We start from the raw sequence: 71,640 nt of genomic DNA, 5'->3' as shown, positions 1-71,640 counted from the left end.
CCTCCCTGCACCTGCTAACCTGGACAGCCCCATCCCCTGCACAGCTCTGGCGTCAGATCTTCAGTGGAGATGGCACCCCTTCCCTGCACTCCATCCCTGCCCATCCCTTCCCACAGGGTGGCAGTGAGGCTCCTAAGAGGCAAAGGTGGGAGGGCACTGTGCAACTGTCAGAGCACCGACAGGCAGGGGGGCCCCTTCCTCATCGTGACTGTCAGCCAGAGAAGGCAGTGACATACCTGGAGGGCACCTGTTGCATCTCTGCCAAAGGGGGCCAGCTGGGCTGGGTGTGAGGACCCCACAGAGCTGGGCCAGCACTGCAGGGGAAGCAGGTGGACTCGCCTGGCTGGCCGGGGTGCCAGGCCTGATTCCCATGTTTTGCATTCCAGACCCAACGACACCAGCTCCAGTCATATCTACCACCATGCCCAGGCTGGGCTCAGCAAGAAGCAAAAAGGACACAAGAGACCAGTTAGGCTTCCCGGGGCAGCAGGCATACTCCCAGGCACATCAGATTGAGGTGCAAGGCCCCTCAGGGCAGAAAAGTTTATTCAGTGCTGTCTGGGTTCTCATCCCAAATCTGCCATGAATTAGCTTGTGTGATGTGGCCTGCCTGTCTTCTCTCGGGGTCTCAGTTTCCTCATTAAGTGGCCTGTTAGATGAGCCAGCGGCGACATGGTTCAGAGCTGAGGGGAGGCCTGCCTGCCTGGCTTTGGGGGTTTCTGCAGCCCACAACACCCCTTTCTTGCTTTCCTCCAACCTCCATCTGCCAACAATAAATACCCTCTCCACCAACCAAAGGCCAAAATGCTCCTGCTAAGACTTCTCTTAGGTACCCAGCCTACCAAGGCCTGCAATGTCCTCGTGGAACCAGCCTGGTTCAAATCTCACAAATAAACATCCCAGAAAAGTTTGGGGAGGTGAGAAAGAAGGAGGAGCAGGCCCTGTCACCTCTCCTGCTCAGAAACCTTCAGGGGCTCCAGGAGAAAGGCCTCATCCCTCAGCCTGGTGTTCCAGGCCCTAGAAGGAATAACAGGAGGCTTCCATGTGCGTGGGAGGACAAGATCATGAAAGGAATGCAGTACCCCTTGGGAGGCGTGCACCATGGGGGCAGGAATTAGAAAGACCTGCCAATCTCAAGGTCAAGGACGAAGAGCAGATCAGAAGTTTAAAAAATCTTACTTCCCAGGAACTTTCTGAGTCATCTCAGCCCTAACTTAAAGGAGAAGGAAACAGGTATTTTCTGAAGACCTCCAAGGGCTCAGGTGCCTGGAGCTTCACAAGCTGTGAGACAGCTTCCCAAGAGCCCAGCTGTCCTCAGCTCACACACAGTGCTCTCACAGGTAAAAGATAGGAGGGCAGGGATGTGGCAGGTTCCTCCAGTGCAGACCGAGGGCCCTTGAGGGAGGCTGGAGGACACCAGAGGCTCCACATCTCCCACTTTGAACCCAATGTGACAATGATTAGGAAATCTCACCTCATGACTTCCTAGAGAGAGAAGATGAGACCTGGGGCTGCCCTGGCTGAATGGGGAGAGGGTGAAGGACACACAAGCCTCTTCTAGCCTTCCCTCACCCACCCGCTCACCCTCCTGGCTACTCTCATCTATTTGTCCATATTGGTGGGGTTAGTGGGTGATAATGCCTCCTCTGAAAATGCCAGAATGTGAAAAGAAGATCTCAGATATTTCTCAAAAGGAGACACACACAGCCAATAAATATACAAAAAATGCTCAACATCACTAATCATCAGAGAAATGCAAATCAAAACCACAGTGAGAATGGCTATTACAGGAAAAGCCAGTAATACCCCAGTTAGAATGGCTATTACTAAAAAGTCCTGGCTGGGTGCGGCAGCTCACACCTGTAATTTCAGCACTTTGGGAGGCCAAGGCGGGTGGATCAGTTGGTGAGGAGTCTGAGACTAGCCTGGCCAACATGGCAAAAACCTGTCTCCACTAAAAATACAAAAATTAGCCGGGTGTGGTGGCGCACATATGTAGTCCCAACTACTGAGGAGGCTGAGGCAAGAGAATCACTTGAACCCAGGTTCAAGTGGGTTGCAATGAGCCGAGATCACACCACTGCACTCCAGCCTAGGTGACAGAGTGAGAACTGTCTCAAAAAAATAAAAACAAAAATAAAATAAAAATAAAAGGTCCCAAACAGCAGATGTTGTCAAAGATGCAGAGAAAAGGGAACACTTACGCACTGCTGGTAGGAATGTAAATTAGTATAACCTTTATGGAACGCAGTATGGAGAGTTCTCCAAGAATTAAAAATAGAACTACCATTCGACCCAGCAATCCTACTACTGGGTATTACCTAAGGGTAAAGAAGTCAGTATATTAAAAAGACACCTGCACTCATATATTTATTGCAGCATAATTCACAACTGCAAAGTCATGGAACCAACCTAAGTGTCTATCAGTGGTTGACTGGATGAAGTAAATGTGGTACATATACACCATGGAATACTACGCAGTTATAAATAAGAATAAAATCATGTCCTTTGCAGCAACATGGATGCAGCTGGAGGCCATCATCCTAAGTGAACTAACTCAGAAGCAGAAAATCAAACATTGCATATTCTCGCTTATAAGTAGAAGCTAAACAGTGGGTACACATGGACATAAGGATGAAGATAATAGACACCTGGAACCCCAAAAACGGGGAAGGATGAGGAAGGGGGAGAGTTGAAAAATGACCTACTGGGTCCAATGTTCAGTATTTGGGTGATGGGTACACGAGAAGACCAATCCCCACCATTACACAATATACTTATGTAACAAAACAAGCACATGCACTCCTGAATCCAAAATTTTAAAAAATGATTAAATAGAAGAGGACCCTAGAAATCTGCCCTAGGAAAATACTCCCGTACATGGCAGGCACACATGTGAGGATGTCCCTCACAGCATTGTTTATAACAGTGAAGCATGAGAGTGACCCAAATGCCAACAATGGGACAGGGTGAGCTTCTTTTCTCCATGAAGTGTATGAAGACTAAAGAGGAAGAGGCAAGATGCTTAGGACCCTGTTAAAAGACAGGGATAAAAGCAAGGCTTTCAGTGAAAAGGAGTCAATTGGAAGGAAGAATTAGACTTTGGTCCCTGAGCAAGTGGAGATAACAAGGGGAGGAGAAAGGCCATGTCCAGAGTCCCTGAAGCGAGGCCTTGACAGAGCCAGAATGAGGGAGGCTGACATTTACTGAACCACACTACAAGGGGCATCTCTAACTCAACCAGCCCTCTGAATACCCCTATTTTAGAGACCTGTTTTCTAAGGCGGGACGCTGTGGCTCCGAGGCACAAGGCACTTGCCTAACAGCTGGTGCAAGGTAGAGGCAGGCTCACGCCCAGGCCGACTGCTCCTAGAGCTGGGCTTCACCATCATGCTGCCCTGCCCCATCTGGCACCAAACACACAAAGTCTCGGAGCCTTCCAGCTGCATGACTTTGTCAGAGGCGTGTGAACCAGAACGAGTCCACTTTGAATAGGAGCTGGGTAAAATGAGGCTGAAACCTACTGGGTTGCATTCCCAGACAGTTAAGGCATTCTAAATCACAGAATGAGACAGGAGGTTGGCACAAGCTACACGTCATTAAAGACCTTGCTGATAAAACAGGTTGCAGTAAAGAAGCCAGCTAAATCCCATCAAAACCAAGATGGCAATGAGAGTGACCTCTGGTCGTCCTCACTGCTACATCCCACCAGCAACATGACAGTTCACAAATGCCATGGCAATGTCAGGAAATCCCCCTATATGGTGTAAAAGGGGAGGCATCAATAATCCACCCATTGTTTAGCATATCATCAAGAAATAACCATAAAAATAGGCAACCAGCAGCCTTCAGGGCTGCTCCGTCTATGGAGTACCCATTCTTCTATTGCTTTACTTTCCTAATATACTTGCTTTTGCTTTATTCTATGGACTTACCCTGAATTCTTTCTTGTGCAAGATCCAAGAACCCTCTCTTGGGGTCTGGATCGGGACCCCTTTCCTATAACATCTTTGGGTAAGATTCTGGCTTCTGTGCCTGTAAGTGAGACTCTCATCCTTTCCCCACAGGGCTGGTGTGATGGTGAAACCAAAGAGGGCGTCCAGACCCCGCATACGGCCTTCCTCTTCCCAAAAGCGCCCCAGCATCCTTGGAACTGCAGTCCCAGGCAGCCCCCTAGGACATACAGGATGGGACATCCCAGCTACCTTTGGAGAGGCAGATGGGCCTCATCCCAGGAGCCACTTGAGGAGGACGGGGCCCCTAGGGGAGGACAGGGACACATCTTAGACGAGCAAGAATGCTTCAGGGCCCAGGAGCTGATGCCCGTAATTAAGAAGAACACATCTCCTCCTGTTGTCATTGGTCAAGGGCTGTTTCTGCTGTCTGCTTCCAGCTTCTGCACACCTCACACTCTGTCCCTCTCCTGGGCCCCTCTGCCTGAGATTCCTCCCTCCTCCCCTTTTGCTGGTTAATACCTAGTTATCTTTTGGGGCTCAACCCGGGGGTCCCCCCTGAAGGGATTCTGTTCCTATTCTTACCCTCTCACACATTTCCCTGCCTGCCAAGGCTGAACTTGGGCCCCAGGCTGCCCTGAATGCTTCACTGACATTGAACCTATTGCTCTGTGTGATGCCTGCCAGTTCTATGTGGCCCCTTGCTGGGAGCTCCTTGCTTGTGGGGTCTGGGCTTTGTTCATCTTTGCCTCTCCAAGGCCTGAACAGGGCCTGCATGTGGTAGACACTCTATAAATGTTTGCGTTGCCATGGCCCTTACAGAGGCCAGAACAGAGGGTTTCCAGAGTGCAGAGGAGTCATGATGCCCAAGGGCCTGTGATAAGAAAGCTAAGGCATGCAGACCACTCCCACATGAAGACCAACTACAGGTTTCCACGGGTATGATTCCCAGCTGCAAACAGATTGTTTACCTCACTGCTCCAAACAGCTCTGTTACCTGTTTCTAATGGTTGAAATTCCACAGTTAGAGATTCACTCCTTTGGCTGTGTTTGGCTCCTATTTCAAAGGAAATCCCCTGATATTAAACCTGAGCAATCACTGATACCACGTTTGGATGGAGGAACAAGTGAAGCCATGGATAGCATGCCAGGAAACCCTGGGGCTCAGTCATCAGGGTCTTCTGTTCCTCTGAGGGTTTATTGGCATTTTCTTGTGTTTGGATCCCTGGAGTTGTTTGTTGCAAGTTTTCAGAATGACTTAATCCAGGGTTGTCCCATTTCTGTTTGAGACTATTATTTAATGCTCATCTCATTTCTGGCCTATTTCTTTCCATTCCCAACACAACAGCCCCTGAACCCATGCAGGATGGAGAGATAGGCACCCCAAGGGGGAAGAACAGGAGCCCAGAGAAAGGGGTGCACATTGGGAGGTGCTCCTCTGTGGCTCCTGCCAGATCCTTGAGTGTCCGGCCAGGCAAGGATGGGGGGTGAGCAGGTGGCCTCAGCCCACTCAGGAATGGGAGCATGGGCTCTTACCAGGACAGGGCCAGGCCACGCTCATCCAGCCATGGGTGCAGGTTGGCCAGGAGGATGCCAGCCTCCATGGTCACCTGCTTCTTCTCCTCATCCACCTGCAAGAGACCAGTGTAGGCCGGGAGGAGCCAGGTGGTTGCCCAGCCCTCACTCCTGCTGCCAGGCTTCTTGGGAGCGTAAGTGGGTCTGTCCCAGCCTGGGGTCAGCTTGAGCCACGTCCTCTGCAGAAGCCTGAGAATGCTGGAGCTTTAGGAATATTCTGGATAATGCCTTCTGCTCGAAGGTGAAGATGAGGCACAGGGAGGAGGAGAGACTGGCCCAAGTTCACTGGGCTGAGCTGGGTCTAGCATTCCTCCACCCCTGTGCTCCCACCACCGCCCAGACTGGGAAGCCAGGATTGCTTTGTGTAGTTGCACAAAGTCACCAACCAAAGAGGGCGTACTCCCATAGGGTCTTGACTTTGCTAGATAGACTTCAAATTCTCCACTTATTCTCACCCTGGGAGGTGCGAGGACCTAGGCAAAGACGAAGAGCTGGAAGGGAAAGGAAGAGACATACCATCTGTTTGGTGCCTGCCATGTGGACTAGGGTACTATGTCATGAGATCCCCATGGCAGCCCTGGGCTGTGGGAATGGTCTCTTCACTTTACAGGGAGGGGACTGAGGTCTGGGACTTGAAGTCACTTGCCCAAGGTCACACAAACATCAGTGGTGGAACCGAAATGAGAAGGCACATCTGTCTGACTCCAAAGCACAAGTGCATTCCATGGACCCGGGACACAGAGCTCAGTGAAATCGATTGCTGGAGCCCAATCCTCACTAATTAGCAATCAGAGTTCATTACCACCATGACTGATGTCTCAGCCGGGACGTTTTCTACGAGTTAGAGACCATCAGCCTGAGCAAATAAGGAAACAGCAGAGAGAATCCCAGAGCCTTGCTAGCAGGCATAGAAGAAGGGGAGATTACCTGGCAAAAATTACAGCTGAGGGGAGCTGGCCCCAGCAGGTGAGAACGGGAGTAACATGCAGCACACCTGTCTGGCACCCTGACTCGCTGGCAGGCACCTGGGGGCACTCATCAGGTACTGGCTCAATTGCATGGACAGTAACTGAGCACAGAGTTGGCATCAGTCCTGAGTCTGTGCCCAGCCCTGCTGCTGATTGGCTCTGTGATTCCAGGCAAATCACTCACCCTCTCTGATCCTTAGTTCCTCATCTGTAAAGTAAGCTAAATGCCACTTTGCACCTTTCTGTATTTGTCATGGTGAGTCTATCTTTTGGGGCCCTGCTCACTGCTCTTGCTCCTGAGAAGTGGAGAGGGGGCTCTGGCAGGAGAGGCAGGTGAGCAGCCTTGACAGGTTCAACTCAGGCAGGATTAAGGCCATAAACAAACAGCTGCTCAGGCCTGCCCCCACCCCATGCTCCCTCTCTGACGGAAGGTGGGAGGGCAGGGTTTAACTATCTGAACTCTGACCCCAACCCTAAGGATTCTGGAGCCAAAGGACACCCCCAGCCTCTAACTAGGTGCTTAACACCATAGATCAGGGGAGGCTGTGATGTTGGAGCTGCTGGGGGTCTTGATGTGGGGCTGCCACAGCACCCTGGGCTGGAGGAGGGCACAGGCCTGTGCAGCTGAAGCCTGGTCCCTGTGTGTGTTCGTTCCCTTGCCAGACCTGGGGGGTGACCAAGCCAAGCCCCCCACCCCCTCTTAGGGAGACAGGACAGGATATTGGTGGCTGTAGCACAGATGGTAGGGCCCTTGTCCAATATGACTAGTCTCCTCATAAGAAGAGCTTAGGACACACACACGGAGGAAGACCAGGAGAAGACGACTCAGGGAGAAGGTGGCTGTCTACAAGCCAAGGAGAGAGGCCTCAGAAAGAACCAGCCCTGCCGACGCCTTGATCCCAGACTTCCAACCTCCAGAAAGGTGAGAACACAAATGTCTCTGTTTAAGTTACCTGATCTGTCAGACTTTGTTATGGCAGCCGTAGCAGATCATGTCTGCGAGCCGGAGAGCCTGGGGTCAGGGCCTCAGGAGAGAAAAGGGCAAGGCCAGGCCTCTTCCCTTTGCATCTGTGCACTTGGGGCTGTCCCTGAGGGAGGGGCAGGGCCTGCGGGGCCCCAGAACTGCCAGCTCCATGGCCCAGGGGCAGAGAGCCCCGCAGGATCGCAGACTCCCTGCTGGAAAAGGCAGGGCTTGGGGTGAGGGGCCTTGGGGCTGAGACTCGAGAAAGCAGCTGTTAGGTTGGCAGCTGTCTCTTTTCCACACTCACTGTCCCAAAGCTCTGCAAGTGGGCCAGGGGCTGTGGCCAACAAAGGACTGACTGGCATCAAGTCCTGGGGACAGAGAGGCGCCTGGCAAGGGGGGAGGGTGTGCAGAGGTGTACCCTGGTATCACCCCAAACCAAGAACTTGCTTCTGCAGGCCCTAAAGGAAAGAAGCTGCAGCGAAATTAATCTGAGTTGAGGGTTTATTTGGGCCAAGCTTGCAGATTACAACCTGGGAGCATAGATTCAAGTTGCCCTAAATAGACACTCCGATTAGCAGCAGTTACACGTGGACTTTTAAAGGCAAAAAAGGGGGACAGGGAGTGGACTGATACAAAATTGTTTGTCAGGATTTCTCTTTGCTTTACAGAAATAACATTGATTAGTTTGCTAATAGCTAGACATTGTTAAGCTATAGGGTATGGGTCAGAGTGTCCAGTGTGACAGTGTTAGGTTAATTTATAGGTACTTGTGGCAGAAGCAAGCAGCTTCAAGAGATGGAGACAGAGCTCAAAGCCGGGAGGAGGGCATGATTGCTGTATCATTTTAATGTGTCTTTGGGCCTGGTCATTAAAAGGATTGTGTTCCTCAGATAAAAGTTATTTTCTTTTCTAACTCCCCACTTCCTTCTCAAACCCTGCCCTCACAATTTCAAGGAAAGTACATCCTCCTCTCCACCCACAAATTCCCCTTTCAGCTATAGTCCAGTCCAAGCGCTCCTCTTTTCGTGACTACATTTTGAGCCTAGTGTTGGGGGGTGTGAGTGGGCCTGGTCTGTTCCACAGCCCTGGGACCCTTGTGGACTTTCTGCCCTCCTCCCCTGAAATTTCCAGAGCCTGGATCCATGCAGGAGGTTTCCTTTCTTCACCTGGCATTACTGCCCTTGGATGGAATGCTCCTACCCCCACCCTAAGCCAAGCACATCAATTTTATAAACTGCCTTTATTGAAAAAAATAAACTTACATGAGAATATGAAACTCAGCAAAAATCGCGTGAATCAGTTCATTCGATCTGTGTTGCCACTGTCCCATGATTGTGATCGAGGGGTTATTTATTTCCTCTTGTCTGAAGGACTCAGCCTGTTCTGGACTTGCTGAGTCTTAACTTTTACAAACATTTCTTGGCAAGGAAAATGAATGTTGCTGCCTTAGTGGTCACCGAAGGGCATGTTTTTAGATCTTTTCCCCTCCCAGACTTGTTAATCATTGAGAATGCGCTCCTTAATACACCATTTGTACCCGGGAACCTAACACATTTCTGTGAAACACCCGTGTCCTTATTGTGGACATCGTGAAGGGTGTTTAACCATTTCTGGTCTGCAGGTCTCCCTTCCTTGACTCATTCCGCCAGCACATTCTCTTTAAAATATGACGTAGGGCATAACATTCCTTCAGCACATGTGAGACAAAGTAGACGAGGCTGCCTAATGTACTTCAGACTTCTTTTTCCATCTGAATCCAAGATAATTGATAAAGAGGATAAATACATATTTATCCCTTAATACATTCAAATGAAAATGAATACCACTGTTTGGGGCTTTCTCAGGAATTCTCTTACTCTGAGTTGCATAAATAAAAAGTTGTTTCTGTCAGGCCAGGCGCGGTGGCTTACGCCTGTAATCCCAGCACTTTGGGAGGCCGGGGCGGGTGCATCACCTGAGGTCAGGAGTTCGAGACCAGCCTGGCCAACATGGTGAAATCCCATCTCTATTAAAATTCAAAAAATTAGCTGGGCATGGTGGTGGGCACCTGTAATCCCAGCTACTTGGGAGGCTGAGGCAGGAGAATTGCTTGAACCCAGGAGGTGGAGGTTGCAGTGAGCCGAGATTGTGCCACTGCACTCTAGCCTGGGCAACAGAGACTCTGTCTCAAAAAAAAAAAAAAAAAAAAAAATTGTTTCTGTCTTTGAAACTCTGACGTAAGCCCACATAGTCACATTGGAAGGGCCTTAAAGCATGGGCTATTGGACCTTCTCCTGCCCTTCTGTCTCTGGTCCTCTTTCTTCCCCAAAACGGGGTCACAGAAACTAGAATTCCTCTTCCCCCAAGGCAGTCATAGACTCTAGACCTCCTCTCCCCCAAAGCAAGCCATCAAACTTAGATCACTTTCTCCCCTCTCCCTTGAAGACCCTTGTTCTAGAGGGTCCTGCCCTATACCTGGGAGGAAGGAATGCTATACAGAAAGGCCAAGAAGAATCTGAACACACAGGCCTTGCTGGGTTCCCCCTTAGTCTGTTACAATGAGGTCATAGCCTTTTGTCCAATCACTTTTCCACAGGACTGTCCATTCTTCATAGAACGTAAGCATGAAAATAGACAGTTTTCCTGGGTCTTTGTTTCTGAAGTCTCCCTTGTCATGTAAAATTGTGATTAAATAAATGTGGTATGCTTTTCCCTTGTTTACTATCTTTTGCTATAGAAGAATCAGCCGTGACCCTTATGATGGGTGAGAAGAAGTATCATACCTTCCACCCCTACACAATCTAACCCACAGAATGGGAGAGTATATTTGCAAATCATATATCTTATAAGGGATAAATATCCAGAATATACAAGATTTAACATTCAACAACAACACAAAACAACCCAACAAAAAATGGGCAAAGGACTTGAATGGACATTTCAAAGATATATATAGATGGCCAATAAGCACATGAAAGATATTCAACATCACTAATCATTAGGGAAATTCAAATAAAACCATCATGGGATATCACACGGCCATTCTATATATTAAAAAAACAGAAAATGGAAACCAGCTATGGAAAACCATCTGGTGATTCTTCAAAATATTAAACATAGAAATTACAATATAATCTAGCCATTCCATTTTTTGATATATACCCAAAAGGACTGAACTCAGAGCCCTAAAGAGATATGTGTACACTGATGCTCAGAGCATTATTCATAATAGCCAAAATATGGAAGCCATCCAAGTGCCCATTGCTGAATGAGTAAGTAAACAAAACGTGGTCTATACATACAATGGAATATTATTTGGCCTTAAAAAGAAAGAAAATTCCAACACATGTGACAACATGAATGAACCTCGAGGACATTAGGCTATTTATTTATTTATAGAGATGGAATTTCCCTCGTCGCCCAGGCTGGAGTGCAATGGCATGATCTTGGTTCACTGCAACCTCCGCCTCTGGGTTCAAGCGATTCTTCTGCCTCAGCCTCCCAAGTAGCGGAGATTACAGGTGCCCACCACCACACCTAGCTAATTTTTGTATTTTTAGTAGAGATGGGGTTTTGCCATATTAGCTGGGCTGGTCTCGAACCCCTGACCTCAGGTGATCTGCCCGCCTCAGCCTCCCAAATTGCTGGGATTACAGATGTGGGCCACCATGCCCGACCAAATTTTAATTATTTCAACTTGAAACTAATGCATTTGTCCATTCATCCATTTATGCATTTACTCTCCAATTTATTCAGCAAACGTCTAATGAGCATTTTCCATATGCCAGGCCAGTGCTGGGTTGGGTTTCAGGATGAATTACTTAGACAGGCAGCCTCCGATCTCAGGGCCCTCACAGTCTAACAGGGAGACAGACAGTTACACATTTGGGTGCAGGAGTTGACACTCTACAATTGCTCAGGCAAGGAAGTATTTTATCATTTGTGGCCAGATGGAGTCCTTTGAACAGTGAGGCATATTTGTCACCCAATTCCTGTTGGAAAAAACCCTTTGAGCCTCTGACCTAGATATGTTAACCATTGTTTGCTTTTAATTTGTGTTGATGGTAATGTGGCTGTGAACAACATGGAAACTGGTGGACAGTCATGTCAAGGTCTAAAACCATGGGTTCCCTATACCCCAAGACAGACAGAAATGGCTTTTTGTCCTGTCTAGTCTAATAGACTCACTTTTTAGAAGACGGGTCTCCTGGAAACATTGGATGTTGCTAATTGACAGCCACTAAGTGGTCCTTCCTTGACAGAATATGTGAGTGATCTCAGCCTCCTCCCAGGAGCAGCACAACCCACTGCTGGAGGGTGTGAGAGAGAATATGAAGACTGCTGGACCTCTTTTTAAAGTGCCGATTTCTTTTAGCAGAGAGGAATATACTTGTAATCTATTCCCTTTGTAATCATGACATAAAAATAACATATTTTTACTATTCAGCCACAAAAAAAGAATGAAATCTTGTCTCTCGCAGCAACACGGATGGAAATGGAGAGCATTCTGTTAAGTGAAATAAGCCAGGAACAGAAAGTGAAACACCACATGTTCTCACTCACATGCAGAAGCTAAAAAAAAGTTCATTTCCTAGAAGTAAAAAGTAGAACAGAGGATAGGAGGCTGGGAAGGGTTGGGGGAAGAGGTGGGGGATAGGGAGGGATTTGTTAAGGAATGTCAAATTCCAGCTAGGTGGGAGGAGTAAGTTCTAGCGTTGTATAGCACTGAGCGATGACTAAAGTCAATGATACATTGTTTTAAATAGCCAGAAGGAGGTTATTAAATGTCCTCAACACAAAAATGATAAAATGTTTGAGATGACAGGTGTAATTAGCCTGATCTGATTGCTACACATTATATGTATTAAAACATCACTATGTACCTCATGAATATGTACAACTAGTATGTTAATTACAAAATTAAATTCAATCCCCAAATATAGCATTTTATAATTAAATCATTTTGGACACACTCCTTGCCATTTGTACTTAAAATGGCATCTGAAAATTCTCTGCTTGTTCCAGGGAATGCCCTGATACCACCACTGCAACAGTTGATGTGTGGCCCAAAGGTCCTCAAAGCAGACCAGGAAACATAGCCCTGGACATTCCACTATCTTCCTGAAAAACCTAAAGACTTCTTCCAGTCCACTGTCCTTTATGGCCCTTGATACGGTTTGGATTTCTGTTCCCACCCAAATCTCGCGTCAAATTGTAATCCACGATGTTGGAAGAGGGGCCTGGTGGGCGGCAACTGGATCATGGGGGCGGATTTCCCCCTTGCTGTTCTCGTGATGGTGAGTTCCCATGAGATCTGGTTGTTTATAAAAGTGTGTAGCACCTCCCCCTTCTCTTTCTCTCTCCCTCCTGTTCTAGACACGTAGGATGTGCCTGCTTCCCCTTCACCGTCTGCCATGATTGTAAGTTTTCTGGAGCCTCCCCAGCCATGGTTTCTGTAAAGCCTGCAGAACCGTGAGCCAATTAAACCTCTTTTCTTTATAAAGTAGCCAGTCTCTGGTAGTTCGTTATGGCAATGGGAGAACAGACCGATACAGCCCTCCATCTTGTATAACCGGTTATATTTTTGTGGCAATGCTATGGACTGGAGTTATTCAACTCTTATTTGCCAAAGGAGCAGAATTTCTGAGGCCTTTTTGAAGGCTGATGGAGATGACTGGATAGAAGATTAAAAGCGAGACTTTCGGGAAGACAGGTTTGCTGTTTGTGCTCCTTCTAGTAAAGGACGCTTTTAGGTTTGATTATTTCCTTTCCCCCAACTGCTCCCTTACAAATGGGCTTGAATACACCCAGTTAGGAAAATAATGTGATCTGGTGTAAGCCTTTCCCCCAGGCCTCATGATTGCCTTTAAATGAGCCCTTTAATTCTCAGATGCAAAAGGATTGAGATGGTGGTGGTGTGGCTGGAGATGGAAACCCCTTAGAGGTCTTGTCCTAAGACAAACTGGAAATCTTATAGCTGATACTTCTATAGCACTTCCTCCATGCCAAGCACTGTTCTAGAACTGTGTATAGCAACATACTTGATGCAACCACGCACGAGTTAGGTCCTATTAACGTCCCCTTTTTTCTAGATGAGGGAACTGGGGCACAGATATCCTTTTTCAAGGTCACACAGCGAGTATGCAGCAGACCGGAGGCCTAACCTAGGTGGTCTGGCTCCAGATTTAGAAAGGAGAACTTTTCTTTTTTTTTTTTTTGAGTCGGAGTCTCGCTGTGTTGCCCAGGCTGGAGTGCAGTGGCACGACGAGAACATTTTTTTTTTGGTAGAAAAAGCTCAGCCTTAGGAGCCAGAGAGCCTGCTTCTGAATCCAGGCTCTGCCCCCATCTAGCCAGGCAGTCCTGGGCAAATTATCTGAACCTCAGTTTCCCTCTCTGTTAAATGGGAAGGACTCTTTGGAAGGATGAGAGGTGTACATGGAAGACTCTAGGTGCACTAGGGCAGTGAAGAAATGCCAGCAGCCTCCATTTCAAACCTCCCCTGGCTTTCTCCCTATACACAGATACTCAGGCCCTCGTGGCCTGGCCAACTTATTCCCGTCATCATGCCAAACTCAGCTTGGAGGGACCACTTCCTCTCGCAAGTGCAGTGAGGCCACTGTGTGTGCATCTGTGAGCCCAATAACTATGCAAGGGGGGCAGGGAGAAAGGGCTCGAGACCCAGCCTATGGGCTTGGAGGAAGTGGCAGGAGGAACATTCCAGGCAAAGAATGGGTAAGTCGGGCAGAGGGTCAAGGAGGATCAGCACCTGCAAGTGTGCTGCTGGAGGGCGGTTAGGAATTGGAGGGTGATGGGGCTGGCTGGGGGTGGGCAGGGGCAGTGGGGGAGGCCCTGCAAGGTTCAGGGTCCAACGATATGAGCGGCAAGACCTGTGAGGAGGCTGCTCCAGGACTCTGGGGCCAGAAGCAGGACAGAGGAGAGACCACCGCAGGAGACCCATCAGTGAGACGGGCCCCTAACTGGATGTGACAGGAGGGAGGAGAGGGTAGAGGGAAAGATAGGGAGGAGAGGGCAGAGGGGAAGATGGGCTGGATCCGCCTGAGCCTCATGGCAGCTGCTGCTATGTAACTTTAAACTGATTACAATTCAATGAAATTTAGAATTCACTTCCTCGGCCTCACTAGCACATTTCAAATGCTCCAGGTGCGCATTTGTGCCTGAGCAAACTCTGCTAGGGAAGCCGGGAGAAAGGCAGGTGGCTATCTGTGGCCAGTGACTGCTCTAGGGGACAGAGCACAAGAGACCACTGCCATCCCCACAGGATTGTCTCCTGGCCAGCACGGCCTAGATCACGCAGCACCTTGGAGCCCAGAACAGGGCTCAGAAGCAGAAGGGAAGGGTTCATCCCCATGCCATGCATTCTCCCTGAACATTCACTCCACCTCTCCAAGAACAAAGACAGCCAGCAGCATAGTCATCTTAGCTTTATTGAGTAAGGCATCCTAATCTCTACTAAGATTCTTCTAAATGAACTGCTGATTTTTCTGCCAAACTATGGATTGGTCAGTCAAAGAGAAATCACCACCTGGCCACCCCATTCTGTACCCCCACAGGACACTAAGGGTTCTTAGAAATAAAGGGACGATGCATTCATGCCTGGAGAACTAATCACACATGATTTCTCTGGGATCTAAAATAATGTCAAATTTGATTCACTTTATGTAAAGAAAATCTTTTTTTTTTCCTGCAAACCCCTTCAGAACAATGCCGCCATCCATGAGAGATGTGTGTAAGGCCACCTCTATACTAAGAATCGTGCCCCAGCAGGTGGAAGGACGGCGCACCTGTTGAGCGTGGGTGCACGCTGCGTTCTACATCTTTGAGACCACCAGTGGGTTCCGGGCATCAGAATCCAGCCACTTAATGAGGATTTGATTCACCTCGGTGGGCCTGGGGGAAAGGGAGAAGTAAAAGAAAAAAAAAAGCCATTCACACTTATCTGTGCCTACCCAGCCAACTTGAAGGCAGAGGTGAGTGACATGAGTGGCTAAGCCAGGCCAAAGCCACCACAATGAAACGAGGAAAGCTTTTATGGAAGGTGAACAGGGGGCCCTGCTCTCCCCGACCCCAGGAGCCCCCAACCTCCTTACTTGTCCATCTGTGTCCAGTGCCCACAGTCCTCAATGTGTCCCCTTTTCAGGTGGGGAATCTGAAAGGAAACCCCAGGCAGAAAGGTAAATGGAAGAAGGCAGATGGGTGTGTCTCTGGCTAGTGCAATGGGCAATGGACGCCTTCTCTCTGCTCCCCGCGGGACACCCTGCCCAAACCCTGCATGATTTAGGAAGCGAATAATGAGTGAATGAGACCCCACATCCGTGCAGGGGAAAGGAAGGTACAGTCATGGTTGCTGCTTGCAAGTGGGGGACAGTGATGTTACTGATGAAGTGCTTCAACTGTGGTCCCATCCACATGACAAGGTGTATCTTCTGCTGCCGTCTTCCCTCTGAGCACCTGTGCCCTCTCCCGGGGTGCACTGATGACCCCTGTTCAGGGCCATTCCCTCACCCAGTCCTCCATGTGCTTGGACATCTGAGGAACGAGCACAAAGTCCTTCTCCGCCGTGACCATCAGGGCCGGAATCAGGATCTGGGGAGAGAACAGGAAACAGGAGTGGCCAGCACTCCACAAAGGAAGCCCTCCCTCCTCCCCTGAAAGACCCCTGCCCGCCACCCTGCTGTGGTCCTGACGTTGTATCTGCCAAACTTTGCACAACAGACTCGTGGTTATTACTGGAGATCTTTAAAATAAAAGCTTCAGCAGTGCAGAGGCCAATATGGGTTTTATGTGTGCAGACGTGTGTGAGTGAGAACGTGTGCTGAGCTGTGTGTAACTGGGAGAACCGATTTGACGGCACCAAGAGGGCAGAAGACACCCTTGAATGAAGATCAAGATTCCTCTTCTCTGAATTAAAAGATGCTTAAAAGGGGCGGCCAAGGTTCCAGAGAGAATGGGGGCAGCCACAATAGTTATCAATGTGACATGAATGGCAGCAAAGTAACTTCCAACCGCTGGCAGATGAGTTGAACACAGGGAGGCACGCACAGGAAGGCCAGGAAAGCCTCTGTGTTTTTTTCTTTGTTCTCACTCCACCATTACCCTAATTTCCAAGTAGCTTTGACCCATCCCTGGTTGAGGAACGTGCACTATTTTCATTTACACACAGAGTGATGGGTGTCTCTCCACACCCCTCCCTCCTTCCACAACCAGGAGCCAGGAGAAGGTCAAAAATGATTTTGTGGCTAAAATGAATCCTGAGACTTCTATGAGGTTTGTAAACTCTAGAATGTTCCAAGCTAAAATGCGAACTGGGCAGGGGGTGGCGGGGTGGGGGGCAGGCGGGATGGGAGGAGGTGGGGGAGGAGAGACGAAGATCTGGCCGGAAACTACAGAAGAGAGGCTGGGCGCAGTGGCTCACGCCTGTCATCCCAGCTCTTTGGGAGGCCAAGGTGGGTGGATTGCCTGAGCTCAGGAGTTTGAGACCACCCTGTGCAACGTGGTGAAACCCCGTCTCTACTAAAACACAAAAAATTAGCCAGGTGTGGTGGCGCACTCCTGTAATTTCAGCTGCTTGCGAGGCTGAGGCAGGAGAATCACTTGAACCCAGGGGGCACAGGTTGCAGTGAGCTGAGATTGTGCCATTGCACTCTAGCCTGGGCAACTAAGCAAGACTGTCACAAAAAAGAAACTGCAGAAGAGGAGGGTTTCTGACCTTAGCACCATTGGGATTCACCTTCCCAGTGCCTTTGTCAATATTTTCCTCCACGCTTTTGAGAGATTTCCTCTGTCCAACTGCAGTTTGGTCATTTTCATCAGTCATATGATGATAATGACAAGGAACACTAATGAAGCTACTAGGTTCCCAGTACTGCTTGTAACAGGTCATGTGCCTTCACCCATTTCATCCTTACACAGCTCTATGAGGGAGGCACTGTTCTTGCTACTTCCATATTGGAGAAGAAGCCACAGTGGATCAGAGGTGTTAAGTACCTTTCCCAGGGTCACACAGGGATTAGACTCAGCCCATGTGCTTCCTAGCCTGCTCTTAACCACGATGTTATATACTCTAGTGCCTCAAGACCTAATTTCGGGAGGTCAAGACCTGGTCTGTTTACGCACCATGTATCCCAGGGTCTGGCAGGAAGCCTGGCACGTAGCAGTGTGTTCACTTACAGAGTGAACCAACAAGGTAACCATGGCTACTGAGTGAGGTGATGAAGGCCTGGCTACCTGTGCAGTCACACTGGGGAACAGATTTCCCTTAGATTTTTAAATATTTTGAATGTAAACTGGGAACCTCCATTACTCCTTCTGCAGACCCAGAGATTGGAAACTCATCTTCTGCTTGACAAATGAGGAAACTGAGACTCAGAGACTGACTTGTGCAAGGTGACATAACCGGAGGCTAAAGTCACATCTCTGAGAGCACCTAACGCTCCTCCGGGCTGGGGGCTCCAGTATCCACATTGCTTCTGGGAGGTGCCCTGGGCCATCTGCAGCCCTGCCTTGGGGTACCACCAGGGAACCTGGGGATTCTGGATGAATGCTGCAGTTCCCTGGACACAACCCAGCTCCATCCCCAACGTCACCTTCTACCATCCCAAGGGAAGCACCAGCAAGAAAGATCCTAGGGAAACCCCTGAAGGGAGTCACTTCCCAAACCCCAAAGGGAAAGGAGGTGGCCAGCAGGTCTGTCCACGACCAGCTCTGGCCCAGGTCATATCAGCTAAGGCCAATGGGAAGCCCCGCGGGCGGGTCCTGGGGTGCGGAGGAGACTACATTGAACCTGGAACTCACCTTCCGTCCCAAGCTTTTGCAGGCCCACTTCCAGTTCCTTTCCATGTTTCGGTACCAGTTTAGAGGACCTCTGGGGAGAGATCAGAAAGTAAAAAGAGGGAGGCGGTAAGTAGACGGCTCTGCTACAGACACCAAGAGAAACCTGCTCTGCACAGCCAGTCATCCTGGGAAGAGCAAAGCCTCCTGCAGGGGCAAGAGAATAGAGCCCAGGACCCACGCCTTGCTGTCGGGCGCAGTTGCCTAGCTCTAGCAGCAAGGCCTTAGGACTCCACTGAGTGAGCTGGCAGCCTCTGGGTGGTCTTTTGGGACACACAGAAGCCGGCCCTACAGGACCCTCCAGGGAATGTCACCGTGTCTCCTTGGAGGCTGGGGAGGTTGCTGATGGTGGGGAACTTGGTTTAGCAGCCTCACCGTCCAGAGGCCACTCGCCTGCCCCAGGGAGTCCACTTGAGAGGAACATTGGTGGGTGGAGCAAAGATGCCCCCTCCTAATATGACATCGGGAAGTAGGGCAAATGCACCAAAATGTATGCACTTTTTGAGTTTATGTGGATTTTTATGTTTTTCTGAAGAAAGAGCCCAGAGTTGCCATCTGATTCTCCGAGGAGCCATGACTGAAAAGTAGTTAAAACCCTCTGCCCTATGGGGGCCCCATAAGCATAAGGAAGAACAAGCTGAGCTGTCCCAAACTAGAGCAGGCTGAGCACCATAAAGTAGTGAGCCTCCCGACACTGGAGGCATTGAAGCAGAGGCTGGCCTGGCACTAATGAGGGCTGTGGTGGAGGAGAACTGGGCCTCACCCTCCACCCTGAGGGCTGAAGATCCCTATCTGTCGATCATCTCTCATCTGTATCTGGGCCCTGTGCTCTCTTTACCTGAAACCAGACTTCTTGAACTGCTGCACATAGAACTGGATTTCCTCCTCAGTGACCATCCTGCTGAGGCTGGGCTCTTCTGGGCTACTTACAAAAAGTCCTCCTGCAAGAAAAGCCACTTGTTGACTTTCCCATTCCCGGGCCAGGTGTCTGCATTTTAAGGCTGGCACCTCATTGCTTCTCGCAGACCATCTGAACTTGCGCAAGGCCTTGTGAGCGCCTCCATCTTTTGTTCCCTTATCCTTTACCAGAGTGAGCCCATCTCCTCGAAAGCTCAAAGCTGTGATCTTACGGTCACACTGGAGCCTGATGTTCCCTCCCACCTAGCCACGACTTCACGGGCTATTATCACAGCTCCTGGACCAACCACAGTTGCCAGCTTTTTCAGGAACACAGCAGCTATATCCCAGACCCTGCCAGCCCCCAGCTCCTGCTCTCCCCTCGTCCAAACCTTTCCCAGCCAGCTTAACTGTGGCCCTTTGGAGATATCGTCAGAGATTCTTGGAATTTTCATAAGGATTTGCTCTGTTTTTCCTCTTAGGCAGGAAGAGAACCCAGGCCAGGTGGCTGCATCCTGTCACCTCCCGCGTGCTGCACAGACCCCCTGTGGTATCCCACTGTGGACTCCTATCTTGTCTTCAGGGTGCTGCACAGTCCCCCCAGAGGATGGCCTGTGATGACCCCTGGCAGCCCAGGGACCACTGCAATTTCACAGGGCACAGCCTCAATGCTGGTGCCTGAACAGGGCCCGTTGGCATTTTCAGATTCACGAAGACCCAGAGGCACAGGAACTGGTCATTCCAGGCTTTTGTGAGACACATCAAAGGGGTATGTGATGAGGATGTCACCCTGTGATGAAGCCACCCTGAGCCTCCCCGCCAGGCGGGTGCTCCAGACTCACTGTACCTCAGGGCCCCTCTGCGAGCATCCCAGCTGCTCTGCCTCCCGTGAGACGGTGGGCTCACTGAGGGTGGCCACCCTGCTTCGTGTGTCTGGATAGCTGAGCACGCAGCCCCGGCCTCATACCCAGCGTGTGCTCACAGCATTTGAGGAATGAATGAATGGGTGAATGAATGAGTGACAGACGGTGTGAAGGAATAAGGGAATGTGGGTGTGGGGGAGGGAAGGGAGATGTTCTTTGAACAGTGACAAGAGCATGGCCTGCAGGGTCAGAGGAGTTTAACCCCAGCTCAGTCACTTCAGACAAGTTACTTAACCCTCTGAGACCTGTTTTCCTCTTTGGAAATTAAAAATAGTAGCATTTTTCAGAATGCTTCGAGGACCACAAATAATTTGTCTAAAGGGGGTTAGTCCAGAGTTTTATACAGATGGTCAGCACGTGCCCAAACAAGTGACAGTGGTCATCATTATTCATAAAAATACAAGTGAATGATGTCAAGGCCACAGTGCTGCAGCAAAAATAAGGTCTTGTGGGAAGAGTGTTGGATCTAGGGGCCATGGGGATGAGCTCAAATCAAATCTCAACTCTGACCCTTCACTCATATCCAACCCAGGAGGGAGACAAGGATGAGCTCCAGGTGGGGGAATTGGAAACATGGCGCCTGGATGGAGAGGGGCCAGTGGACTGCAATGGAGGAGACCTGGGCAGGGGCCCCACCCCACTCCGCCTGCATACACCAGGTGACCCCCGTAGAGGTAAGCTCTCAATCCTGGGGTCCGTATCAGTAGAGGGTGGATTTTGCCCTGGACAAGCTCTAAGACTCCTCCAAGCTCTAAGACTCCTCCAAGCTCTTACTGTTTAAGATCTTGAAGCCACAGCTCCCTAGAGGGTAGGAACTCCAGGCTGTGTGCTCAGGCCTGGGGTTAGAGTCAGCCCTATGCATGCCGAGGGGACCCTGGTTGGGCAACTTAAAGTTCAGAGCTGGAGAGCTCAGGGCTTCTGCCCATAGCAGTCAGAGACAGAAACATCCCTTTAACATTCAGCTGGTTCCGGATATGGCTCTCCCAAGCATGTCTCTTACCCGCTTCACAGACTTTATGCATGGATAAAACACTCTGAAGGAAGAAAAGAAAAGAGTTACAAATGATGTCATGGGTGATACAAAGGAGATATGCTCATCTGAAAACCCTGTTATGACAAATGACCTCTGAGTACCATGCAGACTGTAACAAACATGTGGAACTCCCAAGAGAGCCAGGGACCCCCTCACAGGAGTCAAGTAAAGAGCAAGCTCACAACCAAAGCTCTGGGCTGAGACTGCCTCAGGGCCCTTGCAGACCTTGATAATACGAAGATCTAGGTTTATCAGCCAATGGAAGCAAGAAAAGAGACCTTGGCCTATGATTAGAAGTTGGAGATGTGATATTCCATGCCCCTCCATGGTAAATCCAGTAAATCTGGGGTCTCTGACATGCTATATCCTCAGTGAAAAAATTGATTAGAAAAAAAATCCCCTCATGATGATAAAGATGTTAAAGGAGTTCGTCTGTTTCAGCTTGGTACTAAGAGGAAACCAAAAGACACCCCCTTGGGAATTCATAGCTCTAGGCCTGCCTTCCCAAGTTCTTGGATTTGAGTTTGCGTTCTCTGCATGATGTGGAAACCCCCAAGGTGTGAAGTAAACAAGAACAATAACAACAATAACAACAAAGTGAGCCTGGGTTGGTAATGCCACCAGGATGCCTGGCAGAAGAAATCCTTAACCACTCAAGGGGTCATTTCCTCAAGCCCAATTGAAGCAGATGGGTACAGATTAAGTACTGCTGAAGATGAGCTTATAAACCAAATTACAAAACCCACAATCACACAACAAGGCCCCACAGCAAGAGGCAAAAAATGCAGCAAACAATAAAATATGACTCTCCAAAAACATCCAATAATAGAGTTTGCAAGAGGGAGAGAGAGAAAAAAGAGAGAATTAGAAATGAATATACTTAAAATAATTGAAAACATAAAAGGAACTGAAAAATAAGAATACAACAAGACTCTATCAAAAGAGATCAGAATGATTTGAAAAAGAACCAAATAAAACTTTCACAAATTAAAAAAAACTATTTATTGAAATTAAAACTTCAAAGACGGGTTAACTGCAGATCAGACACTGCAGTGTCCAGGACAATTAATTGGCTAAGACAATTAATGTACAGGAGGTTAGACCCGAGGCTGACTCACAAGCAATGACAGAAGTTTCTAAAAGAAAATAACCTAAAATTCTATACTCAGATAAATGATTCTTCAAGATTAAAATTAAGGTGTCTTCAGGCACCAAAATCTGAATTTACCACCAACAGACTCTTATTGAGAGAACTACTAAAGGGGATGCTTCAGGAAGAAAGAAACTGAACTCAATGCAAATGAGTGAGATGCAAGAACTGATCAGTAAAGAAAGTGGAAAATATGGGACAGTTTGAGCAGGCACTGACTGTATAAAACAACAATAGTGATGATGACTCCTAACACAAAAACAGGAGGGTGCAGGTTACAGAGTTAAAGGCTTCTAAACTCTGCTTCAAGAAGAGGGTTGGGGACATCAATTAATTTTGGACTTGGGTAAGCCAATTATGCATGTTAAAATGGTAATGGTAATAGCATAATTTCCAAGCCATCATTATTATAATCGTTCTCTGACCTTGTGTGTCAGCGAGGATGTAAATTTTCCCAGTAGAGTGGGGACCTCAATTACCCTGACTACAGAAATGAAAGAAAAGGAGGCCAGATTGCTACTCCTGGTCCCTGCCACACACTAGGTACCCTACTTCCTTCACAACTGCCCCCTCTTGTTCTTCTGCCCCCCGTCCCCACCCCTCACCTCATCGCTTGCTCTGAAGAGGCTTTTGAAAGTCCGACTCAGGTTCTGTTCCAGTTCAGCCTCAGCCACTCCCTAAAACAATCAAGAAAGCAAAATGAAGGACCCCCTAGAAATTGTGGAAACTGTACCCCTCCTTCATCCGACTGAAAGCAAGAAGCCCCCTGTGTGCCATCCAGCCCAAGTTTCATCAGAATAGTATCCATTTGAATTTTCATCATAAAACATGTTTTTTAAAAACGTTAGCATAAAATACAAGATGCTAACTGTAGTTCCCCACGGGAGGCAGGTTTATAGATGCCGCTTTCTTTGTGTTTTTCAATATTCCTATAATGAGAAGGTACTACTTATAATAATCTCTTGAAAGGAATTGGGAGGGGGCTGGTAGAGGAATGGGTTGGAGGCTGACTGGTGGTAAGAAGAGAGGGGCTCCAAGGATTCTGAGAAACCAAGTGGAAAAGCCAAAAACTATATGCCAAATGCTCTTCCATCTAGGCATCTAAATTTCGCTATATTGAGGCCAGGAGTTTAAGAGCAGCCTGGGCAACATAGCGAGACCCCATCTTTACAAAGAAACTTAAACAATTTTTTTTTTTTTTGCTGTAGAAACTTCAAAACCAACTCCTTTGATTTGGGTCTTAATTGTTACAGACCATTAGATTGCCAATGGATTGTATTCCACAGACAGGGCAGCGAGGTTTCCACTGTTAAAGAGCTGGGACACATAGCCTTCCTGGTGACAAATGACCAGGTCCTTCCAGTTCTTGCGAGCAGTATGGCATTTAATTACCCAGTTGACACACAGTTCTCTGGCTGTTCCCAGGTCTCTGGCTTGTGTATGGTGGGAATTCTCTGACCTGAACTTGCTTCATGAGCTCCACAGACACTGAGCTCCTTCTCTGGCAAACTGGACCAAGAGACGCCAATGTATAAAATAGGCTCCAGAACCTTCCTGGTGGACCAGAGGATGGGGGAGGGGCTTGGATGAGAACTAAAGTGAAGGGTCCAGGTCACTGAATGTCGTGTGCTGAGGGCTGGGGAGGAGATTCCTACTGGAGACTCAGGGTGTGGAGTCTTCCTCTCCCGCTTCCCTTCTCCTTCCTACCCCAACCACCTCCAGGAGTACTTCAGCAAAGCAGACACCAAGAACGGGGCATGGCTGGAAGGTGACGAGAGATCCATCCATGGATCCTACTGTCCTAGTGGGGGTAGCCTGGTTCATGGCTTTTTGGAGCACAAGAGGACAATTTTAATTCAAGCTGTCGTTTCCAGAAGTTGAAAGACCGTGGACCTGAAAGCTGTTCCAGACGTAGTTTAGGAGAAAACAGCTGTCTGGGAGGGAGAGATCCACTAGGGGCAACCACTCAGAAATAATAAAAATCTTGGCCGGGCGCAGTGGTTCACGCTGTAATCCCAGCAATTTGGGAGGCCAAGGCAGGCAGATCACCTGAGATCAGGAGTTCGAGACCGGCCTGGTCAATATGGTAAAACCCCGTCTCTACCAAAAATACAAAATTAGCTGGGCATGGTGGTGCACGCCTGTAATCCCAGCTACTCAGAGGCTGAGGCAGGAGAATCACTTGAACCCAGGAGGCAGAGGTCACAGTAAGCCAAGATCTCACCATTGCACTCCAGCCTGGGCAAAAAGAGCAAAACTCCGTCTCAAAAAAATATAAATAAATAAAAATAAAATAAAATATTTCTGTAACACAGCTGCTGCTGAGGGACTAGTGCTACCGAAGGGAATTAAGTGTGGCGATGCCAACTGACTCTCCTCTCCTTCCCTCTAACCACCCACCAGCACGCACCCAAACACCAGCTGAACTGGTCTGCAGGTGTTTTCTGAGTGGGCTTCCTACTTGCTGGCCTCCCTGGTTTAACACATTGTGACCTTCACCAAGAGCATGGACTTCAATCAGTTTGGCCTTCAACACCGGACCCAAACACTGCCTTCTCCGTGAGGTTCCACCTTTCCCACCACCAAGGGGTAACTCTGCTTTTCTTGGATCCTGCAGAGCCTTGAGTGTGCTCTCCTGGGATACCCTTAGTGGCAGGGACTCATCCTGTTCTCAGCAGCATCTGTGGCTGCCCCTTGAGACAGAGTCAGAGGACAGGAAGATTCTAAAGCCACATCCACAAAGCGTTCGTTCCAGTGACCTGCAGTCCTCAGTGCTTGCACATGTCAAGAGGTTACTTTTTTTATTTTTATTTTTTTTTAGATGAAGTCTTGCTCTGTTGGCCAGGCTGGAGTGCAGTTGCGCAATCTCGGCTCACTGCTGAGATGGGTTCAAGAGATTCTCTTGCCTCAGCCTCCCAAGTAGCTGGGATTACAGGGGCCCGCTACCATGCCCAGCTAATTTTTTTGTATTTTTAGTAGAGACAGGGTTTCATCATGTTGGTCAGGCTAGTCTCAAACTTCTGACCTCAAGTGATCCACCTGCCTCGGCCTCCCAAAGTCCTGGGATTACAGGCTTGAGCCACCACGCCCAGTGAGACGTTACTCTTTTTTGTTCTGCTCATCACTCCTCACGAGAGCTCTGGATCTGTGCAGTGGCAGCACAGAAGAAACGAAGACATTGATCATCCAGCAGCGCTGGACCTAGGGTTGGAGATTTTCTGATGAAAGCCATGTCTGCCTGTTAATGACAGTTCCCTCTGTTTTGTAAGATTCAATTATAATAGTATCAATGGCGGCCTTCTGCAACATGATGACGAATGCCACAGCGAGAAACAGCCATGGGAAGAAGCACATTTAAGTGATGGATGGAAGCCCTGGTCAGTTCTGTGTGTGTGGCTGTCGGTCATCATTCTTATTTACTGAGAGCAGGCCTCATCCCAGAAACAGCTGCTGTTCATGAGCTCGGGGTGCATTTCAGGGTTTGAAGGAACTCATGGAAGCCTGGACAGGGCTTTGCCTCAAATGACCCTTAAAAGGGCAAACGATGTCAAAAAGTCAGTAAAGAAAATCAAAGAAAGTCTGGGTGTGGTGGCACAAGCCTGTAATCCCAGCACTTTGGGAGGTCCAGGCAGGAGGACTGCTTGAGGCCAGGAGTGCGAGACCAGCCTGAGCAACAATAGAGACCCTGTCTCTACAAAAAATATTTTAAAAACCAGCTGGGCATGGTGTTGCATGCCTGTAGTCCCAGCTACTAGGGAGAGTGAGGCAGGAGGACTGATTGAGCCCAGGAAGTCAAGAATACAGTGAGCTATGATTGTGCCACTGCACTTCAACCTGGGCAACAGAGTGAGACTGTCTCTTTAAAAAAAAATCAGAGAGAAAAAAGGTAAATAAATCTGTTCACTCACATAAAAGTGCAGCAGAGCAACAGAAAGAATAGGATGAAGGTGGGAGCCAGAAAGGAGAGAAGATAACATTTGTCCTCTGCTTATGCACTTAGCTGAGACCTTCCGACTCTCTTTCATCTACAAAAGATAAGACTATATCTTTAAACCCTACAGACCAATGACAAATTTCCTGTCTGCCCTGGATAGGGGCTCCTCCTTCCGTGTTACTGTGCACAGAAGTTAAAGGATGGACTTTAGAATCCAATAAACACAGTTTCAAGCCCAAGTACTGACAGTTACTAGCTGGGGAACTTCTTTCCCTAGAGGCTCGGTTTCCTCATCTCTAAAATGAGGATTTTGTAAGGATTAAATGAGATAATGCCCATTTCTTACAATGCCTGACACGCAGGAGGTATGCCAATAAATATTAATATCATTATCTCCATTATTATTCTTATTTGTTTAGAGACAGGGTCTTGCTCTGTTGCCCAGGCTGGAGTGCAGTAGTGCAATCATGGCTTACTACAACCTCAAACTCCTGGACTCAAGTGATGCTCTCACTTCAGTCTTCTGAGGAGCTGGGATTACATGTGTGCACCACCATGTCTGGCTAACTTTTAAAACATTTTTGTAGAGATGAGGTCTGGCTACGTTGCCCAGGCTGGTCTCAAACTCCTGGCCAAGTGATCCTCCCACCTTGGCCTCCCAAAGTGCTGGAATTATAGGCGTGAGCCACTGCACCTGGCTGATTTTTTAAAATTTTAAATTAATATCTAATTAGGGCTCTTTAAATGATATCATCTTGGCTTTAGATTGGGCCCTAGATCTAATGACCTGTGTCCTTATGAGAGAAACAGGGAAATGGAGACATACAGAGACACAGAAGGGAGGATGCCACATGAAGACAGAGGCAGGGATGGGAGTGATGCGTCTACAAGCTGAGGAACACCAGGAATTGCAAGCAACGGCCAGGGGCTGGGAGACAGGCATGAAATGGACTCTCTCTTGGGAGCCCCCAGAAGGGACCAACCCTGCCGAGACCCTGATTTTGGACATCTAGCCTCAAGAACTGTTGAGAATTCACTTCTGTGGTTCCAACTCACAGCTTGTGGTACTTTGTTATGGCAGCCCCGGGAGTGGGAACACAAAAGGAGAAGCCCCTATCCAGAGCAGACACGAAATTCGTCATTGGTCTGTAGGATTTAAAGATGCGGTCTTACCTTTTGTAGATTAAAAAGAGTCAGAATGTCTCAGCTAAGCACATAAGCAGAGGACAAACGTTATCTTCTGTTATTTTCCTCCCATTTCTGGCCCCCAGCTTACACTAAAGCATGTCTCCAGGGAGTATCTCGATGTGGGGGCTGAGGAGAGAGGGTGAGGAGGGAAAGGGGCCAGGGTCTTCATTACCCTGGGCTCAAGGGGGCCAGGCACCGCCCCCAGGAGCAACAGGCAGCAGATGTGCCAACCGCAGGGTGGGGGTCTGGAGGGTCCCAGGATCCAAGGTGCCCTGGACTTCCCTCATCCTCTCAATTTACTTCCCATGTGTGTATTCAGCTCACTGTCAAGAGGAGCCCCCAGAAATGCAGGGCGCCACAAAGAAGATGGAGTTTTGTCTAGACTTTCCACTCAGCGCTGGTAGGGGCGGCGCTGCCAGTCACCTAATTTGCCAGGGAGGTGCCCCCACATTGGTGGGGGGCACAGGATTGCCTCCTGTGCTCAGCCCTCCTAACAGGGAGAGCTCCCCTTCACCATCCCAGGAGTTTCTTTTCTTTAATCTTCTCTTGTGTCCTTTCCAAGGTAGAGAACAGGTCTGCTGAGAGGCTGCACTTAATTGTGGCTATTGTGTTGTGGGTGAGACAATGGAGGCAGCTGTTGAAGCCAAATTACAGGTCCATGAAGCCCCCACTCATCCCTCCCGCCCTTTACAATTAATACCAAAGGACGCCATCCAGGAGGGGAAGTGGAGCCTCCACTGGTCAGCAGGCTGGGCCAGTGACTCTGTTTCATGCTCCGTCTACCTTGACAAAAATGACTCCAATTCCTCTGGAAGTCTGCTCCAGTGTTCTCCAAGACAGGCCAGGAGAAACAGTGGGGTGGTTGTCCCTGAGGTCAAAAATGCCAGTGGCTGGAAGCATCCGAAATCTGGGCAGAGAGCAAACTGTTGACCTTTGACTCTCTGTGGTGTGGCTGGTCAGATGAGAGAGAGGTGGACAGCAAAGACTTAGGGAGCTCTACAGGGACCCAGGGCACTGGGGGCTGCCTGCCACATGCTGATGGTGCCAGCTCTTTCTGTCCATCACAGCACTGAGCTGGGCAGCCCATTTCACAGAGGAAGATGCTCAGGTCAGGGGCCTTAAGTGCCTCGTTGAAGATCAGGCTGATTATAAATGAGAACATCGGACTCCAAACCCCTCCATATTTGGTTCTTTTCACCACAACCTAACACAACACTGCCAATTTAAGACAATGAAAATAACCCTGCCAAGGGTTTCCTCCATAAAGGGCATAAAAATTAAAGTAACGGCCAGGCATAGTGGCTCACGCCTGCAATCCCAGCGCTTTGGGAGGCCGAGGCGGGCAAATCACCTGAGGTTGGGGTCCAAGACCAGCCTGACTAACATGGAGAAACCCCATTTCTACTAAAAATACAAAATTAGCTGTGCGTGGTGGTGCATGCCTGTAATCCCAGCTACTTGGGAGGCCGAGGCAGGAGAATCACTTGAACCCGGGAGTTGGAGGTTGTGGTGAGCTGAGATCATGCCATTGCACTCCAGCCTGGGCAACAAGAGCGAAACTCCATCTCAAAAATAAATAAATAAATAAAATTAAAGTAACAATGGTTAAAGCTTGGTGCATAAAGTAGCAAACAGTGGCACTTTCTTTTAAACTATATTATTCGGCTGTGAAAAACAATCAAAATACTGTCCCTCAACAGAGGATTACATAATCCATAGTCTACCTGTTACAAAACCCCATGCAGCCATTAAAAAGAATGAGATACATCTATATGTACTGACAAAAAAATCTGTGCAATATGTATTAAATGAAAAAGCAGCATGATTCCATTTATATGAAAAATTATATATGTGTGTGCTCATAGACATATTTGCTTAAAAATATTCAAAAATAGTTTTAAAATATTTCAAAAAATGTCTGGGAAATACCAGACTATTCGTAGTAGCTACTAGTAGCTTGTCAGTGGGCAAAGGGGGATTCAGCTTTTTACTTTACACAACTCAGGACTTTTTTTAATAGCAAGCATGAATTACTTCATAATTTCAAAACAAAAACAAAACCTAAAAAATAAACTCTGTAACTAATCACCAGCTGTCCCCATGGCCTGAAAGAGCTACTGTGTTCTAGAGATTAAGAAAGATTCAACATTTAGGCTGGCATGGCGGCTCTCACACCTATAATCCCAGCAGTTTGGGAGGCTGAGGTGGGAGCATCACTTGATGCCAGGACTTGGAGACCAGCCTGGGCAACACAGCAGAAAAAAAAAAAAAAAAAGAGAGAGAGAGAGAGAGACTCAATGTTTTGAGGAGAAAGAAAATCATTTGTGGATGATTTTCAGGCAGGTAAAACTTTCTGCCTATAATTTTTCTTTTCCTACATTTTCTCTCTGATCCTTAGTTTCTCATCTGGTTAAACACTTAAGCAAAAGGGCTTTTTTTTTTCTTTTTTTGCTCAGTAGTGCGATGTCAGCTCACTGCAACCTCCATCTCCCAGGTTCAAGAGATTCTCCTGCTTCAGCCTCCCGAGCAGCTGGGATTACAGGTATGCACCACCACACCCAGCTATCTTTTGTATTTTTAGTAGAGACGAGGTTTCACCATGTTGGCCAGGCTGGTCTCGAATCCCTGACCTCAGGTGATCCGCCTGTCTGCTGAGATTATAGATGTGAGTCACCACACCCAGCCCAAAAGAGCATTTTTTTGCCTGAAATCTGCCTCTAGCTTGCTATATGTTTCCAGACACATACACAGGTGCCTACCACCCAGTCTTCCTCAAAGAAATAAAAATACACACGCGCAGTTTAAGGACAAGTAAAGAGGACCAGTGTCGTGAGGTGGGAGAGGGCAGGGTTCACAGGATATCCTAGGTACGTTCTGGTATGGGGGGCATAACAGGGTGTGAGTATCCCCCAGGCCAAGTGAGGACTATGGGAATCTTCAGAATTAAAACATGGAACAGCTCAGCTGAAATGACCCATCCGATTCCACTGGCCTTCGCTGCCAGAGCTGCCTAGTCTTCATGCTTTCTCACTATACACATGGAAAGCTGTCACCTCTTCTCTGAGAAGGAAAGAAAAGCAAGCCATTTGTTTCCAGCAGACTTGGCAGATTCCCAGGCTAAGATTCAGCACGTTGCCTAAGGGTTCAAAGAGCTATATTGGAGCTGACTCTAAACTTGGAGTTAATCTAAGCCTCACCCTGCAGTGCTCAGCAGAGATGAGCCAGAAGTGGGAGAGATGGGGCTGGGTGCAGTGGCTCACCCAGCATTTTGGGAAGCCGAGGAGGGTGGATCACCTGAGGTCAGGAGTTCAAGACCAGCCTGGCCAACATGGTATTAAAAATGCAAAAATTAGCCAGGCATGGTGATGGTTGCCTGTAATCCCAGCTACTTGGGAGGCTAAGGCAGGAGAATCGCTTGAACCTGGGAGTTGGAGGTTGCAGTGAGCCGAGATCGTGCCACTGCACTCCAGCCTGGGCGATACAGTGAGACTCTGTCTCAAATAATATAATTAAAAAAAAAGTGGGGGAGACGGGTGCACCCACGGCACAGAAGGAGTCTTCCTTAGGCTGCATGAGTCTGGAACAGCCTCAGTGCTCCTAGGGAGAAGGAGAAGATGTCAGAAATACCTCCTCCTGGTCAGGGACGGAGCGGGTTAGGAGGTGGCAGGAAGGAGGAACTCCCAGCACCCACTATGCATCCAAGAGCTGTTCTCCATGTTATTGGCTTTATTTGCTGACCTGGAATCAGCTTAAGTTTGAAGCTATTACCTGTTTGAAAACCACCCAAAACCAACCTTTTGCAGATGAGGAAACTGAGGGCCAGAGATGGGAGGTGCCTTTGCCTATTCGTTCCTCAGAGAGTAGGTACCAGGCAGGCTGGCAGGAACCCCTGTGAGTGATTTCTCCTCCAGTCCCAGCTCTGTACCTATTGAGTGGTTCCAGTGGCTGGATGCAGCCCAACCTGGTTGCTGGGTATCTTTCAGTGGCCAGATCACTAATTTGAATATCTAACATTTCCCTGCCAAGGCGCTTTGTTCTTAAGAACAAAACCGTCCCCAAAACTCTCACTGCAGATTTTAAACCCAGCTGCTACAACAGAATAGAGGTACTGATTTTTCCACAATAACTGTTAACAACCTTTGAAACAAAAAACTGTGCCTTGACAAGGGCTGTAATTACTAAGCGTCTTTCTCCTAAGGTCACTTCTGCAATCAGGATTTTGAGCTTATCCCGATTTGTCCCTCCTCTCTCTGCTTGACTCCCCATAGCACACAGAACAAAGCCCAAGCTCCCCTCCAGCACAGCTTAGTTGGAGGCATGGGCTTTGGAGTCAAACAAGCCTAGGACGATATCCTGACCCAATCATGTACCTGGTCTTGGGCCAGTTGGGGTTAAGCCCTCTGAGCCTCTGTTTTAGCTGAGAAGATAGGAGAGGATTCTTCATGTTGCTGTGAAGATTAGAACCACGTGGCATATAAGGGCTCAAAAACAGCTGTAGCTGTAACCCATTGACAGATGACCGGATTAAGAGAATGTGGTCTATACACACCATGGAATAGTATTCAGCCTTAAAAAGGAAGGCAGTTCTGGCCCCTGCTACAACATGGGTGAACCCTGAAGGCATGACGCTAAGTGAAAGAAACTAGTCACAAAAGGACAAATACTGCATGCTTCCACTTATATGAGGTTCCTAGAGGAGTCAAAATCATACAGACAGAAAGTAGAATGGTGGCTGCCAGGGCTGGGAGGAGGGGAGATGAGGAGTTAGTGTTTAATGGGTGAAGGGCTTCAGTTGGGAAGATGAAAAAGTTCTGGAGGTGGATGTGGTGATGGCTGCACAACAATGTACATGTGGTTAATGCCACAGAGCTGCACACTTACAAATAGGTAACGTGGTCAATTTTACATTACATGTATTTTACCACAATTAAAAATATTTTAGGCCATGTGCAGTAGCTCACACCTGTAATCCCAGCACTTTGGGCGGCCGAGGCATGTGGATCACTTGAGCCCAAGAGTCTGAAACCAGCCTTGTTAACATGGTGAAACCCCGTCTCTATATATTCAAGCCTGTAATCCCAGCACTTTGGGAGGCCGAGGCGGGCAGATCATGAGGTCACGAGTTCGAGACCAGTCTGGCCAATATGGTGAAACCCCATCTCTACTAAAAATACAAACAAACAAAAAAACCAAAACACTAGCCAGGAGTGGTGGCATGCACCTTAGACCCAGCTACTCAGGAGGCTGAGGCAGGAGAATTGCTTGAACCTAGGAGGCGGAGGTTGCAGTGAGCCGAGATTGCGCCACTGTACTCCAGCCTGGGCAACAGAGGGAGACTCCACCTCAAATAAAATAAAATAAAAATAAAAAATACACACACAAGAAGTGAGCCAGGTGTGGGGGCATGCACCTGTAGTCTCAGCTACTCAGGAGGCTGATATGGGAGGATCATCTGGGCCTGGAGAGGTCGAGGCTGCAGTGAGCTATGATCACACCACTGCACTCCAGTCTGAGTGACAGGGTGAGATCCTGTCTCAAAAAAAAAATTTTTTTAATGGGCTAAATACCATATGAGGACACAAGGAGAAGAGGACTACCCACAAGCCAAGGAGAGAGGCCTCAAGAGAAACCAACGCTACAAATACTCTGATCTTGAACTTCCTGCTTCTAAAACTGTAAGACTGTGAATTTCTGTTGTTGAAGCTGCCCAGTCTGTTGAACTATCTAGCCTTTGTTATGGCAGCCCCAGCAAAGTCATATGCCCTCTACACCACACACCATACCCATAGTCTCACCATCGAGACTATTTCACACTAATGAAGGACATTGTGCTGTCATTCAGGCCAAAGGAAGCTCATGGATTCCCACACACCAGGCTGTGGCACAGCAGCGCCCAGGCCTCCCTGTAGGATGTGGGATGCAACATGTTGAGGTCTCTTCAAAATGCCGCTGGGAGCTTTTGGTGAATGAGTCCAGTTATTGCCTGAATCGCAAAGCTCCTTTCACACAGATGCTGTCTCATCAATGAAAATAATTGTTGGAGAAGAGTTACTCGTTGAATGGAAACTGAGATGGTTGTGGTCTTGCTGGAAATGGTCCCTCCTAAGAGGAGTAGAGGTGGAGGCTGAGAGAGGAACGTGGGAGACGCTCTCACGTTCCTGATTAATTAATTCCTTCCATTCCTCTCTCTCTGGAGTGTGCAGGAAACATCTTTTATTCTCTCTGGATAATTCCCGCAAGTGGATGCATAGCAGATGCCTCCCACAGAAGAGGGCAGCTGCAGGCGGGGCACCAGGCCAGGTGACGTTGACTCCTGATGCTGCTCTCAGTGAATTCCAGTTAACAGTGGCAGGGATGCCCCAATATACATATCAGACACATCTGGGGGCATCTTTGAAAGGCATCTTCGTGGCACGTGTACTGATACCTAGAAACTTCTCAGATTCTTCAGAGCACACGTGGGGCCTGTTGCAGGACTCTTAGACCCTGGTGCCATAATCACCAGCCTTTCAGCCAGAGAACCAGGAGGGGCAGCTCTACCTGAGCACTGAGCCCCCAAACTCTGCAATTGCAGAGACACCAGAGAAGCCATCCCCCCAGGGTACAACATCCCCCGGCCCTTCACCACCCAATCACACACGGAAATGTGCCATTGCCTGGGAAGGACCAGCTGGGCACAGCAGCTGGTTTCACCTGAGCCCATTTGTAAAATCGTTTCTGAGTAATGCCACATAAAATTAAAGGGGACAGTGATAAAGCAAACAAGAAGGAGACAGGAAGGGGAAAGGCAAACACTAATGCTCCCATTGTTGCCCTTGGTGCCACACTTACTGGTTCTTGGAAGTAGAGCTGGTAATCAAATACTGGGTTGGCTTTGATACTCTCCAAAGGGGACACGTTGGGATTTGCCGGTATGAAGGGAGTATTCAAACTGGCCACCGCCCTACAGAAATGAGAGGCAGCAAGACATAGCCCCTGTAAGAAGACAGTCTTACAAGAGCCAGAAAGGACTTTGCAGTTCAAAACTGAAGCTCAGAGTGGGAACATTCTATGCACAAGGTCATACACTAGCAGTGTATGGGAGAATGGGATCAGAACTCAGGATTTTCGATTCCTAGTCCAGTGGTTTTTTTCCCACTAAACTGCAGTATTTCTCACCAACTTGCCTTAGACACATAGGCACATGCGCGCACACACACACACACACACACACACACACACACACTACACATACTGTAGCAACCCTGGATAGAATATGGAGACACGAATCTCTCTCTAGTTTTAAAATATACATTCATTTTTTCCCCTCCCTTTATTCACTCATTGTGTCTCCTCTGGATTGAGCATAATTCTATGGTATATACTAGAGGAGAGAAAAGGTAAAATGAATAAAATATCGTTTCTAGCCTCAAGGAGCTCATTATAATTTAATAAGGAAAAATAGAAAAACACACAGTGGCCTTATGAGATGACTATGATATGAGCCATAGAATAGCACAAAATAGCATAGGAGTTGGAAGGAGATGAGGAATTCCTGAACTGGGCATCATGGAGGACCCTGTGGAAAAGGGAGCATTTGAACTTGGCTTTTCAGAATGGGGAGAGCTGGGGAGGGGAACAAGGCCTGGGAGGGGAACAACATAAGGTAGCCTGAGCAAATTCTAGAAGGCGGCAAAGCTTGCAGCTGTATTCAATGAAGCACACAGTCTGCATGGCTAGAAGCCAAGCATGGAACGGAATATGTTGGAAAATAACAACAGAAAGGCAGTGGGGAGCCTAGACATGAAGGGACCTGAGTCTGAATTTGATGCTGTAAAAACCAAGAAAACCATGAGGGCTTCTCAGAAGGGAGGGTGGATCCGAGTTGCAGTCAGGATGATTAATCCATCCCTGAGAGACCACATGGACACAGAGGGAGAGGTCAGGAAGATTAATCAAGCACTGAGAGACCATATGGACGCAGACAGAGAGGCCAGAAGCCGGGAATCCAGCCAGTAGACCACTGACTTATCACCTGAAGAGGGAACAGGATGCTAGCAAAAGGAATAGAAAAGACGGACAGGTGTAGTGGCTCATGCCTGTAATCCCAGCACTTTGGGAGGCTGAGGGGGGTGGATCACTTGAGGCCAGGAGTTCTAGACCAGCCTGGCCAACGTGGTGAAGCCTCATCTCTACCAAAAATACAAAATTTAGCTGGGCATGTTGGTGCATGCCTGTGGTCCCAGCTACTCAGGAGGCTGAGGCAGGAGAATCACTTGAACCCAGGAGGCAGAGGTTGCAGTAGGCCAAGGTTGCACCACTACACTCCAGCCTGGACAACGGAGTGAGACTCTGTCTCAAAAAAAAAAAAAAAAAAAAAAAAGGAATAAAAAAGGGGATGAATTTGAGGGGCAAACATAGCTTGTTGTTATCTTTCCTTTTGTTGACTTTAACCAGTATGTCGTGCAGTCTGCAGGGTAACTTTTTGGTGAACCCAATTCTTAAGAATCAAGCTCTTATTTCCACTTTGAATGAGAGAGGGGACAGAGAAAGAGAGAGGGAGAAGCTAGAATATGCTATGTACCCACAAGAAATTTTTTTAAAAAATTTAAAAAAGCTAGAGAGATGAACACAACAATAGCATGAAAACTTTAACAATATTTTAGGAACATTTGATTCTTTTTATTCTTTGATATCCTATCATTTGAGCCAGGAGTGAAGCAGAACAAAGTTTCCTGGTAGTTCCAATCTCATAAACTTAGCCAAATACAAAATAACTGGGTTAGTTAGGGAAATTCAGATGGTGGCTTAGGATGATGTTTCTTTAACTTGCTAAGACCAGAGGCTGAAATGGGAAGTCAGACAGGTTTAGCCGCAGCTCACCAGCTCAAACAGCCAAAGAGACTACAGAGTCTCTGGGCCCAAAACCTGCCATCTGATAGCTCTCACTCAAGCCATGAAATGCTGGTCTAAGAATGGTTATGAATGAAATGGTGGGGACCATGACATGCTGGGCTCACTGGACATTTGCACAGCATTTTCTGGTTGTGGAGTCAGGCAGGAGTTACCATTACCACTTTGTGGTTGAGAAAGCCAAAGCCTAAGAAGCAAAGTGATGTGTCACACAGCTGATCAGGGCAGACTGAAGGCCATACTTTCTGATTCTCAGTCCAGGACTGAAGACACACCTGTTGCCTTCCCTGCACCCCTCAAGCTCAGCCAGGATCCTCCTGTATTCCCACTGGCCACTCGGGCCCTGAATTATTTGTCCCATTGCCTGTAAGTGGAACAGGTGCCGCTTCCTAACACATTAGCTCATTAGGCCTTTTTTTTTTTTTTTTTTGGAAACGTAGTTTCACTCTTGTCACCCAGGCTGGAGGGCAATGGCACGATCTTGGCTCACTGCAACCTCCACCTCCCGGGTTCAAGCAATTCTCCTGCCTCAGCCTCCAGAGTAGCTGGGAATATAGGCGCAAGCCACCATGCCTGGCTAGTTTTTGTATTTTTAGTAGAGATGAGGTTTCACCATGTTGGCCAGGCTGGTCTCGAACTCCTGACCTCAGGTGATCCACCTGCCTTGGCCTCCCAAAAATGCTGGGATTACAGGCATGAGCCACCACGCCCAGCTAGGCCCTCTTTTTAATGTGTCACCAGACACTAAAGAGTGAAGACATCACCTTCCCAGATTACCTACTTGTTTTTGAGATTTTTGAGAAGTTTTCTGGGCTTAAAGATCTGAGGAACAATTCTCACAGGAGTTCAAGTCCAGCCTCCTCCAAATCTTTATTGCCCGAGGCCCAATTACCTCACTCTCTCGGGGTAGAAGAGAGCCATGTACCACACCAGCATGCCACCCCAGTCATGGCCAATGAACACTGCTTGAGAGAGGCCCTAGAGAAGGAAAAAGAAGGGAGCCGAATGTGGGGAGGCTTCTGGAAGGGGGTGCTGAGAGGTTCAGCCCTCAGCCAGCCCCTCGACACCAGGGCCTCCTCCCCCGACCCACAGCAGCTCTCCAAAAGCCCACCCTTCAAGCCTCTCCTCTCTCCACCAGCCACAGACCCTTAACACAAATAGCCAGCCTTTTACATCTGCTTAGGAGACCGAGGCCACAGGCCATGGGTTCCTTCTCCCTCTCTACCTTCTCTCAAATCAAATTTTCTTTCATTCTTTTCTCCTTTTTCCTCCCTTCTATCTTAAAAAGAAGTATAACTTACCTCTTCGTGTTCCATGTGCGTCTTTTATCAAATGATTATGCTTCCACCCCCCACAACCCCACTTTTTTGGAAGCTCTCCTCCCTTAAACAACCATTAAAAGTCCCAAAGCATCTTTAATCTCTCTCTTTCTGCTGCCGGTACTGACAATGATAACGTCAACTCCCCTTTATGGAACAGCTATAGCCACGTGTCGCTTAACAAGGGGGACACGTTCTCAGAAATGTGTCAGGTGGTTTCGTCATACAAACATCACAGAGCGAAACCTAGATGGCAGAGCCTATCCACACCTCCCTCCACACTGACATCACTGGCAGCAACCTCAGAGTCACTCTCTCAACAATAAGGGACACGCTTCTAGACAGAAGGCTGTACAGAGTCAGGACTGGGTGGCCACTCTGGGCCATGCCCTGTTCCCTGTCCCCATCACACACAAAAGTTCCAAACCTAATCCCAGGAAACTGAGAATCTGCAGAGGGCAGGGACCATGATATTCTCACGGTTTCTTCCCTGCCGTGTCAGGCACAGCGCCCTGCTGGTGAACCAGAGGTCGGCGTCCTAGATCCTCTCTGACTCCCACATCCAATTAAGAGGCCCTAAGTCCCACAGCTCCATAGTCCTTCTCTGTCCTCCACTGCTGCTGTTCTGCCTGGGCCTGACCCCTCCATCCATTCTGCCCCTCTGACCTCACTTGGGGGAAGGGGAGGCTGTTATACCATGCAGTCTTGGGAATGGGAAGTGTACTCTGCAAAAGCGCATTCTCAGCTCACCACTGCTGATTTGCTTTCATTTGGTATCACTGAGTGTGACATTCACGACAATGTCAAATGCAAGCAGTAGGTTTTAGGAGTGTCAGAAGGGATGAAAGTTTAAAGAGCTGAGAAATATTAGCCTATGGGGTATTTTCCAAACTTCTCTATCTGATACTCAAGGCTGTCCTCCCTGGTCCCATTCCCTGGAACCTGCCCTTCATTAAAAGACAAATAAACGAGCTCATCTCCATCCTGTTCTCCAAGCAATCCTTGCTCTTTGCCATTTGTTTTTGTGATTTTCCCTGCCCATGCCCACTCTGCCCTAAACTGCCCCCAAATGTGCCCTCCCTGCCCGTGCACCTCTGCTCGAGGCTGACGCCTTTTCTTTAATTACCCAGGCCCCAAAGGAGTTCTCCAAAGATGTCAGTTCAAAATAATGACTTACCAATTTATCCAGGAAGGTTACCATCTCCTAAGAAAGACACACACAGGCAAAATCAGCAACTGCACCCACCTGCCTCAGCCTTTATGATGGGCTGAACTGCGTCCTCCCCAAAACTGCTGTGTTGAAGTCCTAACCCCCAGGGCCTCAGAATGGGACTGTTTGTGAAGATACAGCCTTTAAGGAGGTGACTAAGGTAAAATGAGGCCATATGGGTGGGCCCTAATCCAACGGGTCTGGGAGTCCTGATAAGAAGAGGAGATTAGGCCGGGCACAGTGGCTCAAGGCTGTAATCTCAGCACTTTGGGAGGCCAAGGCGGACAGAACATGAGGTCAAGAGATCAAGATCATCCTGGCCAACATGGTGAAACCCCATCTCTACTAAAAATATAAAAATTAGCTGGGTGTGGTGGCACACGCCTATAGTCCCAGCTACTCGGGAGACTGAGGCAGGAGAATCGCTTGAACCCGGCAGGCAGAGATGGTAGTGAGCCAAGATCATGCCACTGCACTCCAGCCTGGTAACAGAGTGAAACTCCATCTCAAAAAAAACCCAAAACAAAACAAAACAAAAATTAGCTGGGCGTGGTGGCGGGCACCTGTAATCCCAGCGACTCAGGAGGCTGAGGCAGGAGACTCGCTTGAACCCAGGAGGCAGAGGTTGCAGTGAGCTGAGATCGCACCACTGAACTCTAGCCTGGGCAACAGAGAAAGACTCCATCTCAAAAAAATAAAAAAAATAAAAATAAAGAAGAAGAGATTAGGCTGGGTGCAATGGCTCGCACCTGTAATCCTAGCACTTTGGGAGGCCGAGGCAAGAGGATCCCTTGAGCCCAGAAGTTGAAGACCAACCTGGGCAACGTAAGGAGAACCTGTTGCTTATTCAAAAAAAAAAAAAAAAAAAAAAGAGAGAGAGAGAAGAGGAGGAGATTATGACACAGACATGCACAGAGGGACGAGCACATGAGGACATAGGAAGAAGGCGGCATCTACAAGCCCAGGAGAGGCCTCAGAGAACCAACTGTGCTGACACCTTGATCTTAGACATCCAGCCTCCAAAACTATGAGAAAACAAATGTCTATTGTTGAAGTGCCTAGTCTGTGGTGCTTTGTTACGGTAGCCAGGCTGAGCAGTGCAGCCATCCATCATTCATCAGTCTTCACGACATCACTCTCCCCTTCCCAGCATCATCTCAGGAACCAAGCTGATTCCAAACACGCACAGTGAATTATTCAGTGTACGCCAATACATATCCTTAATATCCCATCACCATTGTAGGACAGCAAGCCTGGGCTCTTCCCTGGAGGGGGATGGAAGACACCTGTCCTGTAGAGCTTGCCCTCGTGCTGCTGCAGGGGAGAAGTGAGAGGCTCGTCCACCCTGGGGACGACACATTCCTGCCCCCACCACCCACTGTCCCGACACAGAAACTGGCTTCTTTTGCTAAGCATCATCTTTTGAGGGTTCATTCCTGCTGAAGCTTGTACCAGCATGTCATTCCTCTGTATAGCTGAACAGTGTCCCACTGCAGGGATGGGCCACATTTTATTTATCCATCAGCTGATGGACATGTGGGTTGTCTCCATTTTTGGCTGTTAGGAATAATGCTGCTGTGAACATTTGCATTTGGGTATTTTTGTGGACATATGTCATCGATTTTCTTGGGTAAATATCTAGCTGTGGATGTACTCATGATTTTTCAAAGGTGGAACAGGAGGATGGGAGCACCATCTTGTTTGTTTTTGGTAAAAGGACTTTCTTCAAGAGAGCAGTTTTCCTAAGAGACCCAATGTCCCTGTCTCAATAATGGATTTTGATGGAAATAAGCAAGGTCCAGGTTAGAGGACAACAGCACGATAGGGGCTCCTGGGGTCACTGGTGAGACCTTGGTAGGACTTTGGGGGAGACACTTGGGATCAGGAGCAGCAGAGTGCAAGAGGCAAAGACTGGAAAACTGAGGAAGGAGAAGCAGCCCTGCCTGGAAATGGAACTTTTACCCATGATTGCTTCTGAGATGCCAAAGCCAGTGCATGAAGCTGGGGGGCACACATGAGGGGGAGGAGCCCCCACAGGGCTGTGACTCAGAGATGGAGGCTTTTGTAATCCTAGTGTCACCAGCAGCATTACTAGTTCCCCAGCCAACCTGGGGGCTGTTTCTTCCCCTGGGCTCCCCCAGCTTTTGCTTTTGCTCCTGAGCTGTGTGGAGGTTTGGGACCCAGTCTCTCCTCACCTTGGCCTCGGCCTCCCCTGCCAGCACTGAAGTGAGGGGCCCCTCTCTAGGATGGTGCTTACACCTGTCTCAGAGCAGGAACTCCATGCTGGTCACAGTCTGCACAGGTCTGGCCTAGGTCTGGCCAACAATGTCTTTACCAGAATAAAGTGACTTTTTTCAATGCTTTAGATGGTGAGGCAATCGAATGCAGTACTGCAGGCTTCCAACCTGGCTCTACCGGCTGCTGACCTCAGGCAATTACCTTTAACTTCCCATGACTCAGTTTTCTCTTCTGTCAGTTGCTTGGAGGAAGACCTGACACACAGTCAATGCTGCATACATGTTGGCTATCATTTGGAAATACTGTTCAACTTTCAGTAGGAATTTATACCCAGAGGCTGTGAAATGATGCTTCCCTAAAATTTGAATGGATACCCCAGCTTCGGGTTTACAGCAACAAAAATCGCAGGGTGGGGAAAATGTAACCCAAGATTCTTCTTACCTTACATAACACTTCCATGCAATATTCTTCTATTTCTGCAATTAAAAATAAAAGAAACATATTTAATTCACGTTACTTAAAATATATCAACACATCAAAAGGGTCCTTTTGCAAAGAAAACCAAAAACCAAACAACAACAAAAACCCACAAAAACTTATTAAATCCTTAGACTGAGGTAGACTCAAGTGTTCGCTTTTGCTTTTGTTGCCTGTGCTTTTGATGTCATATCCATCTGTGAAATCATTGCCAAGACCAATGTCAAGCTTTCCCCCTGTGTTTTCTTCTAGAAGCTGTACAGTTTCAGGTCATACATCTAAGCCTTTCATCCATTTTGAGTTGATTTTTGTGTGTGGTGTAAGATAAAGGTCCAATTTCATTCTTTTTCATGTTTCCCCACCACCATTTGTTTGAAGAGAGTGTCCTTTCTCCACTGTGTATTCTTGGTGCCCTTGTCAAAGATCAGTTGACCACATACATGTGGATCGACTGCTGGGCTTTCTATTCTGTTCCACTGAAGTATGTCTGTCTTTATGTTTGTATCACACTGTTTGTATCATACTATAGACTTATAATATAGTTTGAAATCAGGAAGTGTGCTTCAAATGCCTCCAGCTTTGTTATTCTTTCTGAAGGTTGCTTTGACTATTTGCAGTCTTTTGTGGGTCCATAAGAACTGTAGACTTGCTGTCTCTATTTTTGTAAAAAATGCCATTGAGATTTTGACAGGGATTGCATTGCACCTATAGATTACTTTGGGTCATATGAGTACCCAAATAAATGGGTAGTATGATTTAAAAAATAATAGCAATTTTAACAATAACAATATTGTAACAATAGCAATTCCAGAAAGCAAGAAAAAGAACAACAAAATAGAGCAAATGCAATAAAAAATTATCAAAGAAATAATTCATGAAAAGTTACAAGAACTGAAAGATAAATGTACCCAGCAAAGTGGGTCTCTACTAAAAATACAAAAATTAGCCGGGTGTAGTGGCACACATGTGTAATCCCAGCTACTAGGGAGGCTGAGGCAGGAGAATCACTTGAACCTGGGAGGCAGAGGTTGCAGTGAGCTAAGATCACACCGTTGCACTCCAGCCTGGGTGACAGAGTGAGACTCCATCTCAAAAAAAAAGAGGAAGGAAATTGTGGTGCCATCTATAACATGAAGGAAACTTCAGGACATTATGCTAAGTGAAAGAAGCCAGACATAAAAGCACAAATACTGTATGATTCCACTTATATGAGGTCTTTAGAGGAGTTAGATTCATAGAGACAGAAAGTAGAATGGGAGTTGCCAGGGGATGGGGAGAGGAAGAACTGAGGACTGAATACAGCCTTTCAGTTTTGCAAGATGAAGAATGTTCTGGAGATGGATGGTACATTCTATGTCCGCCATCCCCCATGATCAGTGGGAGATCCCTTGGAGCATGAGCCTTTGGGGCTGCTGTATTCATTCAGAGTGTGGGGGGCAGAGGCATCTGAGGCCCAAAGTGCAGAGACACAGGGCACTGTAGGAGAGGAAAGAAGTGGAGTCAGACTCTCTTAAGGGGAAGGCTACTCTGATCTGGGACCAGGGAAAGCACCGAGGCGTGGAGCGCTCAGGCAGGTAGAAGGCAAGACCAGCACAAGATAGCTGCAAGACAGCACACCCACCGGGAGGAGCAGACGACTCTCCATAGCCTTTCATGTCCATAGCTAGGACCCGGTAACCCGCCTGGGCCAGAGCAGGGATCTAGAAAACAAACAGGCACACTCCAGCATGGTCCCATCAGTCCTAGGTGGATACTCCCTCTTTGCTTCCCTCCATCCCCTTCTTCCTGTAAATGGCTCAAACCAACAGCCACAGAGCACTACCCAGGATCTTTGCCATGGGGCTGAAATGAGCCCATTTATACAGGGCTGCTGTGGACGGTGGTGGGGCACGGCAGAAATGCCACATCTAAGACAGCATCTTCCCTGGCAAAGCTCTTGCAGCTTTCTATACTTATTACAGAGACTTCCCAGCAGGAGGCATGGAGTGTCTTAAAGAAGTCTGCCCTTTTCTAATCTGCAAAAGTGCCTCGTGGCCTAGCATAGCCCTGAGGTCTGGAGTCACCCTCCTGCCCCAACCTGGTCACACTTTGGAGACAATGCTCCACTGTCAGGTTTCAGCTTCCTCACAACAGTCCATGTCGGGCCACACCATCTAGACTCTCCCGATCTCACCCTGACTGGCTGCATCTTCCCCAGCTTTCCTCACCTGGTACCTCCAAGAATACCAGCTCTCGGGAAATCCATGGCAGAGGCACACAGCAGGGCCAGAGCCCAGCTCCACAAAATGCAGACGGACCCCGGGCTGTGGAAGGGAAAGAGAAGCGGGCAGCGACCAAGCACCAGGCCCAGTGGACCCAGGCCGCACAGCATCTGCAGAATGCCAGGGCCATTTCAGTCCGTTGCTGGATCGTGCATGACCCAGATTTCTCAGTGAAAGACCCCAATGTTACATGAAAATGACTGAGAAGAGGCCCTGGCCAACCTACTCAATAAAAACAGGTGGCTGTCACCATAACCTGAGAATTCTGCAAAGATTATGATGTTGGAAAACAAAATAAAACAAAACAACCCACTTCTCCTTCCTCTCTACAAGGCCCCCATACTCTCACAGTTTCTGGTGCTGTTGTGATGTGTTTTCAGTATATTAAACAGGGGGCTGATACTGTGCAGAGCATAATATTCATGGTCACGTGCAGAATACTGTTGCAAGACTTTTCCTTAGTTCAGCTAAAGACAGGGTCCTTGTTCCCAAGGTCATGAAAATATAGGCTCGCAGTTTGAAGCGTGAGTAAAGAGCAGGGTTTTATTAGGTGAAAAGGAAAAAAACGGGGAACGGGGACTCTCTGCAAGGCCAGAGTTCCCTGCCAGAGCACTTCCCGCCTCACTGTTGGAATCCCAGTTTCCACACAGGAAGAGGAGGGGCCAGGGTCCTCCCTGCTGCAAAGGGCAAGAACTTCCTGAGGCTCCACCCCAGTGCACAGGCTGTTTGGAGTTTCTCTGGGGACCCCTCCCACCTGGCTGTCTCAATACTATGAGTGTTTCATTAAGAGCTGCTTACTTCTTAAATATGAAATCTGTTCAAGCTTTGCCACACCCATAGTCTTTTTGGGGGCTATGGGTGTGGCAGAGACTGTGAGGGCTTGACAAAGTCTGTGTTCCCATCTTCTTCCAGACAGATGGTAGCATCTCGCAGAGCACCTCCCCCTCCTACAGTCGGTGTGGCCGCACAAGTGAGCTCCAGCCAGTGTCTCCCAAGCAGAGGAAAGGTGCTACATCCAGGGCTCACAGGAACCTCCTGTGCGTGGCCTCCCTCCCTTTGCCTATGTCTGCCTGAATGACACGGGCCTTAAGGAAGGTGGAGGCAGCAGAGAGAAGGAGCCTGGTTGCTTGAATGGCTGTGTGGACAGAGCCCACAACACTGCACTGTGCTGTAGGCAAGAAATACACTTGGTGTGAAGCCACTGAAAGGGACAGGGTGTTTGTTACAGCCACTAACCAGCCTTGACTATTATGGTGGGGTCCAGCCAAATGAACCAAATAATCAAAGTGCCCTGTTCTTACCCCAATTACATATCTCCACTATCCTAAAGGAAATGCAGGAGAACAATCAGAGTCACATTATAGAAATTCACACGGAACAATTCCACTTGGCTGTATCTTAGATGACTCCAAGCTGTGCCCCACACTGGAAGTTTCTTTTTTGGACAGTGCGGGGGACATGGTCTCACTTTGTTGCCCAGGCTGGAGGGCAGGGGTATGATCATAGCTCACTGCAGCCTCAAACTCCTGGGATCTAGTGATCCTCCCACCTCAGTCTCCCAAGTAGCTGGGACCACAGATGCGCATCACCACCCCAGCTAATTTTAGAGATGGGGGTCTCACTATGTTGCCCAGGCTGGTCTCAAACTCCTGGCATTAAGTGATCCTCCTGCCTTGGCCTCCCAAAGTGCTGAGATTACAGGCATGAGCCACCACACCTGGCCCCACACGAAGTTTCATTCATAACTCCCAATAAGCTATGTTGCTCAAGAAAACATTAGGTGGGCATCTGGCAGACCCTCTTACGGACTACAGTGTTTATCAGAGTTTGTTCCATAGTCTTTCCTTCAGCACTTGGCAAAAGTTGACATTAAATTTGATCTACCTTACACTGAGAAATGTTTCACACTTATGTCTGATCAAATGATTCTAGTTCGCCTGTGTTCTAGCACAGATCCCAACTAAACAGCTCACTCTTGAGCTTTATCATCCCATTATGAAGCTGTGGATACTGAGGCTCACAGCTTCATATTGACTCAGCTGAGTAGCCCAGCAAACACATGTCCTTTCCCATCTCATTTTTTTTCTGTGTTAAGAAAAATGTCCATAAAGCCAGAACACAAAAAGATCTATTATCAACCCAGTTTAGGATTCAGTGGCAATCAATACAACAGCCCCCTGAGAGCCTGGCGCAGCTGGGACTCTCCAGAAATTCACTGCCAGCTCTTAAATATGGGGTGGGGGAAAGACAAGGCGGGGTAAAGCGATTCTGATCACACTCCTTCAAGGTCAAATAAAGAATCTCTTGAAACTGGCTGGATATGCAAACCCTAAGGCAATTACGAGAATAACCCTGTCCATGGTTACAACCCAGCCCCCAGCCCTGGGTGAAAAGCCCCTCACTCCTCTTTACCACCAGAGAGATGAGACCTGAAGGCTCTGATTAAACACTCACCCCTTCAGGAGAACCCAGAGTTATAGAAGGGATGTCAGTGGTGCTGAGCAGTGCTGAGTAAGTCCCAGAAAAGCCTTTTCTTACTATGCAAACCCACTTGTGTGTGGATGCCCACTCTACATTTGTGGTGGCTGCCTCCACCCTGGCAGAACCCATTCTGAGCACAGATCCCATTCTGGGCAGGCACCTCATCCTTGCTGTAACCAAACCACCGAGGCTGTGAATGTAAAATCCCTGGGACCATGGAAGACCCTCCATTCATCTCAGAATTTCTCTCTGAAGGTTCTCCTCCAGGACAGCAAGGGTCCCCAAGGTCTCCAAGGTCAGCACAGCCATAGCCTCCAGCTCTCCTGTTTGTCAGCTGCCGTTTATGGAGCACGTGGCTGTTGGATACTATGCCCCATGGTCTGCATACAACACTTCATTTAATTCTCACAGAAACAGCATGGAGAGATATTATTGTCGTTTCATTATAAAGGTGTGGATACTGATGCTCACCGGGATAAGATGCTTGTCCAAGGCTGCAATCTCAGTTAAGTGGCAAAATCAAGATTCCAGCTGGGTTTATCTGCCTGCACAGTAGCTGTCTGGCCTTTTTTGCTGATGAGTGGACCCATTGCTTTAGATCCTTTCATATTTAAATGAGGCCAATGACAAATGAGGAAAGATCCCAAAGTGAATCCATGAGGACGTACTAAACCCCTGCTCTGTGTCAGCAAACCAAGTTAGATCTCTCAGCCAGGCCATGAGCCAGGGCCCTCTGTGTGTGGCCTTGGCTTTATGATAACCCTTTAAAACAAAAAGAACATTTTAATGACCCTTTCCCTCTCTTTGCCCTCAATGTGGGCTCCTTGAGGACAGGTCTGTCTTGATCATCACTGCACTCATTGTATCTGGCCTGTGCCTGACACAGAGGAAGCGCTCGATAAATGCCTGTTGAATGAAAACATGTTCTCCCCCAACACAGGCCAGCTGTGTGCATGCTTTAGCCCCCCAGGCTGCCCAAGCCCCCTAGCCTGCTGTTCTATGGGGGTTTGGCCACATCAGTCACACTGCTTTACAGAATCCGAGACAGGGTCTTTCATTGATTTCTGAGGAATGAGATTTGTGGGAAATACCATTTCCTTATAAATAGCGGATGTTCAACCACCCTCAATATTTAACAAATGTCACTGCTGGTCACTTTTTTTTTTTTTCCTTGAGACAGGGTCTCACTCCGTCGCCCAGGCTGGAGTACAGTGGTGTGATCACGGCTCACTGCAACCTCCACTTCCCAGGCTCAGGTTCAGGTGATCCTTGCAGCTCAGCCTCTTGGGTGTCTCTGTTGGTCGTTTTAGGTGACCTGGTGGGAGAGCACTCAGCTGACTGAGAGACAAAACTGACTCACCTTTACTGTCACGTACCCATGGCTCATGTCACTTGGATTGCAAGAGGTCGGCAGAGGGGCCGGGGTATTGAGAAGCTGTAAGCAGGAAAGGTACAGTGAGAGAGACAGCCACAGTCTCCTTCCGTGAGAGGCTCTCCTGAATACTGGTGCCAGGGGAGGCCTCGGAAATCACCTTTGCCATCCTGAGCCCTCCTGGCGGCTAACCAGCCCATCTCCCTCTCCTCCAGCACAGCCAGACTCCATTCTCCCTCCTGCCTTCCAGTTAGTTGAGTGGAGCCCCAAGACTGAGTTCTGGCCAATGGATGCAGATGGAAGAGTGCAGCCTCCTGCCTGGCACATTAAAACCTCCAAATGATTCTCTACATTCCTCAACTCCCCATCTTCCAGCTGGGTGTCCAGTGTGACCTCAAAAACCACAGGTAGAAGACAGTGCATCCTCCATTAACCTGAGTCCCTGAATGACTGCATGAGGTGAAGCCCCTGGCCACTGCCCACTGAACTCCATATAAGCAAGAAGCAAAAATCACTTGCTCTAAGCCAGAGAATTTGGACTTTAATTAATATTATTTGCTTCTGTGGCAGCTCCTCAGATGGTCGCCCAGGCTCATGTGGGACACCATGCAAAGTTCACACAGCAGTCACTCCAGCACAGCTCTGTCAAAAGGTCTCTCCTTCAAGTTGGCCAAAATCAAACTCTCTGGGCCTTTGTATTAGTTTGCTCTGGCTGCCATGACAAAATACCGGTTTATGTGGTTTCAAGAACAGATATGTATTTCCTCACAGTTCTGGAGGCTGGAAGTCCAAAGTCAAGGTGCTGGTGGGGCTGGTTTCTCTGGAGGCCTCTCTCCTTGGCTTGCAGATGGCCATCTTCTCCTAGTGTCTTCACATGGTCTTTCCCTTGTGTCCTCATGCCCCGGGTACCTCTCTGTGTGTGTCCTAATCTCTGCCTCTTCTCCCTTTTTTGGGGGTCTCTGCTCTGTCATCCAGGCTGACACGCAGTGATGTGATCACAGCTCACTGCAGCCTTGACCTCCTTGGCTCAAGGGATCCTCCCACCTCAAGCCTCCTAAGTAGCTGGGACTATAGGTGTGCACCACCAGGGCCAGCTATTTTTTTTTTTAAAGACAGGATCTTACTATGTTGCCCAGGCTGGCCTCGAACCCCTGGCCTCAAGTGATCCTCCCACCTTGGCCTCCCAAAGTGCTGGGACTACAGGAGTGAGCCACAGCTCTTGTCCTTAATCTCTCCTTCTTCTAAAGAGATCAGTCAGATGAGATTAGGGCTCAGCCTTGTGACCTGATTTTAACTTCATTACCTCCTTGAATGCCCTTTCTTCAGACCCAGTCACATCCTGAGGTATTAGAGGTTAGGACTTCACTGTATTAATTTTGGGGGACACAGTCTAGCCGCTAATAGCCTTCTACCAGCAGGTCCCAGGCCTGTTCTCAGGAGTCCGTGAGGGCTTAGATTAACCCATCTCAGTAAATAGGAAATTCCTGAACAAGGAGTCCTTATGGTGGCTTTTGTACCTTACTGGAATCAGTTTCCCTGAGGCAGAAATGACAAGGAGCCCGCTACTGAGGACATGTATGTGAATATAGCCTTATGCCTGAACTCTGCCACTGGACACGCTGTGAATCCTACTGCTGGATTGGTCACTTTTAGTCCTAAAGGTGTAACCCAACAAAAAATTCATTCTCCTCAGTGACTCAGTTTTGTGACCTCTAAAATGGGGACATAAGCTAAGAAATCTACCTCCTTTATAACTATGGAAGACTCTGCCTGGGTGTCTGCAGAGGGGGACACAGGAGGTGAGTCCTCCCATCTCTACGGCATCTGGAGAAGACAGGGGCAGGGAGGGACTCAATGTGATGGGGGAGGGCAGCCTGCTGTCTCCTGATGGCCATGAGCCCATGGTCCGGGGGGAGCCAAGGCCCGTGAGCAGGGCCGGTGCCCCTTAGGGTCCCTCCTGCCATGTGTCCTCAGTTTCCTAGGTCATACACCAGGGGATGCCCCTGCTTTTGGGAGTGGGAAAAGTGGGGGATTCCTACTTTAATAATCCTCTTATATGTTTGTGCAATTTACAAAGCCTGTTCATGACTGACGCCCACTGCTTTCCTCTGAGAAAGAGACGCAGGCTCCCCTGTTTAAGAAGGGGTGATTTTTCTGTGGGGATATAAAAGGGTATAGCTGCTGTGAAAAACAGCACAGCATTTCCTCAAACATTTAAAAATAGAATTTTGGCCAGGCATGGTGGCTCACGCCTGTAATCCTCGCACTTTAGGAGGCCGAGGCAGGTGGATCACTTAGACCAGCCTGACCAACATGGGGAAACCCTGTCTCTACTAAAAATACAAAAATTAACCAGGAATCACTCCATCCTGGGAGGTGGAGGTTGCAGTGAGCCAATATTGTGCCACTGCACTCCAGCCTGGCCAACAGAGTGAGACTCTGTCTGAAAAAAGAAATAATAATAAATAAAAGAAAAATAGAATTTCCATATGATCCAGCAATTCCAATTGTATGTATACACACAGAAGCATTGAAAACAGGATCTCAAAGAGATACATGCACACTCACGTTCATAGCAGCACTATTCCCAATAGCCAAAAGGCAAAAGCAACTCAGGCGTCCTTGGATAGCTGAGTGGATAAACCCAATGTGGTCTGTCCATACAGTGGAATAGTTAGTATTCTATCCTAAAAAGGAAGGAAATTCAGACCCATGCTGCAACATGGGTGAACCTTGGAGACATTACGCTAAGTGAAATAAGCCAGTTACAAAAAGACAAATATTGTGATTCCACTTACATTAGGTCCCTAGAGGAGTCCAATTCATAGAGAAAAAAGCAGGATGGGCCAGGGGCCAGGACACACAGTCTATGGCACGTTTGCTGTAGGTAGCAGCTGAAGGTGTTATATAAGACACAGCCCTAGCCAAAAAAAAAAAAAAAAAAAAGCAGAATGGGGGTTGCCAGGGACCAGGGCATGCCATTGAATGGAGAGTTGGTGTTTGATGGTGCAGAGTTTCATGTGAGGAAGATGAAAAAGTTCTGGAGGTGAATGGTGGTGACGACTGCACGACAATGTACATGTTCTTAATATCACTGAACTGTCCACATACACACACGCACGTGCGCGCGCGCACACACACACACAAAGATGGCAAATTTTATGTTACATGTATTTTTCCATAATGAAAAAAATACAAGGGGGATGATGTTCATTTTTCCTTCTATCTTCCTCTTCCTCCAACCCCTGAGACAAAGAGAAGTGAGACATGGTTTTTGCTTTCCCAGTTTCACAGGACAGGTATCTATGGCTCAGGTATGCTGAGGGGACAGACCTAGCCAGTGACACAGGCACATGGGTTCCCTGAGCCCAAGTCTGATGTGCTTTCTTCTCTGTTGCCTGGAACTTACAGGTTTGTAGAAGGACAAATGAACAAAGCTTGGGCAAGATGCTTTAAGGTTATGGAGTCATTGGGTGTACATTTTAATTTATTCATTAAAGACAAAAAAATCAGTCTTGTCATGGGCTGAACTGTATCACTCTCAAAATTCACATGTTAAAGTCTTAGTGCCCAATACTTTTTTGTTTGTTTGTTTGTTTGTTTTTGGAGACAGAGTCTTGCTCTTGTTGTCCAGGTTGGAGTGCAGTAGCACGATCTTGAATCATTGCAACCTCCACCTCCCGGGTTCAAGCTATTCTCGTGCCTCAGCCTCCTGAGTAGCTGGGATTACAGGTGCCTACCACCATGCTTGGCTAAGTTTTTATATTTTTAGTAGAGACGGGGTGTAGCCATGTTGGCCAGGTTGGTCTCGAACTCCTGACATCAACTGATCCACCCACCTTGGCCTCCCAAAGTGCTGTGATTACAGGAGTGAGCCACTGCGCCCAGCCTTAGCCCTCAATACTTTAGAATGTGACTGTATTTGGAGATGAGGCCTTTACAGAAGTAACTAAGGTTAAAGGAGGTCATTAGGGTGCGACCTAGTGCAATCTGACTGGTATCCTCATAAAAAGAGCAAGTTAGGAAGCAGAAAGACACAGGGAAAAACCAAGTGAGGAAATAGAGAAGGTGGCCATCTGCAAGCCAAGGAGACTGGCCTCAGGAGAAACCAACCCTGCTGGCACCTTGATCTTGGATTTCCAGCCTGCAGAACAGTGAGAGAATACATGTCTGTTGTTGAAGCCACACAGCCTGTAGTACTTTGTTATGGCAGCCGAGCAAACTAACCCACTTCCCTTTGAGGCAATGGCTGTGCATCCTTGGACGTGTGGCAGGCTCAGCTGAGTGCCAGCTCTCTCCTGCCGCTTCTCCCCTGTGCTCACAGGACGAGGCTGCTGCACTTCTGCAGAAGGCTGTGGACTCGCTGAGATCAGCGATCTTAGGTCAACCCAAAAAAAGAAAGGTGCCTCAGACATGGAGGAGCAGGTTAATCCCCAGGCAACCCCAGGGACATCATGATGGCTGTCCCAACCACCTCAGGAAGGGACAGGCTTTGCTTAAGAGGTTTTCCTCTGAGCTGGATGGAACTAAAGGGCTGCACCTGAGTGCCAGCAGCATGCTCGAACATGCCAGGTAGGGGCCCTGATCCTTAGGGTAAATGTTCTCCACATTTACGCTCAAAAGCAAGGTCAGGATGGCCTTGAACATCCCACTATTGCTGCCAGTTCCCTGGCCCTGGCACTAACACTAGTATAAATTCTTGTCTCCCTGTTCACTGACTGCAGAGAAAGAGGCAAGATGCTCCTTAGAGACATCGTGCTGACTGCACAGTGGGTGACGGACTCCCAATCAGCGGTGCCCGGGAGTCATTCATGGACTTCACGGACAGCAGCTTCTCTGCTCGTGGTTTTCTCCTGAGTCCAGAAACCATAGATGAGTGCAGAAAGCTTGGCTCACTCAGAAGTCAAGTTACCTGGACTCCGGTCACTTTCTCCAGTTCTTTCAGGGCCGTGTCAGTGTCCTGGACCAGGATGGTGACCATTCCCAAGTCACGGGCTGGCTTCAGATTAGCCCCGATATCATCCAAAAAAACGACCTGAGCCCAAAACAGCATGGGAGAATCCCAGAAAGAAACTCACCAGAATGCAAACAGGGGCTGTTTTATGATGAGGAGATTAAAAACTCTTTTCCTTTTGTAACCATCTACTGCTAAAATGGAAAGCATTTAATTACATAACATACGCATGAAAACAAAGGCACATATGACCCCACACAGACCTACTGGCTTCAGCCACTTCTGAAATTGCAAGAGGATTAGGAGAGGATACACACTTATCAAGGTGACATTAAAATTCTTCTGGGAAAATCAACAGGCATAAGTAGACCAAAAAATGTGTCTGGAAAAGAACTGTGGTGAGGGCAGAGAGTCAAACAATTGATGAAGCTACAAAAGGTAGAAATTTGGCACTAGAAAAGAAACAGACATATCTATGAAATAGAACCAAATACAAATAAGAATTTAGTTTCTAAGAAAAGCGTCACATCCAATTGGTAAGGAAGATTGTTAATGGCCTTGGTATGACTGGTTAACTGTTTGGGGGAATAAAATGGATCCTTGCTTTATATCTTACCCCCAAATAGATTCTTAATGAATCAAAAATTTATATGTAGTAACAAAGAAAGTGCTAGGCTTGATGGCTCACATCTGTAATCCCAGCACTTTGGGAGACTGGAAGGATTGGTTGAAACCAGGAGTTCAAGATTAGCATGAACAATATAGTGAGGCCCCCATTACAACAAAAAGTAAAAAATTAGCCATGCATGGTGGCATGAACCTGTGGTCATAGCTACTTGGGAGGCTGAGGCAGGAGGATCACTTGAGCTCAGGAGTTTGAGACTGCAGTGAGCTATGATCGCATCACTGCACTCCAGCCTAGGTGACAGAGTGAGGCTCTGTCTCTAAGAAAAAATAAATTAATTAGTTAAACAATAAATAAATAAAAAGAGAAGAAAAATCCTGGAAGTCATAGAAAGCATGGGTGCATGCATTTACCATCTTGGACAAGGGAAGTCTAGAATTCTAAGCAGCTCATCCAACCTGGAAGCCATCGACAGGAAGACTGATATATTCCTGTGCAGGCTTAGATTGGGAGCCCTGCTCTGAGGCTGACTCCAGGCACTGAGAAGAGAAGAAGCAAAGTCCAGGAGGAGAAAGGGGAGGTCCCAGGATGCAGCATGGCGAGGACTCCAAGGCTAGAGTTCAGGGTTTGCTCTGATCAGCTTGTGGGGAGGTAGGGGGTTGGAAATGTGAGGGAAAGGAATTTAATCTCTATTCAATCACCTTTTGCAGATTAAAGTAGGGACACACAAAGAGAAGAGAGCTTTAGGAAAGGTGATCTCTGGAGACAGGCTCAGGGCACAGGGTGTCTGGTGGGAGACCGTGGCAATACCGGAGCCCGTCCTCACTCACCCTTTGTGGGGATGAACCTGACTACTAGTCTTGTGGCCTTGCAAGTCTCCCAGGATCTCCATTTCTTTGTAAGTAAACTGAGGCAGCTGGGCTAAAACAGCTTTTGCTGATGCCTGTTTTGACAAAAGTTCTGTAACAGCTATACAATGGAGCCAAATGCCCACCTCTGGGAGAACTTTCTAGATCAAAGAATGGGTAACAGTCTTTTAGGAGAAGACGTGGTCTGGGAGAAGTGGACTCAGAGCTGTCCTGCCAGGCCCAAGATGTATCCCACCTGCTTACTCCTCAGTTTTTCTCTGGTTGCAATATCTCTGAACATCCTTCTCTGCCATAAGGAAGGGTCTCCGTACCTCACTGGGGCTGGCCTTCAGGGTGTCCAGCAGAAACTTGTAGATCTGAGGTTCAGGTTTGACCATTCCCACCTGACACGACTCTATCAGGAAGTCAAAGTGCGTCTTCAGCTCACACATCAGCTGGGCCAGGCCATCTCTCTCAGCACGGTCGTCCAGCCAGGTGTTGGTGAGGATGGCAGTTGTGAATCCTGAGCAAAAAGCCACTAGTAGATGGACCAGCTACAGACCTTTGCCCTGAAATGCTCCAGATACCCCCAGGGGACTCCAATGATGGGCCAAGCAGGTTGTGCTCACTTTTATCAATCTCTTATGCCCAACTTTCAACCAACAAACTGGAAAAGAATCATCTTGACTCATGAACACCTCTGACACAGACACAAGCGTGAGTTGCGTTCATTCAAGGCCCTCAGAAGCCTAGATGGAGAAACTACCCTCCTTCCTCCTTGACAACAGTGGAGCAGCACTTTTACACTCATCAGCTCATTTTGATCTCCACCACCTCAGGGGTGGACAGGGCCGATCCTACCCTCCCTCATTCACAGATGAGCAAACAAGCTCAGACAAGTCACGAGCCACCCAGAGCCACATGGTGAAGGTCCAGCATTCTTTCTAGTCCATGCTACTGAAAACACTGCTTGACTAAATTCCAGAATACTTGCCTTGGCAATCAGGGACTAGGTTCCTATTTCAAAACTAGAGAAGTGTACATAGAGATAGGATTATCCCCTGGCTTTATCTGCCTAAACAGCGAGGGTGAGAACTAGGCAATGCTGGAAAGAAGACACTGAAGAGTTGATGGTGAGACTCTTCCCACGCAATAAGAGGGAGGAATTGCAGACACCGGATGGCTCAGCCTCAACCAGGTAAGTCTACTGATAAGAGGGTGGAATAGTTTCAAGTATGCCTATGACAAGAGTCAGGTGTTCACACCAAGTCAACGCCTATGGATGAACTTGACCTCATGTCTTAGACTACGTGACATAATCTGAGCCCATGTCAGCCAACTCATTAGCTTGGACACTCTGATACCCAGAGGCTGAGAAAATCACAGTTGCTAAAAAGGCCTTGTTTTTTAATCACTGTGACAAAAGATCATGTCATTTGGGTCATTACTAAAGTGCCATTGAAGGGGAGAATGATGCTCACAAGGCAGTCATGGGCATCAATTGCTTTATTAAGTAAAATTCTGCCATTTTTCCAGCTTTTCTAATAGTGCTGCTTTTGCCATTGGATAAAACTTGCTTTGGGGCCATGTTTAAAGAGGCTTTCCATCATGGCTCAGAAGATCTGTGATCTCAAAGCTCACTTCAACGGATTCTGACCTAATGCTCCCGAGGGTTCTGTGTGGTCAGGCCTGAGACTGGCCAGTATCAGATCCTTACCTTTCTTCCTGAGCATGAGAGCTGCCTTGAGCATGGGGTGGTTGATCTTTCTGGCTGAAATTGCCTTGTCAAAGATTTCTTTTATGGAGAAATTCTTGGGGAGGCAGACTTTAGAGGTCTCGGAGCACTTCCTGCAGTTTTCTTCCATGAGTGGTATCCACTGTCAAAGTGAAGTGAGGGGACAATTTGTATGGCCACTCAGAAAAGCTCGGGCAGGGTCTACTAAATCTAAACATATACATTCCCTGTGACCAAGCAATTCCATTCCTGGACACATACCCACTGGAAATGCCAACATATGTTCTCCAAAAGACATGGCCAAAAATGTTCATAGCTGTACTCCTAGAGTCCCAAACCAGAAACGACCCAAATGCCCACTAACAGCAGAATGGATAGATTGTATTATATTCACCCACAGTCATAGCAGTGCTATTCCTAGGAGCCCTGTCTTAGCCCATCTCAGCTGCTATAACAAAAGACCAGAGGCTGGGTGGCTCATAAACAGCAGAAATTTATTTCTTACAGTGCTGAAGGCCGGGAAGTCCAAGATCAAGGCTCCAGCAGATTTGGTGTCTGGTTAGGGCCTGCCTTCTATTTCACAGATGGCACCTTCTTGCTGTCTTCACATGGTACAAGGGACTCGATAGCTGTCTGGGATCTCTTTTATAAGTGCACTGATCTCACTCCTGAGGGTTCCACCCTCATGACCCAATTACTTCCTGAAGGCCCCACCTCTTAATAACATCACCTTGGGGGTTAGGATTTCAACATAGGGATTTTGGCGGGTGGGGGGGGGGTATCACAAACACTTGGACCATAGCAAGCCCCAAACTGGAAACTACCCAAATATCCACTGTTATGGGCTAAACTGTGTCCTCCCCAAAATTCCTGTGTTGAAGTCCTAACCCCCAGAGCCTCATGATGTGACTATATTCTGAAATCAGGCCTTTAAAGAGGTACTTAAGGTAAAATGAAGTCATTATGACGAATCTTAATCCAATATGACTGGTGCCCAAATAAGAAGAGGAGATGAGGACATAGACACACACAGGGACGACCATGTGAGGACACAGGGAGAAGACAGCTAAGAACTTGCTTTTTTTTTCCCTGTCTCTCTGCTTTCTACCATGTGAGGATACAGCAAGAAGGTGGCCATCTGCAAACCAAGAAGAGAGCCCTCACCAGACACTGAACCTGCCAGTGCCTTCATCTTGGACTTCCCAGCCTCCAGAACTGTGAGCTACAAATGTTTGTTGTTTAAGTCACACAGTCTGTGGCATATTTGCTGTAGGTAGCAGCTAAAGGTGCTATATAAGACACAGCCCTAGCAAACTAATACACTCACTAATAGCAGAATGGATTGTTATATATACACATCATCATAGCAGCACTATTTGTAATAGTCCCAAACTGAAAACTACCCAGACCCCCATCAATAGAAGAATGGATAGATTGGGGTATATGAATGTGATGGAATGCCATGCAGCAATGAGAATAAAATGATCTATGGAAGCATGCAACAACTATGAGTCTCATTCACACAATGTTGAGCAAAAGATGCCAGACACAAAAGAGCTGATCTGCACAGTTCCATTTACAAAAAGTCCAAAACAGGTAAAAGTGATCTATTTGGATAGAAGTTAGAATGGTAATACTCTTGGAGGGATGGTGTCCAGAGCGGGGTTATGTGTTGCCTACAGTGCTGAGAATGTTTTATTTCTTGATCTGGGTGCTGGTGACAGCAGTATACTTAGTATGTGAAAAGCCATCAAGCTGTATGCTATGTGTACTTTTCTGTCTGTATAGTATATATACATGAAAAGTTAAAAGATGACATTCATTCCCAAGATAAGACTTTTTTTTTTTAAGACAATTCAAGTGTAAATAGCCTTTAGCATGATATAGTTTTCCAGGCTTCTTCCCTCTAGCCATGCCAGTTTCCTAGAAGTTACACACAGACTATCAGAAGCCACCAAAGGAGTCTGAATGAAACGCAGGATTTTCATAGCAATTACTAGAAATTCACTCTAAATTCTGTATGTTCACTGAAAATACAGGCTGGGCATGGTGGCTCACACCTGTAATCCTAGCACTTTGGAACACCAAGGTGAGTGGATCATTTGAACCCAGGAGTTCTAGACCAGTCTGGGTAACATGGTGAAACCCCATTTCTAGCAATAATAATAATAATACAAAAAACAGCTGGGCATGGTGATGTGTGCCTGTAATCCCAGCTACTTGGGAGGCTGAGGTGGGAGGATCATCTGAGCCCAGGAGGTAAAGGCTGCAGTGAGCCATGATCATGCCACTGCACTCCAGCCTAGGCAATAGAGTGAGAACCTGTCTCAGAAAAAGAAGAAAGCAGAAAGAAGAAAGAAGAAAGAAGAAGAAGGAGAAGGAGAAGGAGAAGGAGAAGAAGGAGAAGGAGAAGGAGAAGGAGAAGGAGAAGAAGAAGAAGAAGAAGAAGAAGAAGAAGAAGAAGAAGAAGAAGAAGAAGAAGAAGACAATATATAGCATTTCCCTCTTTCTTACCTTCCAACAATATTATTGAGGTTTTTTTATGGATTAAATAAAAAGTCAATAATTCAATAATGTTCTTCCCAATAGTTTCATCACAGTTTTCGTTCACCATTTGCCACAATATATTAGCAAGTATGTTTTAAGGTGACTGCAATACTCCCATTAATACCATTAAAACAACATTTGCCTTCACAGAAAAGGTGGGTGTTTTCTATTATGGTGGGCCCCAAGTTTGGGGAGATGGGCACGCAGGCAGAGAACATTCATCCAAAGGGCTCTGTGTGGTGATGTCCCCTCACCTGGGAAAGTGTGATCTCTCCTCTCATAAGCCGGGTAGTGGTACCCTCTGGTCCCCCTTTCTGGAAAGCATCATTCAGAAGGCCTCTGGAAAACACAAAGAACATCAGGAACGTTCTGTGCATTTTGTCATGGCAGCACATGGCAACAGACACTGTTCATATTCATTGAGAAGCAGCCACTAGAAAGGCATACTGCCAGGAACTGGAAAATGCAAACGCAGTTCAAATTGGTATCTTTGCCCACAAGGAGCCATCCAGCTGAGGACATGAGACCATACAGTAAATCACAGGATGTTCCACAGAGAAGCTGCCCATGGGAAACCACCTGATAGCAGCTTCAACCAGAGGTGCTTCCTACTTTACCATTTAATGGTCAGAACCAAGAGTGGGCACCTGGCCATTACTGTCCTCGTGTGCACCAGGCATGGTCTCAAAGAACTTTTTCATGAGTTCACCTTCTTCAAAAAGAATGGAATATGTTTTTTTCTGGTTTCGATTCTGCCTCTCTAGTTTCTATTTTATCTTAATCTCATCTTCTAACCTTTAAAAAGTTTCCTGTATTAGTCTGTTCTCACACTGCTATAAAGAAGTACCTCAGATCGGGTAATTTATAAAGAAAAGATATTTAATTGGTTCATGGTTCTGCAGGCTGTAGAGGAAGCATAGCTGGGGAGGCCTCAGGGAACTCACAATCATGGCAGAGGGCAAAGGGAAAGCAAGGCACGTCTTACATGGTTGGAGCAGGAGGAAGAGAGAGAAGGGGTAAGTGCTACACACTTTTATAAACAACTAGATCTCATGAGAACTCACTCACCATCACGAGAACAGCAAGGAGGAAATCCATCCCCATGATCCAATCACCTCCCACCAACCCCCTCCTCCAACATTAGGGATTACAACTGGACATGAGATTTGGGTGGGGACACAAATTCAAACCATATCACTGTGTTAAGGCTGGGTTGTATGCCTCCATCCCAAATACATACATTGAAGTTCTAACTTCCAATACCTCAGGATGTGACTGTATTTGGAGAGTGGGTCTTTAAGAGGTAATTTGAGTTAAATAAGATCATACAGGTGGGCTCTAATCCAACAATAGGACTGCTGCCCTTATAAGGAGATTATGACACAGACACACACGGAGGGTCAACCATGTGAGGACACAGGGAGAAGAACACTGTTAACAAGCCAAGGAGAGAGGCCTCAGAAGGAACCAATCCTGCTGACATCTTAATCTTGGACTTCCAGCCTCCAGAGCTGTGAGAGAAAACATTTCCATTGTTGCCATCCAGTCTGTGTTTGCTGTTACAGCAGCCCCAGTAAATAAGTACACTGAGTAACAGAGCAAACGTATTTATGTGTACAAATGCATTTGTTCTATTACTCAGGTCTGGAAAGTAATTTTAACTGGCTTGCCAATTCCAGATGAATTCCAGTTGAAGTGGCAAGCCAGTTAAAATTACCAGCCCTGAGTAACAGAACAAATATCCCCATCCTGGGAGCTTTATTTCTGATAATAGTCAAGTATACCTTTTATCAGACACCCTCTTGCAGGTAACAGTGGTCAGCTCTGGACCAACTATAAGGAGACATATACGTAATATCTGTGGCCTTGCTCAACTTTTCAATGTCAGCAATGGTTTTCCCATACCTTTGCCAACAGTTTTTGGTGTTTTAAACAGCTTTCTTAAGGTATAATTATTGCTACGGTTTGAACGTTTGTCTCCTCTGAAGCTCATGTTGAAATTTAATCCCCGATGTAGCAATATTGAGAGGTGGGCCTTTAAGAAGTGATTGGGTCATGAGGGCTCCACCTTCATGGATGGATTAATTCATCCTAATGGGTTAATGAGTTAATGGGTTATCATGGGATTGGGACTAGTGGCTTTATAAGAAGTGGAAGTGAGGCCTGAGCTAGTACATTGAGCACCCTCACCATATGATGCCCTGTGCTACCTTGAGACTCTGCAGAGAGTCCCTACCAGCACAAATGCCCTCACCAGATGCAAACCCTCAACCTTGGAATTCTCAGCCTCCATAACTGCAAGAAATAAATTCCTTTTCTTTATAAATTACCCAGTTTCAAATATCCTGTTGTAAGCAACAGAAAATAGACTAAGACAATTACATAGCATTAAATTCACATAGTATGATGATTCAATGATTTGCAGTAAATTTACAGTCGTGTAAGCATCACCACATTCCAATTTTAGAACATTTCCACCTCCTCCAAAAGACTCCTGGTCCCTTTCAGTATCTGCTCCTCAGTATTAAGAAGCAATGCAATATTCAACTTAACAATCCTATTGAGCACCTTAAGTGTGTGAGGCATTGTACTATGTGCTGTGACGCCAAAGTGGAAAAATATGATGCTATTCATAGGAAGCTCATAGAAGAACAAGGGAGGCAAGATATAAACAAATAACTACAACACACTAGATGAGTGGGAAAACAAGGGAAAATTATTTCTTCTTCTTGGAGAATGGGGGATGATAAAAGAAGAGGAATTAGGGAAAGAATATAACTATACCAGAAGAAGATACCACTGAATCTATAAAACAAGGGCAGGTGGTCATTAAAAAAAAGCAACTTGATACAACAAGAACATTCTTGGTATTGGAAAACATGAGCTTACCTCCATATCCTAGCCTAGCTCCAGCTCCTCTTCCTGTTAATGATAAGGCTCCTCTAATCTCCCCCACTCAGAAGGAAACAAGCAAAGAAATCTCCAAGAGACCATAAAACCCCCGGGTATCGGTTATGTCCCCTTCAAGCTGTAGGGGGAGGGGAATTTGGCCCAACCTGGGTATATATCCCCTTCTCCCTCTCTGATTTAAAGCAGACCAAGGCAGACCTGGGGAAGTTTTCAGATGATCCTGATAGGTATACAGATGTCCTACAGGGTCTAGGGCAAACCTTTGACCTCACTTAGAGAGATGTCATGCTATTGTTAGATCAAACCCTGCCCTTTAATGAAAAGAATGCGGCTTTAGCTGCAGCCTGAGGGTTTGGTATCTTAGTCAAGTAAATGGTATCTTAGTCAAGTAAGTGATAGAATGACAGCCGAAGAAAGGGACAAATTCCCTACCGGTCAACAAGCCATCCCCAGTATGGATCCCCACTGGGACCTAGACTCAGATCATGGGGACCGGAGTCGCAAATATCTGTTGACCTGTGTTCCAGAAAGACTAAGGAGAATTAGGAAAAAGCCCATGAATTATTCAATGATGTCCACCCATAACTCAGGGAAAGGAAGAAAATCCTACTGCCTTCCTTGAGCGGCTACAGGAGGCCTTAAGAAAATATACTCCCCTGTCACCTGACTCCCTTGAGGGTCAATTGATTCTAAAAGATAAGTTTATTACCCAATCAGCTGCAGATATCAGGAGAAAGCTCCAAAAGCTATCCCTGGGCCCTGAACAAAACTTGGAGACATTATTAAACCTGGCAACCTTGGTGTTCTATAATAGGGACCAAGAGGAACAGGCCGAAAAGGAAAAGTGAGATAAGAGAAAGGCTGCAGCCTTAGTCATGGCCCTCAGACAAACAAACCTTGGTGGTTCAGAGAAGACAGAAAACAGAGCAGGCCAATCACCCAGTAGGGCTTGTTATCAGTGTGCTTTGCAATGACACTTTAAAAAAGATTGTCCAACAAGAAACAAGCTGCCCCCTCACCCATGTCCACTATGCCAAGGCAATCATTGGAAGGCACACTGCCCCAGAGGACAAAGTTTCTCTGGGCCAGAAGCCCCCATCCAGATAATTCAACAACAGGACTGAGGGTGCCTGGGGCAAGTGCCAGCTCATGTCATCACCCTGACTGAGCCCCGGGTAAGTTTAACCATTAAGGGTGAGGAAATTGACTTCCTCCTGGACACTAGTGCAGCCTTCTCAGTGTTAATCTCCTGCCCCGGATGGCTGTCCTCAAGGTCTGTTACCATCCAAGGAATCCTGGGACAGCCTGTAACCAGGTATTTCTCCCACCTTCTCAGTTGTAATTGGGAGACTTTGCTCTTTTCACACGCCTTTCTTCTTGTGCCTGAAAGTCCCACACCCTTATTAGGGAGGGACATATTAGCCAAAGCTAGAGCTATTATCTATATAAATATGGGGAACAAGTTACCCATTTGTTGTCCCCTACTTGAGGAGGGAATCAACCCTGAAGTCTGGGCATTGAAAGGACAATTCAGGAGGGCAAAAAATGCCTGCCCAGTCCAAATCAGGCTAAAAGACCCCACCACTTTTCTTTATCAAAGGCAATATCCCTTAAGGCCTGAAGCTCATAAAGGATTACAGGATATTTTTAGACATTTAAAAGTTCAAGGCTTAGTAAGAAAATGCAGCAGTCCCTGCAACACCCCAATTCCAGGAGTACAAAAACCGAACGTTCAGTGGAGACTAGTACAAGATCTTAGACTCATCACTGAGGCAGTAATTCCTCTATATCCAGCTGTACCCAACCCCTATACCCTGCTCTCTCAAATACCAAAGGAAGCAGAATGGTTCATTGTTCTGGACCTCAAGGATGCCTTCTTCTGCATTCCCCTGCACTCTGACTCCAAGGTTCTCTTTGCCTTTGAGGATCCCACAGACCACGTATCCGAACTTATGTGGACGGTCTTGCCTCAAGGGTTTAGGGATAGCCTTCATCTCTTTGGTCAGGCACTGGCCCAAGATCTAGGCCACTTCTCAAGCCCAGGCACTCTGGTCCTTCAGTATGTGGATGATTTACTTATGGTTACCAGTTCAAAAGCCTCATGCCAGCAGGCTACTCTAGATCTCTTGAACTTTCTAGCTAATCAAGGGTACACAGCATCTACACTGAAGGCACAGTTCTGCCTACAAGTCAAATATCTAGGTCTAATCTTAGCCAGAGGAACCAGGGCTCCCAGCAAAGAATGAATACAGCCTATACTGGCTTGTCCTCACCCTAAGACATTAAAACAGTTGTGGGGGGTTCCTTGGGATCACCAGCTTTTGCCGACTATGGATCCCCAGATACAGCGAGATGGCCAGGCCGCTCTATACTCTAATCAAGGAGACCCAGAGGGCAAACACTAATCTAGTAGAATGGGAACCAGAGGCAGAAACAGCCTCCAAAACCTTAAAGCAGGCCCTAGTAAAAGCTCCAGCTTTAAGCCTTCCCAAAGGACAAGACTCTCTTTATACATCACAGAGAGAGTTGGAATAGCTCTTGGAGTCCTTATTCAGACTCGTGGGACAACCCCACAACCAGTGGCATACCTAAGTAAGGAAATTGATGTAGTGGCAAAAGGCTGGCCTCACTGTTTATGGGTAGTTGCAGCAGTGGCCATCTTAGTATTGGAGGCTATCAAAATAATACAAAGAAAGCATCTCACTCTCTGGACTACTACTGACGTAAATGGCATACTAGGTGCTAAAGGAAATTTATGGCTCTCAGACAACTGCCTGTTTAGATACCAGGCGCTTGTGTGTGGCCCTGAACCCTGCCACTTTTCTCCCAGAGGATGGGGAACCAATCGAGCATGAATGCCAACAGATTGTAGCCCAGACTTATGCCACCGGAGAGGATCTCTTAGAAGTCCCCTTAGCTAATCCTGACCTTAACCTATATACCGATGGAAGTTCATTTGTGGAGAATGGGATACGAAGGGCAGGTTATGCCATAGTTAGTGATGTAACAGTACTTGAAAGTAAGACTCTTTCCTCAGGGACCAGCACCCAGTTAGCAGAACTAGTAGTGCTTACCTGAGCCTTAGAACTGGGAAAGGAAAAAAAAAATGTGTATATAGATAACAAGTATGCTTATCTAATCCTACATGCCCATGCTGCAATATGGAAAGGGAGTTCCTAACCTCTGGGGGAACCCCCATTAAATACCACAAGGAAATCATAGAGTTATTGCACGCAGTGCAAAAACCCAAGGAGGTGGCAGTCTTACACTGCCAAAGCCATCAAAAAGGTGAAGGAGAAAAGGCAGAAGAAAACCATCAGGCAGATGCTGAGGCCAAAATTGCTGCCAGGTGGAACCTCCCATTAGAAATACCTATGGAAGGACCCTTGGTATGGAACAACCCTCTCCAAGAGATTAAGCCCCAGTATTCCCCAACCGAAACAGAATGAGGACTTTCATGGGGGCATAGTTTTCTCCCCTCCAGGTGGTTAACAACAGAAGACGGAAAGGTACTCATACCCGAAGCCAGCCAGTGGAAAATACTTAAGACGCTCCACCAAACTTTTCACTGAGAACACTCATCAAATGGCCAAATCCCTATTTACAGGGCCATATCTCCTTCAGACCATCCAACAGGTAGTTAAAGCCTGTGAGGTGTGCCAAAGGAATAATCCCTTGGTCCATCATAAGGCTCCTCTGGGGGAACAAAGAATAGGGCACTATCCAGGAGAAGACCGGCAGTTAGACTTCACCCATATGCCTAAGTCAAGGGGATTTCAATACTTGTTGGTCTGCGTTGATACCTTTACAAATTGGATGAAGCCTTGCCCTGCAAGACAGAGAAGGCTCAAGAAGTGGTTGAAGTCCTAATTCATGAAATAATTCCTAGATTTGGGCTTCCCCAAAGCTTACAAAGTGACAATGGTCTGGCTTTTAAAGCCACAGTAACTCAGGGAGTTTCCAGGGGCTAGGGATACAAATACCACCTTCACTGTGCCTGGAGGCCACAATCCTCAGGAAAAGCCCATACAAGACCCTGTAACCACGAATACTGAATACCATCTTAACTTTCCAAGCCCCTTTATGCATCCAACACAACCTGTTATCAGGCCTGCCCCTGGGGCACCTACTCTCCCATCAGTGTAATTACACCCTATAACTTCAAGCCTCAACTGATCATAGTAACTCCTGAGTCACCCAAACAGCTCCGTTCAGATGGTTTGTCTGCTTCTCAGGGCCCCCAAAAATCATCACCTCCTCCCTGCTTAACAAACAGTCTGGGTTTTGTAATGGCAAACATACTCCCTGCATGACTGTTCACCCCTGGACCCCCTGCAGCAGTGCCCCCACCACTAGTGAATGCCTTCTTATCCCCTCTTTCAATTACTCTCTTGAATGGTTCCTAGTAGATACAAACGGTTTTTTCTCCAATGGGAAAATAGAACACAGGGAGCCACTCAGTCTGCTCCCAACACCCTTTTCAGCCTCTCACCAGAGCTACCTTGGCAAGTATTCTAGGAGTGTGGGAAAATGAAAACAACAAACTCACACACCTTTTTAACATACACAACTAGTTCATTCTACCCGGCCAAGGCATATTCTTCTTATGTGGAACTTCAACCTACATCTGCCTCCCCACCAGCTGGACAGGCACGTGCACCTTCTCCTAAGTTCCAACACTAACATTGCCACAGGAAATCAGACCCTATCAGTGCCCCTCAAAGCTCAAGTCTGTTAGCACAGGACCATACAACTAATACCCCTACTTATAGGGCTAGGAATGCCCACTGCTACAGGAACCAGAATAGCCAGTTTAACTACTTCATTATCCTACTACCACACACTCTCAGAGGATTTCTCAGATAGTTTGCAATAAATAAATCTATCCTTACTCTACAATCCCAAATAGACTATTTGGCAACAGTGACTCTCCAAAACCGCTAAGGCCTAGACCTCCTCACTGCTGAGAAAGGAGGACTTTGCATCTTCTTAGGGGAGGAGTGTTGTTTTTAAACTAACCAGTCAGGGATAGTACAGGATGCTGCCTGGCACTTACAGGAAAAGGCTTCTGAAACCAGACAACGCCTTTCAAACTCTTATACCAACCTCTGGAGTTGGGCGACTTGGCTTCTCCCCTTTCTAGGTCCCGTGACAGCCATCTTGCTATTACTCACCTTCGGTCTCTGTATTTTTAATCTCCTTCTCAAATTTGTTTCCTCCAGGATCGAGGCCATCAAGCTACAGATGGTCTTACAAATGGAACCCCAAATGAGCTTAACTCACAACTTCTACCGAGGACTGCTAGACCGACCCACTGACCCTTTGACTGGCCTAGAGAGTTCCCCTCTGGAGGACACTACAACTGCAGGGCCCCTTCTTTGCCCCATCCAGCAGGAAGTAGCTAGAGCGGTCATCACCCAGTTCCCAGTAGCAGGTGGGGTGTCCTGTTAGGAGGGGGGATGGAGAGGTGAGGCCAGCTGGACTTTCTAGGTCAAGTGGGGACTTGGGGAACTTTCCTGTCTTACAAGAAAATTGTAAAATGCACCAATCAGTGCTCTGTAAAATGCACCAATCAACACTCTGTAAAATGCACAATCAGCAGGATTCTAAAAGTAGCCAATCACGAGGAGGACTGAAAAAAGGGCACTCTGATAGGACAGAAATGGAACATGGGAGGGACAATAAGGGAATAAAAGCTGGCCACCCCAGCCAGTAGCGGCAACCCGCTGGGGTCCCCTTCCATGCTGTGGAAGCTTTGTCCTTTTGCTCTTCACAATAAACCTCGCTATCGCTCACTCTTTGGGTCTGCGCCATCTTTAAGAGTGTAACACTCACTGCAAAGGTCCACAGCTCCATTCTTGAAGTCAGCAAGACCACGAACCCACTGGCAGGAACCAACTCTGGACACAACTATAGCCTCCAACTCCTGGGCTCAAGCAATCCTCCTGCCTTAGCCTCCCAAGTAGCTGGGGCTACATGCATGCACTAATGTCTAGCTAATTTTATTTTTATTTTTGGAGAGACAGGGTCTTGCTATTTTGCCCAGGCTGGTCTTGAACTCTCAGCCTCAAGTGATCCTCCCACCTTAGCCTCCCAAAGCACAGAGATTACTCGCCTTTCCCTCAAGCTACCTGCCATCTCGTCTTCCTTACTATATTAAAAGCAAAGGCTCCGGACATGGACTACTGAGGTTGGATTTTTGGCTCTGCTCTTTAACAGCTATGTGATTTGGACAGCTGGTTTCTTTCTGTGCCTCAGTTTCCTCATATGTAAAAGGAGGATATGAACAATGGCTTCCATGCCTGGCCTTCTTTTTCACTTTATAAATAAGTATACTTCTCTCCTTTCTGAATGTGGGAATAATACATTGTTTATAAATTTAGAAGTTGGAAACTACAAAAAAAAAAAAAAAAAAGAGAGAGAGAGAGAAAGAAAATCATTACATTATTCCTAATCCCATTTGATGTACTTTGGCCTATTTCTTTCAGGCACTTTTCTGCATGTACCTTTTTTCCATAGCTGAAACCATATTGTATAAATAGCTTCAGATTCTGGTGGGCTGGTTTTTTCATGTAGTAGAACAGGTATTTTCCCAAGTCCCTGAGCTCTCACTCTGCACACCCCATCTACCATTTCCCAGTGATGTGGCTTTGGGCGTTGCTGCAGTTTGCTATTACACAAGTAAACATGCAACCCACACCTGGGGAGAGAACTTTCTTCTCTCCTGAATCTCAGCTCGCATCTTTAAGCGCCACCCCATTAGACAGGACGCAGCAGAAGAAGAAAGTTCCATGAGTAACTCCTCTCCCTTTTGGAAAAGTTCACAGAAAGCAATTTTGGAGTCCTTGGCAACGTTTAATTATGAACATTCAGAAAGACAACGGATCTCCTCATATGCACTGGCACTTCAGGGCCAGGTCTTTAGTTTCATGATTCGCATGATTCGCAGGGCTCCGGCACAGGAGCAATCTGAAAGCAGGGCTGCAAGCCAAGCGCGGTCTGCCTCCTGAGGCCCCGACCCACTGCGGCGGCGGCGCTGGGCCCCCTTACCTGGGCAGCGCCAGGGCCTCCTCCGTGCGGCCAAGGACGCCGAAGACCGCTGGCAGCGCCAGTACCCCGTCAAGGTCGAACACGGCCGCGCGCAGCGTCATGGCGGCGGGTCTGCAGCCTAGCACCCGGACACGCAGCTAACCCGGGAGATGCGAGAAGGCCAGGGCGCAGGACCCGCCCAGCTTCGCCCGGCTCTGCCCCGCCCCTGCCCTGGCCCCGCCTCCTCCCCACACCGCCTTAACGGGGCTCCGCTCCCTGCCCGGGTTAAGGCTGGACTCTGTCCGGCCGGGAAAGAGGCAGCGGGAGGGGCATAGGAAAGGGAGTCAGAAGGAGAGGTAGAGGAGGCCGGCAAGGCGGGGACCCCAGGCTAGAATCTCGCCTCTGGATGTAACGCCTTCTACTGCCTCAAAGGAAAGTCCAAAGTCTCCTATGCCCCCTCCCCACGCCCCTGCAGTAGCTGGTTGAAGAGGCAAACCCAGGCCCGGGCCTTCCTGAATGGGCCGACAGCTCCCTGCGAACTTGCTGGACTTGGAATGCCTGGGAAAGAGGCCACAGACCGTGTGTGTGTGTGTGTGTGTGTGTGTGTGTGTGTGTGTGTCTGTGTGTCAGCACATCCAGTGACTTTTCTAGATTCAGAACATAAGACCATGTGTGCGTGTGTGTGTGTGTGTGTGCGTGTGTGTGTGTGTTGGCATATCCAGTGACTTCTGTATTCAGAACATAAGACCGTGTTGGGGGGCGGGGGGAGGGGGCATATCCAGTGACTTTTCTAGATTCAGAACGAAGGATCACAGATCCCTCACTATCCTGACCACTCCTCTAGGCACGCTCTTCTTTGCCAAGGCAAATGTGTTTCTAGAATAAAATATGATGTTCCAGCTATGGTGTGCCAGCCCAGAATATTTCGATTTCAATCTCTTGTGGAATGAGGCTTAGAAGAACTAAATGTAGGCTATTATTTTCCTTTTGTACACGCTACTTGTAATAATTCTGTCTTAAAATGTGCGAGGTTTGTTTTTAATCACCGATTTCCACACTATTGGCTCATTTATGTTCCTAGAAAAACTAAAACTTTGGCTGGGAGTCCTTGAGCTGTTGTAGTGCAGCTCCATGAATTAAAAACCATGTCTTTGGTGGAGACCAAACAGAGTGAGTGAGATCTCCAACAGTGGAGAATTTACTCTTGAATGTGTCTCTTTGGATTTATCCAAGATACCCTCCACCACGGAGCTTCAAGAACCTTGTGAGAGGTTGTCAGATACCTCACTGTAACTGGGAGGTCTATAACAGCCTCTGGATCTAGCAATCAACAACAAGATTGACCAGAGCTGTGGGTTTCCTCTGGGCTGTTTGCCCTTAGCAAGCCATGCTGTTGCTTCCCTCTCTAGCTTGGTAACCTCTTCCAGGCTCCTGCCTGGAGCAGTTATTAGTGTTTTCTGAGATTCTTGCCAAAGAAGCAGAGAGTGGCCAACACTGCCAAATGTTACAGGAAGAACGGAAAAAAAGCTGTCCAATTTTGGACTTGGATGACACTGGATGTTTCAGAACACTTTTTGTGGGCCCTTTGTGGTAGAAACTAGATTACTCTGGATTTGAAGACTGAAAGATTGGCAGAGAAGGGAATACAGCAAGCTAGTTTCTCATGAAGTTAGTTGATCTCAAAGGTATAATTGAATTTTAAAAAATAGAAAGCAAATTGCAGCCTGACCTATATAGTATGAAACCTGTTAAATCTCCAGATTGGGCATGGTGGCACACACCTGTAATCCCAGCACTTTGGGAGGCTGAGGTGGGAGAACTGCTTGAGGCCAGGAGTTTGAGACAAACCTGGGCAACAAGGCAAGACCTTCTCTCTATAAAAAATAAAAATAAAATATTAGCTAGGCATGGTGGTGCATGCCAGTAGTCTCTGCTATTCAGGAGGCTGAGGTGGGAAGATCACTTTAGCCCAGGAAGTGGAGGCTGCAGTGAGCCATGATTGTGCCACTGCACTCCAGCCTGGGTGACACAGCAAGACAAGACTCTACCTCCAAAAAAAAGAGAAAAAAAATTAAATCTCCAACTTAGAGTTTCCTTTGGGCTCCAGACTTGCCAACTTCTTACTCGACATCTTACTCAACATCAATATCCAACTTCTTATTGAACATCTTCTCTTGAGTGTCTACCTTTGAGATCTCAAATTTATCATGGCTAAAACAGAACTCTCGCTCCATTTCTACTTCCCACGCCTGTTCCTCCTAGTGTGTTCCCTATCTTACAAACTGGCATCCCCATTGACTCAGTGGCTCAGTCCCGAGACCACGGAGTTGCTTCCAGATCCCTGGCTCCCAGCCAAACCATATGTTCGTGTTTCTAGCGGTGGCCCGCTGATCGAGGCAGAGATAGCAGCTTCTAGTTCTATGGTGGTGTTTTCTGGGAGTCCTTCCTAAAGGCTCAGTCTGGAGCTCACTCCTCCATTCCGTTCAAAGATTGTGTAGGCTTGCAGTCTCTTATCTTAAATCCCTTTCTTCTCTTTCTGTTTAAAATAACTACACTGATTTCTGTTGCCTGCATCTGAATTCTGCATCTAGCACAGTATTGCTTATGAATACATAAGTATATTTATACAAGCAGTAAAGTGTAGAGGAACGACACACCTACAGAACTAGATTTCATAAAGCCCCCTTTTGAGAAGAAAAATTTAAAAACGTAGAAATATGAGTTTCACTTTCCTCTTTGGTTAAGAGAAAGCCATGAAGCCATCACATGGACTTTTATTTATTCAGGAGCAGTTAACTTGTAAATAGCTCTGGTGTGGAATATTTTATAATGCCTTGCGAGTTACAGAACTTTCTGATTGAATTGCTTAGGCAAAGATTAAAGGTCTCAATTGCATTTCACTGCACTTTGCGCTTTTTCATGGTCATGCTTCTCCTGTGTTTTCTGCTACTAAGGTACAGAGAGATAAAGGCTTACCCAGCAGGACTATGGGAACTGGGTGGCTTTTTGAAATGTAAATCCTAACCCCTATGTCTTCTAATTTTAATATTTATGAAATATGTTTTAGGTGATAGCATGAATCATAAAAGATGGCTAATGTAGTAGTGAAAATTTATAAATTACACCTGATTTCAATCACTAAATTCATAATGAACGTACAGTGACCTCATTAAGGTTTATTTTGGGTTTTCTGCCATTCCTACGCTTTCTGCAACTTCCTGCTAGTCCTTGATTGTCCAACCCTATTTTATAAAATCTGTTTAACCACTAGGGGTTGAGAGGGAGGACTTTACACTGCTGCTTCTCTCTACTGTAGATACTTTAATGGAG

The 71,640-nt window shown here is 47.4% G+C and overlaps 1 protein-coding gene across 7 annotated transcripts; it reads right to left on the bottom strand.

The window, feature by feature from the left end:
- Window positions 1-14,866: 14,866 nt before the first annotated feature.
- On the bottom strand, window positions 14,867-68,522 carry EPHX2 (epoxide hydrolase 2). 7 transcript variants are annotated; one of them, XM_009243647.4, is made up of 19 exons: window positions 68,332-68,512; window positions 58,626-58,710; window positions 55,807-55,966; window positions 54,422-54,612; window positions 52,575-52,697; window positions 47,651-47,725; window positions 43,756-43,851; window positions 43,170-43,248; window positions 41,513-41,547; window positions 38,801-38,827; window positions 37,197-37,282; window positions 34,244-34,355; window positions 22,896-22,967; window positions 21,108-21,141; window positions 19,126-19,228; window positions 18,252-18,321; window positions 15,963-16,043; window positions 15,548-15,606; window positions 14,867-15,347 (listed from the first exon to the last, which is right to left on the bottom strand). In XM_009243647.4, exons 1-19 carry the CDS (start codon window positions 68,430-68,432, stop codon window positions 15,269-15,271), a joined length of 1,668 nt encoding a protein of 555 aa, XP_009241922.2. In that variant the 5' UTR covers window positions 68,433-68,512; the 3' UTR covers window positions 14,867-15,268.
- Window positions 68,523-71,640: the final 3,118 nt, after the last annotated feature.

Source organism: Pongo abelii, chromosome 7 (assembly GCF_028885655.2).
Source record: "Pongo abelii isolate AG06213 chromosome 7, NHGRI_mPonAbe1-v2.0_pri, whole genome shotgun sequence".
Classification (NCBI taxonomy): Eukaryota; Metazoa; Chordata; class Mammalia; order Primates; family Hominidae; genus Pongo; species Pongo abelii.
The sequence above is the reverse complement of the archived record's forward strand: the minus strand, read 5'-3'. Positions and strand labels throughout refer to the sequence as shown.

Bases quoted from the DNA above. Each gene is read 5' to 3' on its own strand.
- EPHX2 (XM_009243647.4), bottom strand. From the start codon at position 68,432: ATGACGCTGCGCGCGGCCGTGTTCGACCTTGACGGGGTACTGGCGCTG. The intron at 34,356-37,196 runs GTAATTGGGCCT...TCATTTCTGTAG, and splicing joins TTCTACCCCGAGAGAGTGAG to GGCGGTGGCCAGTTTGAATA. The intron at 18,322-19,125 runs GTAAAGAGAGCA...ATCTCTCCCCAG, and splicing joins TTCAAGAAGTCTGGTTTCAG to AGGTCCTCTAAACTGGTACC.